This window comes from Pelodiscus sinensis, chromosome 6 (genome assembly GCF_049634645.1).
Source record: "Pelodiscus sinensis isolate JC-2024 chromosome 6, ASM4963464v1, whole genome shotgun sequence".
Classification (NCBI taxonomy): domain Eukaryota; kingdom Metazoa; phylum Chordata; order Testudines; family Trionychidae; genus Pelodiscus; species Pelodiscus sinensis.
The window spans coordinates 12,155,608-12,227,696 of record NC_134716.1 but is presented as its reverse complement, the minus strand read 5'-3'; positions in this window follow the sequence as shown (position 1 = coordinate 12,227,696).

Here is a 72,089-nt window from a genome sequence, read left to right as displayed (position 1 = left end):
TCCACAAATACTTTTAACGGAAAAGTTTTTCTGTTAAAAGCATTTGCGGAAAAGAGCATCTAGATTGGCACGGACGCTTTTCCGCAAAAGCACTTTTTGCGGAAAAGCGTCCGTGCCAATCTAGATGTGGTTTTGCACAAGAAAGCCCCGATCGCCATTTTTGTGATCGGGGCTTTTTTGCCCAAAACAATACCGCGTTGTCTACACTGGCCCTCTTGTGCAAAAGCATTTGCGCAAGAGGGATTTTGCCCGAACGGGAGCAGCATAGCATTTCCGCAAGAACACTGACAATCTTACATGAGATCGTCAGTGTTCTTGCGGAAATTCAAGCGGCCAGTGTAGACAGCTGGCAAGTTTTTCAGCAAAAGCTAGTGCTTTTGCGGAAAAAATTGCCAGTCTAGACGCAGCCGATCAGAATTTGTCCATCACTAGCAACGATTTTCATGAATACATAGGCACATTCTTCTGGTAAAAATTTTCAAGAGAACAGATCTAGAATAAAACATACAACAGTGTCCTATTGAAGTCAGAAAACTATTTGATATTCCATATATTTGGGTGGTTGGATTTCCTGGGAGTCTTAGGTTTGCAGCTTGAAATAGCACAGAAAGAAGAGTAAGGCCAGTAATTAGAACAGAGAACAAAAGAACACATTGGCTGTGTCTAGACTGGCAAGTTTTTCCGCAAAATCATCTGCTTTTGCGGAAAAACTTGCCATCTGTCTACACTGTCTGCTTGAATTTCCTCAAAAGCACTGACGATCTCATGTAAGAAATCAGTGCTTTTGCGGAAATACTATGCTGCTCCCGTTCGGGCAAAAGTCTTTTTCCGAAAAACTTTTACGCAAAAGGGCCAGTGTAGACAGCAGAGATTTGTTTTCCACAAAAAAGCCCTGATCGCAAAAATGGCGATCAGGGCTTTTTTGCGGAAAAGCGCGTCTAGATTGGCCATGGACGCTTTTCCGCAAAAAGTGCTTTTGCGAAAAAGCGTCCTGCCAATCTAGACGCACTTTTCCGAAAATGCTTTTAACAGAAACTTTTCAATTAAAAGAATTTGTGGAAAATCATTCCAGTCTAGACGTAGCCATTAAGTATAGTAACACTTGAAAGACTTGGAGATGATGGGGAACAGCCAACATAGAATCAGCAAGGGCAAGTCAAGCCTGAGCAGCATGACTGCTTTCTATGATCAAATAACTGGCTCTGTGGAGAGGGGGAAGTGGTTGACATGATATACCTTGACTTAAAGCTTTTGATACACAATATAGTCTCCCACAATATTCATGCCAGAAAGTTAAACAAGTATGGAGTGGATGGATGGACTATAAGGTAGATGGAAAGCTCATTACCAGTTGGGCTCAACTGGTAGTGATACACAGCTTGATGTCTAGTCGGCAGCTTGTATCAAGAAGGTTTGGACCTGGGCCCATTTTGTTCAATGTCTTTAATGATCCAGATGATGCCCTTGTTCCCAAAAAATCTAATGACATATTGGGCTGCATTAGTTAGAGCTTTGCAAATAGACTGGGGGGAGTGATGATTCCACTTTATTGAGCACTGGTGAGGCCACGTGTGGAGAACTGCATCCAGTTTGGGGCCCTCCACTACAGAAATAATGTGGACAAATTGGGGAAAGTCTAGTGGAGGGCAACAAAAATTATTAGGGAGCTGGAACACAACTTATGAGGAGAGGCTGAGGGATTTGGGCTTATTTAGTCTGCAGAACAGAAGAATGAGGGGGGATTTGATAGCAGCTTTCAACTTCCTGGAGGTTGGTTCCAAAGTGGATGGAGCCAGGCTATTCTCAGTGGTAGCAGATGATGGGACAAGGTGCAATGGCCTCAAGTGGCAGTGGGGAGATCTAGGTTGGATAGTAGGAAAGATTATTTCACTACGAAGGTAGTAAAGCATGGGAATGGGTTACCTAGGGAATCTGCATCCATAGATGTTTTTAAGGCCAGCCATGACAAAGCCCTGGCTGGTATGATTTATTTGGGGTTGGTCCTGCTTTGGGCAGGAGGATGGACTAGTTGACTTCCTGAGGATTCTTCCAGCTCTACTCTTCTATGATTCTGTGAATACAGCATGGTGATCTGTGACCCGCATTCTGGTCTCATTCAGGTCAGTTTCATTTTTAGATCACTCTAGAATTTCTGCAATGAGTTATTGCGGAGTTAGGCCAGTGCAAATGAAAAGCTCTGTACAGAAAGCATTAATTTTGAAACTCTGTAGCGCACTGCTTGGGCTTTGCCAGTTCCTTAAATGTTAAACTACAACTATAACAGTTCCCAGAAATCTCTGCTACCATTTCCCAGCATGCTTGGATTCACATGTGGGGACAGACTGGACTCAAAACTGCTGCTGAGGCCAATAGGAAGGCTTCTAAATGGGTTGATCTGGAAAAGCATTTCACTGGATAAGACCATAACCAGAGGTGGATAGTAACTAAGTAGAAATATTTTGTTACACTACTCACGTACATTTTTTCAATATTTGTACTTTACTCAAGTAATTTATTTTTGTGATACATTGACTTTTACTCAAGTAGTTTTTTTAGAAAATATTTTACTTTTTTACTCCACTACAATTTCTGGAAGCACTTAGTTACTCACTACTTTCATTATTCTGATTTGCCTAAGCCTAGCTGTATATGCAAGCACCCAATCATCCAAAAAAAATTACCAATCAATAAGCACAATGACCCTGCCAACAAAGAAGCCTTCTAATAGCCCCATCAACACCTTTTCACTCAAAAACAGTATCTATGCAGGCACTGCCAGCCTGAGACCTGAGCAAGCAGGGATGTGCTGACATATGAATAGTGTCATGTGACCTTAGGTAGGGCCAGCCAGCTAAGCAAGAGGGAAACCCCGCAGCCAGCTCAGCCAAGGTCAGGGAGGACAGAGGCACCTCCTTTTGTCAGGAAAATCCTCTGTTCTTGTGGGAGCAGCAGTAGGGTGGATGCCCAGGGCAGGGGCTCCCCATTCTCCCTGGGACAGAAAGTCCCCTGTAGTGGCCCTGTGGCAAGAGGGTGGGGTGGGCTGTGCTGGGAGGGACTCAGGGTAGGCAGCTGAGTTTGGTGGGGACTGAAGAATTGTGTCTGTGTGTGCAGCTTCCCTCTATGTGCTGGTTGGCTGGGATTTGGAGCAACCCTGCTATCTGGATGTGTGCTAGTGTGGAGCAGGTGTGGGTCCACCCCATATCCCGTCTTTTTTCCCCTTTTCCCCTAAGAGCCCCATAGGGGAACTGAGGAGGGCTGGGCTATGGAGGGGGATAGAACACTTTGAGTTGTTGGGAGGAGACCTTTAAATTGCCCCCCATGAGCAGTTGGTCTTATCTTCCTGCTTCCCTGGCTGGCTCAGAAGTTTTGCTCACTTTTTTGGGAAGGGGGGAGGGTGGGGCTGCTGCTGCTGCTTCCCCAATTGTGAGGCAGGTGAGTACAGAGGAGATGAGTGTTACTGAAATCAGCTCTCCCATGTGCCCCCTACGGAACTGAATCACAGTGGGTGATGTCTGGCTGGATGGTTGAAACACATTTACCTTCCATTCAGTTCTTAATGACCTATCCACACCCTCAGGTTTTGTTTATGTTTTCACTACAAGTTGTATTTATCAGTATGCTGAAATTTCTCAGGTCAGGGGGCCTTGTTGAAGCTGTTTTTTAGCAATGTTGTTATTTCATCAAGATTCACCATTAGGACATTTTCTTTGCTCCCATCTTAACCTGCGAACCTTCTTCGTGCTCTGGAAGTCACTGGGGTTCCTAGTGTGAGAATCTGAAGAGAAGGTGTGATTGAAAGTGCAAGTCACGACAATGAGGCACTTAAACTCAGAAGAACTCAGTGGGAATACAGACTCTTCCCATCCTCCCTCCTCCCATCTCCTGTGCAATGCTTCACCCCTGCTGCTCTGACTTCTAAAAAGGCTTGGTGGAATGCACTCTTTATGTTCTATAACTTGAGTAATGTTTTAAGCTTTTCATCTTTTTATAATTTTCACAGTTATTGGGAAATTATGGAGGAAGGTCCGATAATTTTTTAATGACGAAATGGAGATGCAAAGAGTTCAAGCTTTAAAGCCGTTAAAACCCAAACAGACACACAAGATGGCTACATCTAGACTGGCATGATTTTGTGGAAATACTTTTAATGGAAAAGTTTTTCCATTAAAAGTATTTCCGCAAAAGAGCGTCTACATTGGCAAGGATGCTTTTGCGCAAAAAGTGCTTTTGTGCAAAAGCATCCATGCCAATCTAGTCGCGCCTTTGCGCAAGAAAGCTCTGATGGCCATTTTAGCCATCGTGCTTTCTTGCACAAAAAATTAAGGTGCCTGTTTACGCTGGCCCTCTTGCGCAAGAATACTTGCGCAAGAGGGCTTATCCCTGAGCAGTAGCATGAAAGTATTTGCGCAAGAAGCACTGATTTTGTACATTACAAAGTCAGTGTTCTTGCGCAAATTCAAGCGGCCAGTGTGGACAGCTGGCAAGTTTTTGCGCAAAATCTTGCCAGTCTAGACACACCCCATGGGTGTAGTAATATCTTTTTAAAAATTATTTTGGAACAGTTTTGGTTGGTGAGAGATTAGCCCTTTTGAGCTTCACAGACATGGAGAAGAGCTCTGAGGAGTTCCAAAGGTTTTCTCTGTCACCAACCATATTTGGTCCAATTAAAGATATTACTTCACTCATCTTATGACTCTTATCCAGGCACCAACAAAACAGCAAAACCCACCATATCACATGTCCAGATATACAAAATAATTATCCTAACACCAGATATGATTTGTTGATTTAACTATTCATTCACTTGTCCATTTGTGACAAGCCCAGTTCAGAAGTTTATATCATTGAATTTTAACTCTAAAAGTGTTCAGAAAGCATTTTCCTTGCTTTCCCTATGTGTAAATTATTTTATTATAATGGGGGGGGGGGTGTTGCTTCTCACTTGTGTGACCCCTCCTGATTTTTCCATAGGTTAGTAGCTCCTGACCCAAAAAGGGTTCCCCACCCCCTGATCTACAGTTTTCCAGAAGGGGTATCTTCTTCATTAATGGCTATTGTTGTTTCATACGTACATGTATAAGTATATATGCATATATATAAATGCACATTGTGTGTATGAAAAATAATGGTGCCTTATGATAATTCGGGTGGTAACCATAGATTTCCAGAGGACAGATACTTGTTAATTCTGAATACCTGAGTACAATTAAAATGTGATCCTTTTGTGATCCATACTGGGTCAGACCAAAGGTCCATCTAGCCCAGTATCTTGTCTGCTGACAGTGGCCAGTGCCAGGTGCCCCAGAGGGGGTGGACTGAAGAAAATGATCAAGCAATTTGTCTCCTGCCATCCTTCTCCAGCCTTTGACAAAAAGAGGCCAGGGACACCATTCCTTACCCCCTAGCTAATAGCCTTTTATGGACATAACCTCCATGAATTTATCTAGCTCTTTTTAAAACTCTGTTATAGTCCTAGCCTTCACAGCCTCCTCTGGCAAGGAGTCCCACAGGCTGACTACACGCTGTGTGAAGAAGAACTTTCTTTTATTAGTTTTAAACCTGCTACCTGTTAATTTCATTTGGATCAGTTTGCAGTGCTACAGCAAGTGTCTCTAGAGTCAGATAGCCAGAGTCAACATGCCAGTCTGCCTTGAAAGTTGCCAAGGAGAGAGTTGGGGTGTGAGCATCGAGAACTGGGAAATTGGTTGATTTATTAGTGTAGAATATTTATTAGTTAACCCTTATCTTTTCTGTTCCCAGATGCTACTTTCCTGATACCGCTAAAGTCCCCTTAACTATATTGTTATTTTGGGGTGCAATATTTCTTTATCGGGGTTTGTGTTGATGTACTTTGTTTCTTTGGGATGTCTACACTACCCCGCTAGTTCGAACTAGCGGGGTAATGTAGGCATACCGCACTTGCAAATGAAGCCCGGGATTTGAATTTCCCGGGCTTCATTTGCATAAGCGGGGAGCCGCCATTTTTAAAACCCCGCTGGTTCGAACCCCGTGCAGCACGGCTACACGGGGCTCGAACTAGGTAGTTCGAGGTGTACCGGTAGTTCGGAATAGGAAGCCTAGTCCGAACTACCTAGTTCGAGCCCCGTGTAGCCGCCCTGCACGGGGTTCGAACCAGCGGGGTTTTAAAAATGGCGGCTCCCCGCTTATGCAAATGAAGCCCGGGAAATTCAAATCCCGGGCTTCATTTGCAAGTGCGGTATGCCTACATTACCCTCCTAGTTCGAACTAGGAGGGTAGTGTAGACATACCCTTACATATGGGGCATTATAATCCTACTTCATAGTTGGCATTAGTTATTTTTTGAATGCACACCACCTCGTGTGTCTCAGGCACAGTGAGGGAGTCACTTTGGTTGGAACCATCATGCATCACAAAATAAAATAAAATAAAAACAAAACCCAGGACTCACCTCCTGGGACAAGAGGAAAAGTCACCCTAATTAGCAATCATCGGGGTGGAGGGTGACTCAAAGCCACATCGTGTGCAAGGGATTACAACTTTATTGCCAATAACAAGGTATGAGAAGAATCATGAGGCAAAAAAGTAACTCTTCTTCTCATGTATATTTTTATTAGAATTGAAAACAAAAAAAACCCCACCTCAAATACGGTCTTGAAACACTCTCTCATGGATTTCTGTATAGCAGAGGCTACAATTACTTAGATGTCTTCTCTTTATATTGTACTGTACAGCTTCTATTACAATGGGATCCTATTCTTTGAGCCTCTAAAGTGCTGAAACAGTGCAAATAAATAATAAATAAACTAATAGCTATTCCAGTCTCTTTATCATAACCCTCATTGTTAGTGACAGCTATAGATGAGATTATGTTCATACTTCTGTCTTCCTAAATGATCTTTATTAAAGCTGCAGCCTCTAAAAACAGAAGTGATTATGTCTAGAAAGAGTGAGGATATCCCAACTCGATATTAATGAGGTAGAAGAGACTGGGGAAAAATAAACATTTTTTGTATCTTCAGTAACAGATTTTTTAAAACAGTAAAAACAGGTAGAAAAACACATCTGAATTAGAACTTGTCATTGAAAACAAAAGGGGAACAATTGTTTTATTCAAATTTTAAACTTTCAGTCTTTTCAAGTAGCTCTGTAGTTACTTGAAAACTGTGCATGTTTCATCAAAAATCCCTTCTGCTGGTCAAAACCTGACGTTTCAGCAAAAAAATTTATTTAGAAAATAGCGCAAATAAAACCCTTCTCCCTCCTCCCACCCCTAGCAGACCTCCTAAGATACTGAGGAAAATGTTCATTCTTTTTGCCCATGCCCATTTCAGGAAGCTGTGGGGATATTATGTCTTACGGAGAGCCTACACTCTCATAGTGTGGAGAATTTATTGTGTGTTTCCAATGGTAAATATCTTTCTAAAATACCAGAAACTGGAGAATTGGGGCTGTGCAATAGCTTCTGATCTCAGAATTCATGGGTCAGATGAACACCTTGCTGCCTTGCAGGATTCTTGTGATAGTTAACCACTCATAGGGTTCATCTAGACTGAAGTTTTGAAAGAGGATATGCAAACTCTGTGGGAATTTGCATATATTCTGATCTCATTTTCAAAAGCAGAACTTTCGAAAGTGAAAGTAGTCAGGATGCAGTTTTTTCGGCACCCCCCCTTTTTTTTAAAAAAAGTCTCTCTTCCTCATAAAATGAGAAACACTGCAGTGTTTCAAAGGGGCAGTGCACGCGATTACTCGTAATTAAATTTTTTAATCGCTTAACAGCCCTAGTAGTAAATATGGAGATTCATTGATCTGGGGTTTGTGAGGATGATGTGAAATACTTTAACTTGATTATACAGATGATGAATCATCTTTCCACTTAAATATTGAATGGTATATACATTTATCCACATGATACAGACAGAAAAGGATTTATTCATTGAAAATTATTCTGTAAAAATAACCCTTATAAAAACAGTTGCTGTAAAATTATTATTCAATATTGTGCATAAGAAAATTGTCAGAAGTGTCAGAAATTCTAGAAGAAATAAGAGTAAGGGAACAGAAAATTTACATGGGTTTTACCAATTTTGGTCAAACCCTTCCACCCCCCAAAGAGTCATGTGTTCCTGACAATCAAAGAAAGGTTATTGTGCAAAGAATCTGTTTTAGCCTCCTGATGCTAAATCATATGAGTGTACTACAGAAACTTTGAATATAAATGGTTTTGCACTTAATCCCCAAATTCCCTATTCATGTCTCTTAATAGAGTTTCCTGTGTCTAAGTCAGGAAATCAATATTATATGCAGTTCAGTGTGCATTAGTTATGATGTGCTTTATTCACTCACATCCATAGCACTTGCCAGAAGGGATACAGTAGGGTGAGAGATTTTATTGTTGGCTGTCAATCACAGTTAACTCAAACATTTAACACAAAACAAATTCACTAGATAAAAACTGAGTCGTGATTAATCACAATTTTAATTGCACCATGTAGCAAGGTAGTCACCCACTACAGGTGTAACAAGGGTTAAAACCAGCCCTGGGAGAGGGCTGGGACTGTGGAGCAATCAGATGAGGCAAGTAGCAGCCAATTAGGGCCTAGATGGAACAGTATAAATAGGGGCTGCTAAGCTCAGACACACACTCCAGCTGTGGAGCAGGAAGGACCTGGCTGCCTGGGAAGCTGTAGAGGATACCTGACACAGAACAGTGCTAGGGAAGAGGTCTCCATATTCCTTTCTTTATTCTTTTCTGTAACTCATCTATTTCTCCTAGCTTAGAGCTGCATACCAAATTTGGTGGTCCTAGCTCTTACGATTTAGAAAGAGTTCTGGAACAAATGGACTCACAGACACACACACAGATGGGCAGATAGATAGATATAGATTTCAAATATTTGAATTGTAAAATCTCTCTCTCTCTGTTTCTGTATCAGCATAATCACTGCAGGCCAGCACTCATAATGCTGGCACCCAAAGGGAGGGAGCCCTGTTGTGTAGCTACTATCACAAGAGTTTCATTAACTTGTGGAAGTTAGAGCAAGCTTTTTTTGAGATGGTTTTGCATCTGAAAATTTGCTTTTTTCATATTATCATATGGATGTTGGTGTTTCATTTTGGGAAGCAGCAGTGAATGGACAAAGATGAGAGGGGAGCTATATTCACAAGAGTCCATGTGGTAACACTCAGAGGCACTGGTTACAAACCAGGAGTTGTAGCCAGACAGGAACCCCCCTTGTAACATCCATTTTTGCTTGCCTGGATATGCAGGCTGCAGTGACCGTAAACAAAGATACGCCAATTGCTGACCAACAGGCTGCCAAGGAGTGCCCTTGACTCAAACCCATATTGATACGAACACACAGCCGTCCGCGGGGGGAGGAATCTCTCGCCCAGTAAAAAAAATGTCTAGTACTCACAATTTAGTTCTCTCCCTTGCAAGTGTAAATTAACTTGAAACTTGCTTGTAAGAACTGGCGCCACAAAACGGACCAGTACAATTTGGCCTCTTAGATAAGAAAGAGGATACGGGCCCCCAGGGGTATAAAGATGGGTCCAGCAGCACATTTACTTTGAGTGTCAATCTACCATCTATCTGCTGGTCGGGTTTGGTGTTTGACCTCCCAAGGTTCCAAAGGGACGCCCACCTCATATTCGTCTTTCCTAGGAATTGAGAGACCGGCCCTGGCTTGACCCGCTGGAGTCGAGAGGCACAGAGGGGGGTAAAAATTGTACCTGGATGTGGTATATTGTTTAAGTATATATATACATAGTGTTAGAGCTCTTTAAAGATTAAGCTGTCACTTGGTACCATTATTTCTATTTTCTATCTTTATTTTCTTTGTAACCATTTTTAAGATCTATATTTGCTAGCAGTTAAGAAATAGAGCAATAGCCATTGTAACCATATGATTTATAAGCTTCTTTAATAAACCTGTAAGGCTACGTCTACACTGGCCCCTCTTCCGGAAGGGGCATGTAAATTTCACGAGTCGTCGTAGGGAAATCCGCGGGGGATTTAAATATCCCCCGCGGCATTTAAATAAAAATGTCCGCCGCTTTTTTCCAGCTTTTAAAAAAGCCGGAAAAGAGCGTCTAGACTGGCCCCGATCCTCCGGAAAAAGTGCCCTTTTCCGGAGGGTCTTATTCCTACTTTGAAGTAAGAATAAGAGCCTCCGGAAAAGGGCACTTTTTCCGGAGGATCGGGGCCAGTCTAGACGCTCTTTTCCGGCTTTTTTAAAAGCCGGAAAAAAGCGGCGGACATTTTTATTTAAATGCCGCGGGGGATATTTAAATCCCCCGCGGATTTCCCTACGACGACTAGAGAAATTTACATGCCCCTTCCGGAAAAGGGGCCAGTGTAGACGTAGCCTAACTGTTTAAGCTTTAACCTGACTCCTTCAGTTGCTGTAACAGAACCAAGCACAATTTAAAAGAACTTCAGCCGGTCATAAGGGACAGGTATAGAAAGAGCTTGGGCGTTTGGATCGTGCCACTCCACTCCCAGATGTCAGATCCATTGGGGCATCTCTCAGTCTTTCCCAGACTGCCAGCTGCGAAGGGATTCTGCATCCTAGCAGCTAAAATCTGAGGTGTAATAAGCTCTTCCTATAAAGGGGCATCTGTTGGCCTGCTGGCTACCCTCTGCGACGGGATCCCGGTCCTAGCAGTAAAGACACGGACGTTAAACCTTTTCTCGGAAACACACACACACACACACACACACACACACACACACACACACACACACACACACACACACACACACTGCCCTGACCGTCGGCTGACAGGAGTCCAGGACCCAATTTTGCTAAGTGCCGGACACAAAACAGAACAATACATGTCCATCCCTAGAGAATTCCCATGAAGTCTCCTGTTGTTTTTGCTGGTGTTTTTCTATTTCAGGGTCTACTTTTGCTCTCCCTATGGCAGATGTTACTTGCCTGGCATCAGAAAGACATAATTTGCCAAATTTCCAGATGTTCTCATAACCATTTCATCACATCAACATCAGTTCTATGTAACAATATATTCCATGTTATTGTTACATCTGCTTTTTTCTGACAAAGCCAATTAAAAATTAAAGAACCAAAATGAAACACCAACATCAGTATGATAATTTGAAAAGAGCAAATTTATCGAGGCAAAACCATCTCAAAAAAAGTTTCTTCCTAGCTCCTCTGATTTATTCTGAGGCTCATTAATCCTTATCCAGCATTCACTGTTGACAAACCAGCAGCATGGCATTTGGAATCAAAAGAACAAAACAAGTCTAAACACACACAAAAATTTCTATAATATGCAAAAGCAACAGTGAAAAAATACACTTAAAAAAGGGGCATTTAATAGTCTTTAGAATTAAATATCTGGGGTGCTCTAAGAATCACCAGAGTCAATGCTGCCATATCATGATACTGAAGTAATCATTCATATGTCCCTCTCCTCGACCTACTCCCTGTGTGATTCCTGTAATTGTTCTCTCAGAGTCATGCTGCTCTGCCATCTGGTTTGGGAAGTTTTCAAAGATTCCTCCTCCAAAGTAGAACTAAAAAAATGCCAGCTAGAGCTTTTGTTTTGTTGCTGCTGTACTCAAATAAGCAGCTCTGTGCATTATACTGTGGCATAAGTACAAAGTTTTCACCTGCAAAGCAGTAAAAAGAAATTTGCAAGTGCATTTGCCTGAATACATTCTGCCAGGTTTTGCTTTACTGCTGCACAGAGGAAAGCAGGAAGGGGAGGAGGACTAGTGAGGCAAATGAGGCTCTGTCTGTTTAAATTGTGTCATGGCATTACAATACTTTGAACCCACTGAACTACTGCTAACACTCATGTAGTGTGGCCCTACATCCCATTTTGGCTGGGAAGGCACCATGCTGACCTTTTTTTGGCAAAAGGAAGTTTGTTCCATTTGCTCCTGCTAACTTGATCAGCTGGACAGGTGCAAATGGGACAAATGCCCATGTTTATCAAAAAAGAGGGATATGGAGACACATGAGGGTATAGGTTTATAGCAAGGGGGTGGGGAGCAACAGTGATGCTAGTCCTGCCCAAGGGACAGGTAGGGCTCAGATGAGCAACAATGCCGGCCCCACCCTCACGCAGAGAGGGGGCTTAGATGAGCCACTCAGGTCAACCCCGTGCAGGGTGAAGGAGGAGATGGCTCAAGCAACCAGCTCAGGCCAGCCCCACTTGTGGGGAGGGAGGGCTCAGGCAGGCCCCACATAGTGTCCCATTTTCTCTTTGGGAAACTGGGTCACCTTACAAAGAATATGTTGAATTTTAAAGTGTTCTCAGGATCCAAATTTGTGACTCAAGATACAAGCGCAATACACAATCAGACTTTGGCAAGAGCTGTGAGAGACCACAAGCTGTTTGCTGCAGCTTAGTTAATCAAGCAGTGTGAAACCTGCACCTATCTGAGGAGAGACTGGATTTATTTCTTACCACACAGTACACTGGTCACACCTGCTCCTTGTGCCACCACAGAAAGATGACAACACTGACTTATTTTTGCAGAAATTAACTGGTGCAGCCTCTATTTAGTTGGGATTGGTCAGGGGGTTGGACTACATGACCTCTTGAAGTCTCTTCCAACCCTAATCTTCTCTGATTCTATGATTTAAAGCAAATAAAGAACCAGCTAGAACTCTATTAATATTCTGAATAGGTCAATTTTCATGCCTCCTAAACTAAGCACTTTCGTTTTTTATAGGCTTGTTCTCCAGATTAACTAAGCATTTGTTCTTCGATAGATGATGGCGTCTGCAGTTACAATAGGAGGTCTCTATGCCCAGTGTTCCATGTAAAACCTCAGACAGGAGAAATTTCCCTGAAATATTCCATGGTTTCTCCTTTCTCTATAATACAGAGAGTACTTCCTCCTTGGAAAGGATTTGATTGTCATCTGGCCTAAGTAGGAAGGGCTTTCAAAAATGATACTCTGGCCACAGCTGTGTAGAAATGAACAGGATGGTAATGCAGATTGGCTTCCCTTAGTCAGTGCACAGTTGATTTTTTCTGTGCGAAGCTCACAAAACACATTGGCTGTGTCTACACTGGCACCTTTTTCCGGAAATGCTTAAAACGGAACAGTTTTCGTTATAAGTATTTCCGGAAAAGGACCGTCTACATTGGCAGGCTGCTTTTCCGGAAAAGCCCTTTTTCCGGAATAGCGTCTGTGGCCAATGTAGACACGCTTTTCCGGAAAAGAGCCCCGAGCGTCATTTTCGCGATCGGGGCTTTTTTCCGGAAAAGACTACTGGGCTGCCTACACAGTGTTCCGGAATAAGGACTTATGCCCGAGCGGGAGCAGAATAGTTTTTCCAGAATAGCGGCTGATTTTGTACAGTAGATCGTCGTTGCTTTTCCAGAAAAGCAAGCGGCCAGTGTAGACAGCTCGCAGCTTATTCCGGAAAAGTGGCCGCTTTTCCAGAATAAGTGGCCCAGTGTTGACACAGCTATGGAGTAGTGCTGAGTACCTACAACTTGATTCATAACAATCATATTCCACAGCATTCCTCTCTCCATGCAAGGCTTTTATTTTTCACATACTTACAGCACTTCAGCTCCACTCCAAAGTAGGCACCAATGGAGACTATTCTTACCTTTGATCTTCTGATAAAAGGAGAAACAAACAGAGCTTTGCTATATTTTAACCCCAGAGTTAGAGAGTAAGGAATAAGGATAAGGGGTAGAGAGCACCAAAAGAACAGAAAAGATACCACATTTACATTTTTGAAGCATCTTCCATCTTAGGAACACAAATGCACTTTTTAAAACTTTAATTCATTCACTCACCACTATGTAGAGGCATGGGCAATATTATATCCATTTTACAAATGGGAAAAATCCCTTGACATTAATATGCACATAGGATTAATCCCCAACACACATACTACCTTCTTCCTGACTGAAATCCAGTTTCAGTTGGTTCCTAATATGTTCTCCTTTTCCTCCTATTTATTTCTATACAGGCAGTCCCCGGGTTACGTACAAGATAGGGACTGTAGGTTTGTTCTTAAGTTGAATCTGTATGTAAGTTGGAACTGGCGTCCAGATTCAACTGCTGCTGAAACTGATCAGCGGCTGATTCCAGGAAGCCCGGGGCAGGGGCTTCCTGTAGTCAGCCACTGGTCAGTTTCAGCAGCGGCTGACTTGGAGACGCCTGGGGCAGAGCAGCTGGGGTGCTGCTGGGTTGGTCCAGTAGCGCCCCCGCTCCTCGGCGCTACTGGACCAACCCAGCAGCACCCAAGCTGCTCTGCCCCAGGCGTCCTGATTCAGCCGCTGCTGAATCTGACCAGCAGTGGCTGAATCAGGACGCCTGGGGCAGAACAGCTGGGGTGCTGCCCGGTTGGTCCAGTAGCGCCCAGAGCGGCGCTACGGGACCAACTGGCAGCGCCCCAGCTGCTTTACCACAGGTGTCTGGAGCAAAGCCACGGAGCACGGGGGCAGCGGGACAGCCCAGACGCGCCGTGGCTGTCCGCTGCCCGCGGCTTTGCTCTGCTTTGCCCCCCCCGTCCTCCTGGTCTGCAGACCAGGGGGACGGGGGGGGGGGGGCAAAGCAGAGCCAAGCCGCGGAGCGCCCGGCCAGCTGACAGCCCAGACGCGTCTGGGCTGTCAGCTGGCCGGGCGCACCGGGGCTTGGCTCTGCTTTGCCCCCCCCCCCCCCCCGGTCTGCAGACCAGGGGGACGGGGGGGGGGCAAAGCAGAGCCAAGCCTCGGAGCGCGTGGGCAGCGGACAGCCCTGTCCGCTGCCCACGTGTTCCGCCGCTTTGCTTCCTCTCCCTGGTCTGCTGGAGACCAGGGAGAGGAACCCCGTTCGTAACTGCGGATCCGACGTAAGTCGGATCCGCGTAACTCGGGGACTGCCTGTACTGTCTCTTCCCTCTAAGTCCTAATAACACTACAACTCTCATTCCTTGCCACACCTGCTCCTTCTCTTGCATGCAGTGTAACAGCAGCCTTTGTTTTAGCTAAATGGGCCTGGCATGCTGATTAAGAGGTCTATCAAGTGTGATTCAGCCAGGAGAGGACTGTTCAAGGCTGTTCCCCACTCTGGCACAACAAATGCAGAAGTGGGGACCTGTAAAAATACTCCAAAAACCTTGCCTTCACAGGCTCTGGAACAAAAACTTCCCTCCAAAAATCCTAATACCCAGATTTTGGGGAATTCACTCAAGTAATTCCAATAAAACCAGGGAAGAGATCACTTGGGAAATCTCCTCCCTAAGGTAAAACTCTCCCTCTGCCCCAATCTCTGTTTTGCTTCGAGTTGGGAAAAACAGAGGGGATTCACAGACAACAATGAACTCTGCCCTTGTAACTAGGCGCTGAGTCCTAAGGACACAAGAATCAACCAATGCCAGTTAATTAGAAAAGAAAACAATCCTTTATTATAAAAACAAAACTACAGTCGCAAGCATAGTAAAGTGGCTAGATGGAAAGAGCCACCAATTGATAAAGATACTCAGGGAAACCCCCTAGGTTAAAACTAAGAAAGAAAGAAAGATGATAAAAAGACAAAAACATTCCATTCACCTGTGGGTGAACACTTTTCACAATGAAATCATTCTATATCTGACCTCTCAGTTTTCATCCTCAAAGGAAACCTGTACAACACTTTCAAAGCTTGAACCTGGGAGCTTAAATTCATAACTTTAGGCTAGATACTAAAATCATGGACAGAAGAGAGACACTGGGGCTGTGTCTACATTGGCACCCTTTTCCGGAAAAGGGATGCTAGTGAGACACTTTGGAATTGCAAATGCCGCGGGGGATTTAAATATCCCCCGCGGTATTTGCATGAACATGGCTGCCGCTTTTTTCTGGCTCGGGGCTTTGCCGGAGAAAAGCACCAGTCTAGACGGGATCTTTCGGAAAATAAAGCCTTTTCCAGAAGATCCCTTATTCCTCTTAATAATAAGGAATAAGGGATCTTCCGGAAAAGGCTTTAACATGTGATCTATCCATTTCTTATTCCTGGAAATATTTTTAATCTCTTGAGTTAACTCCTCTTCCTTATGCCATGGTGTATAAACGTGTTTTCAAACCTACTATGTCACTTCTTTCTACCTTACAAAATACTTAAAAAACAGTAAAGTTAAAATAAACACTATGAACCAAATTTTAATTTATGTAATGACCTTTTCACACACTTCTGGAAGTATCAAAGTGTTTTAAAGTTGGTTGGAATACATCTATGTGTACTTGAAGGCCCTTGCAAGACTTATAAAGGGGTCTTAGGCCTCTCTACACTGAAAAGTTATATCTGCATAGCTACATCAGTGGGGATACGTCTAGACTACAAAGGTAAATTGGAAAAAGATACGTAAATTGGGAACTGCAATCTTTTTCTGCTATTCTGTCAAAAGAGGCTACACGGCACCAAATTTCAGAAAAACCTGCTATTTTGACACATCCCTTCTTCCTTGTTGAACAAGGTTTACAGGGATGGAGAATTTTTTTTTTAAAAAAAGCAGATGTGTCCCTTGGACATGGCATTGCAGCCTAGATGTAGCCAGGATGAAAAAAATCCCAGCTCTCACTGATGTAGCTATGCTGTCTAAACCTTCACTGAAGACATATCTGTGTTGAAGGAAGAAGGCTTCTGTCAACAAGGCTAACTTTATTTGGGAAGGTTAACCCCTTCTCTCATTGACCAGACTTAAGCTCAAAAGTTAAGTTGACACAGCTAGCTCTCTTTAGGGTGTGAAAAAGCCACACCCCCTGAAAGATATATGAATCCTCACCTTAACCCTGGTGTAATAGTTGCTAGGGTGTTGGAAGAAATCTTCTGTCAATTTAGCTACCGCCTTTCCAGGAGGTGGATTATGTATGGTAATGGGCAGGGCTCACCAAGCGGCGGCGAGCCCCGCTCGCCAGCCACACAGTTTTGCGCCATTCTTTCTCCTGTGCATGCGCATATCTGCACAGAGTGCTCTGCGCCGGCACTTCCAGGTTATAATCTACTCGCCACGGGCAAGTAGATTACAATATTTGTCGAGCCCTGGTAATGGGAATAGATAGCATCTGTACTGAAATGCTGTGGTTGGGCTGCTATAGTGGTTTAAGTGTAGACATTTCCTAAGTGTAAATGAGAACTTTCTGAGGAATTCTGCCATCAAATGTATACTTGGATACAGATGGAAACACTCTTCACCATTGTACGGAAAAACAAGACAAATATATTTATTTGGAGAAACTTATAAATATTTCTGAAAGTTTGTTTGTTTGTTTGCTCTGAAAGATCTCTGAAATGGTAACAACTATAAACACAAAATTTTGCATGGATACTACTGATTTCCTAACTTAAATAACTGGATTGTTTATATTTTGAAATCAGTTTTCCCAGAGCCCCAGTTGGGCCACTAATTAGCTTTTAGTAGCGCCTGATCATAGGTATTTGCTGGACTCTTTTGTTAAGCACGTCACAAACTGCAACTATTGTAGGAATAACATATTAATGTATTAAAAATGTGATTCCCCCAAATGGAAGTGACTCCCCATAATTTGTTCCCCACAACTTAAAGTGTTTAGATTTATTAGGATTCTTATTATTATTTGTTAAGATTGTTAAATGTTTAGATTTATGATTATTATTGCCCCTTTAGAATATAATGTATTAGGTCATGTAATTTAGAACTGTTAAGAATATAATCCTAACTGTTAAGAATATAATCCTATGTAGCCAGAAACAGCCCCCCCCCCCCCCCCCCCCCCGTACTCCAGGGCATGCTCAAGCTTGTGCAAGGGGCTGCTTGAAATTGACATTGCAGAGATACATTGTAAGGATGCATTGTCAAGCCACTAACTCTGCTATGGGAGCCAAGCCCTGTAATTGACTAAGGGCATTGTTACTTAATTGATGCCTGTTCTCTTTAAAACATTTTAACTTTACTCAGCACTCAGAGAATGTTTAAAGCAATACCACCCAGAAACTTTTGTAACTACAACTTTTATTATACAAAATACTGTACGAATGTATGAGAGAGTGCTTGGACGATGAATGAATGGTTCTGAGAGGTGCCAGCCTGAGAATACAGCAACAAAGGGCTGAAGAAGGCGTCAGGTGCCAGTGCAACCAAATGGTGTCAAGTGGAGAAAACCAAGTACTGGAGGTCCACCCCATGAGATCACTGACGAGCACCTGGCAGCCACCCTGGAGACATCAGCATGATGCAGCAATTTCCATAGACTGGCATAGGAAGAAATTCCTATAAGAACTGGACTAAAAAACTATGGAATCAGAGTCCAAGGTTCTGCTGCCAGCCCACCAGGAGCTTCAGATGCGCATCTGATCAGGACTTCGCTCCCCACTACCATCACTTGTGTACAGAGTACCTGGCCAGTATTCTGTCACAAGCAACTTCCAGGCTGGTAACTATACACAGAACTTGAATGAATGGATGTATGAATGAATGGTTATAAAGTGTATAAGGGTTAAGTAGTGTTAGGAATAAGTAGTTAAACAATGTTGTTTGCTTCTATCTTTTCTTTTTTTTTATTATCTTTACAATAAATGTGGCTTTTTGCCTTATCCCCCTCATAAGATCCTGCTTGCTTTTATTTGGTACAACACTATGAGATTCTTTCCATATGATAACAGAAAAAGTATTTCCAATTAAATGTGTTATGTTAACGTAATTTACGTAGTTCACCTTTGTTATCAAGAAATGAGTTAAATGGAAATACATTTTGTAAGCACATCACTAGCTATGTAAATTTCTTAAAGTAATATATAAGAGAAAAGTATTTCCAATAAAATATGCTATGTTAATGTCATTGACATAATTTATTCATCACACCTTTCACTATATTTTCCCTGGGTGATGCCGGATATTTCTCCTAGTATGGAATAAAACTAACTGGATACTGAAATTTTGTGTATAAGCATGGAATATCATCCATTCTTGAAGTTCTTAACATCCACTGTGTTCTGCACCTTGTATCGTCATTTACATCTATGCTAAGTGAGTGGTGCAGTATTAACCTACTGGTTTTTTAACTCTTTACACCCACTTTGTACTAATGTAAACAACTGCAAATGAGGAACACAAGAAAACAAGCCTCAGGACCCCAAACCAAAAGTGAGGATTACTGGTGTAGCTTCCAATGAGACTTCAATCATCCTTTTCCAAAGCATATGAAACATAGTAGCTATCCTTCATTTTGCCAGTGCTTCCCCTTTCTTGGATAATCTAAAACTTTGTTGAAGCAATTCCTGTATCCTTTTCTACTTTCCTTCAGTGACTATACATCAGGGACAGGCTGCTGTCATCCTTTATTCTGATTTATGTGAAGAGCCTTTCAGCAGAGAGCACCCACCTTACCCATTAGAAAATGGTTATGGTGAATGGCTTAATGCTTTTCTCAGAGGCAGAGACTTAAACAATTCACTTGGGATTCCTGTCTACATTAGCCCCATCAGTCAGTAACTTTGCAGCCAAGATTCTTAATGACTTCACTGACTTCACACCTAGCTGCTGCATATTTTTTGAGACAATTTCATACTTGTTATCTTCATTTCCTCAGCTGTTTTTATTTAATTATCATCTTCCTTAACATTTCCCCCCTGCTCCTGTGCATCTTTTCATTATCCCACCTGATATCTGAAATGTCTGCTAATCAGCTGTCTAATCCCTTAATCACATTGTGAAACACCTCCTTTGATTGGCATTATCTCATCTGCCTTGTCCTGATATGCAAGAGAAGCTGGTTTGATGTTATCACGGCCTTTGGAAAATATTACAGCACTAACATGGGTTGATTAATGTGATACACAGTTCAATGAGTCACCTGATCGGTCTCTGGGTAAGGCCAGCCATCTTAACTGAAGTGAGTTCAGACTTATTTTTTAAGTCTTAATGGTAGATGTAACAGTGCTCTTTATTCCAGACTTTATGTTTAAAGCACTAAGTTTCAGGTCTTAGATTCTTTAGAAAATGTTGCCACTGACATCCTATGAACCCCACAGTTTTCACTTACACTCCATGATTTCAGTTGAGGCTCCATGAGGTAAGGGCAGGAAGACGATCTGCTGTGGACTAGGCATGTCTCAATAACCCATACTTTGTTATATCATTTGCCTTTTTGGAGATATTGCGACTGATTTTCTCCTTATTTATGCCAATCTGAGCACAATTTTCAGGATGCCAGTGATTATGCCAACACAAGCCAGAAGAGAATCAGTCCTGTAGCATTACAAATTCTGAAGACATTAATATGGTTATTCTTCTTTAGAGGATGAAGCAAATATATTTATCCTAAATGGACCAGCTCCAACAGGGGAGACTGAAGGAATGCTCTCTCAGAATATCCCATTGTTCAATGGTAAGAACACTTTTCTAAGAGGTGGGAAACCCTCTTCTAATCCCCTGTCCACCTGAGGCTGTACAGCTACAGAGAACAAAAAAGCAACCAAAGGCCCAGAACAAGTTTTTGAATGTCCTACCCATGACATCCAAAAGTACCCTTATTTTTCAGAAAGTGTTGAGCACCCATCCTGTTCAGATGTCTCAGACAGGGCACCAGGAACTGAGGCAGCGAGTCATGTTTAAAAATCTTAATCAAGTAACTTACAAAGTTCCCAATTCTAATGGATTATTATGGTGGTTCAGTGAAATAAAAACTATTCAAATTACAAGCTATCACTTCAATTTTCAAAGGGTTTCCCTGGTGTCACTTGCAAGTCAGAGGGTGCTGAAGGGAACCATGTGATCTGGGAGTTCAGAAGACTGTCTGCAAAGAGTCAGCCTAGAGGAAAGTAAAGTGAATTGCTTCTCTGCCTCAGGGAGTAGCCTGCTTCGTGTGTGTCTGGTTTCAGTTCTTGTAGTTTGGGATTTAAAGAAACAAACTTGTTTCACACAGTAACCTCTTTTAAAGTGTATTTTAGGGTGTTAATTTTCTCTGTTTGTATGCCACAAATTTAATTATTTATAACAGTAGCATCTAAAATGTCAGCTGAGATCCAGCTTCTATTGTGATAGGTGTTGTACATAGTTAGGGATTCTGGGTTTGGGCAGCCTGAACTATCTAAATGGGGAAGACAACCAGAAAGGTGAATTGACTTGCTGAAGGTCACATGGCCAATCAGCAGCAGACCCAATAAAAGAACCAAAAGTCCAAGGTTCAGTGCCCTGTCCACTAGCCCATATATATGGAATCCTTTAGGTTGATTTTCTAAGCCAGTCCCTTACTAATAAATCTTACTTTGAAAAGTAACTGCAACAACGCATATAGAAACTGCCACCAGAAAACAGATTGCTGTTGCCACAGGGGCCTTGTGGAAAACTTGAGCAAATCAAAGAAACAACAAATCAAAATGGGCATATTACTTTGCATATTTACCTTTAAATAAATCGATCACATTCTTTAAAAACCCAGAGCAGCAATCAAAAATAAACAATCTATTGATAGAGAAACAGTATTGTGGGAAAATGGTTGTACTTCCAGTTTTTTCCCTCTGTACATTTTGTTTTATTTTCTTAAGATTTTTTTTAAAGATGTGGTTGTAAAAGGAGTGTACGTGGGTGTGGGTGTAAAAATGAGAGAAATTATAAAGATAATACTTAACATTTACCCATAAGGTAATTCACAATTGCACAATGTATTGTGTGACAACCACCTGCTTAGAAGTCATTTCTTCTCTTATTTTGCCTAATTGAAATTATATTGACAAAACTAATTTCCACCAGAAAAGTGAAAAGAATGATGCATTGAAATTGCTCTCTGCTACACTGGCATGATTTTCTATATTACAGTACTCCAATTCTACAAAATTCCTGACGTCTACAAAATTAAAACTCAAATAGGGAAGAGAAAGAGCTCTCCTTAACAGTCTAAAATATGCATTAAACAGCAATTACTGTTCCATTACAACTATATTCACAGAATTTACTTTAATCCAGAAGAAATGGGAATGTATTATGAATTTATGTTGAGAAAATGTAGCTGGAAAAGGAGAGCAACACTGGAGAACTGAGTTAACTGATACATTAATGAAAAAAACCAGTCACTAGTCATGATACCTTTAGGGCTGTCAACTGATTAAATAAAGTAATTATGATTCATAGTGCAATTAATTGCACTGATAAACAATAATAGAATACTATTTATTTAAATGTTTTGGATTTTTTCTACATTTCAAATATATTTATTTGTTACAGCACAGAATACAAAGTGTACACTGATCACTATATATTTTTGATTACATATATTTGCACTGTAAAGAATAAAAGAAATAGTAATTTTCAATTGACTGAATATAAGCACTGTGGTGCATTCTCTTTAGTATGAAAGTTGAATTTACAAATGTAAACCAGATTCTCAAACCTTTGTCGTGGTTTATCAAATCTAACGTGACATTTATAAAACAAGCATGTGTTGAGTCATCATCCGAGACTTCTACAGCATTAAATATATGGCAGGATGCAGGTAAAACAGAGTATACAATTCTCCTCCAAGGAGTTCAGTTACAAATTTAATTGACATATTTTTAATGAGCATCATTGTGCATGGAAGCATGTTCCTGAATGTTGGTTGAAGCAGGAAGTGACCTATGAATGTTTAGCATATCTGGCATGTAAATATCTTGCCTGCCTGATCTCAGTTTCTGATGACATTGTAAATGAAAAGTAGATAGCATTATATCAGCAACTTGTATTCAGACTTGTTTGTCTTAGCAATTGGCTGATCAAGAAGTAGTGCTAAGTCGACTTGCAGGCTCCAAAGTTTTATATTGTTTTGTTTTTGAATGCAGTTATGCAACAACAAAAATCTACATTTGTAAATTACACTTTCATAAAGAGATTGCACTATAGTGTTTGTATGAGGTGAATTGAAAAAAATACTATTTCTTTTGTTTATCATTTTTATGGTACAAATAATTGTAATAAAAATAATAATATGCAGTGTGCACTGTACTCTGTATTCTGTTCTCTAACTGAAATCAATATATTTGAAAATGTAGAAAGATCAAAAATATTTAATTTTCAATTGGTATTCTATTGTTTAACAGCATGATTAAAACTTTTTTTTAAATCATGATTAATTTTTCTGAATTGATCTAATGAGTTAATTGTGATAATCAATAACCCAAAATACCTTAGCTATTCTTTGAGCTATGGACAAAATTAAGAAGCATCACAGGACTTAAGCACTTAGCATTCTAAGACCAATTGACTTTCAATGAGTGCAATGGTAACAGTAACTCCTCTTCAGCATAGCCACTGACCTAGAATAGTGGCTGTGTACACCAACAGACACCCCAGATGATAATTTCAAGTCATTAGATCAACATAGAATTTTCAGATCATTTTTACTATTATTTTATTTCTTCCATTAAAAGTGTTAGGCTCCCGCCTTGCAAGGAACTTCACACATTACAAAAGTGCTTTCCTGCGCATCCAGAAATATAATTTATGCAATCATGTGCCAAAAGTGTCCGTCTGCTATGAACATTGGACAAACGTCATAGATACTTCGCCAAAGGATCAATGCCCACAAAACAGATATCAGACAGGATCACAAAGAAAAAACAGTTTCTTGCCATTCCAACCAGAAAGGACATTGTCTCAACGACTTGATTTCCTGCATCCTGCTTCAAAGGCCTTTTAAGACTTCACTTGAAAGAGAATCTTCTGAACTGTCATTCATGCTTAAATTTGACACTTTACACTCAAGTTTGAATAAAGACGCTAATTATCTCACCCATTACAAAGATAGCTTCCCCAATTATCACCTCTAATATCATTAGCTCACAGACATTTACCTCCCCCCCTCCCAGCCCCCTTCTGTTTTGAAATTTGATTTGTCCTTTTCATATGTGTTCATTTTTTTAGATTGTATCCTTTGGTATATATGGTTGTGACAATTTTCTTCCACTATTTGATCTGAGGAAGTGGGACTGGCCCACGAAAGCTCATCTCCTATTAAGCCATCTTGTTAGTCTTTAAAGTGCTACATAGTCCTGTTTCTTGTAAGTAAGGGAGTCATATGAACGACAAATAGCTTCCTCTGGCTTCTCTTTGCACCCATTCATTGTATATGGCCCATTGCACAAAAACAGAGAGCTCACTCTTCTATTTTTGACAGTGGTGTTGAGAGCAGTTATAGTACTGTGTAAAATCATAGGGCTTTTATGTTGAACAATGATGCTAGTTAAAAAATAACAGTATTAAAATGGGAAACAACCCATAGTAAAAGGAGGAAATATGTATCTTATTTGCAGCTATTTTTTCCTAAACTACATGCTAACTGGCAGTTTATCCCTGATAAATATGTTTATACAGCAAACTGATTCAGTTTAAATAGCTCATATTACAGACTCTGTGTATGGAATCATGTTGGATATATATATAAGTGATTCTAATAAAATGATAGAAACATATAAAACAAACTGCAGACACAGATGCAATTTTATGGGAGCAATTTGTATCTTGGCTTTGTATTTTTCCAACATGCAAAGCAAGGCAGCTAAAGCCTATGATACAGACCTCAATAAAAAATTAAGTCATCTGCTAGGAAAAAGGAAAAAAAAGTTTTCCATTTCGTTTGGAGAGCTCAAGAGTGCTTGTGTGAATGCAATATATATTACATTAGTAAAATGGGGCAGAGACTTTATTGTTTCACTTAAACTTAAAAAAAAGCCACTACAAGGGCAAAATATTTTATTTAACTCTTGTGCCCTTTAGATATGCTTGAATATTTGACTGTAGCTTCAGTTAAGGAGACCACAGGGAGGCCTATACAGGTTCTGAAAAAGGGTTCTATTCCAGAACCTATTGTGATTAATAGAAGTCTTTCATCTTCAGGAGAAGTGAGAGAGAGTTCCAAAAAGAGGATGGCTTTGAACATACCATGGAGCTGGAGAAACCAAAAAAGTGCTCCTTTGTGGCTTGACCAAAGCCCTCTGAGGACTTTGAATGATGCCCTTGAAGAGAAATGCCATGTTTTCAGGGAAGATGAAAAGACATAAACAGTTGTGTCCCACCTGCTTAGCAGGTCAAATTTCAAAATTCTGCACTAGCAAAATGTGAGACCACAAAGTTCCCTTTAAGTTGCGTGGCTGAGTACCACATAGCTATGTTCTGAGTCCCGTGCAGAGGTTCAAAGCTCCCCATGCAATCAGGGAGATCAGCTGATTGGCAGGGACAAGGCCTCCATAAATAGCAGATAAACACTGCCTGCCATGAGTTTGAAAGAGAAGGCAATCAGCCAATATAAGCAGGGAATGAGTGGCTAAAAGAAGGGAGGTAAAGTCCCATCTGCTGGAGGGAGGGAAGGAGAGAGAAAGAGAGAGAGAGTCAGAAACACAGCAGTCTCTTCAGTCCTCCTGGGCTGGGAAGGGGTAGATAAAGGGGCTCTTTCAAAAAAAGGCGTGAGTGGATGCAGAACAGGGACTTTTTTGAAAGACGAGGCAGTTGAAAAAAAGCACAGGTGCCCTGGTGGCCATTCTGCGAACAGCAATCAAGGCTTTCTTTTGAGAGAGTGTCCATGCAGTCTGGATGCTCTCTTTCAAAAAAGCAGATCACTTTTTTGATCCGGTTTTGAGGTGTGGATGCTCTCTTTTGAAAGAAGCTTGCAGTCTAGACGTACCCTAAGGATACCTGACAGCAACTAGTCACATATGTCTTGTTTTAATATATTTTATTCCACACATATGGACTGCTTAAAAGATATGTCTATATGGAGTAGGAGTGTGTGTAAACACAGTGGCTGTGTCTACACTGGCCACATAACCCGTAATAGCTATGGAAATGAGAGAAGTCAGAATAGGGAAATGCGCGGGGGATTTAAATATCCCCCGCGGGATTTAAATAAACATGGCCGCCGCTTTTTTCCGTCTTGGGGAAAAGCCGGAAAAGAGCGTCCAGACTGGCGCGATACTCTGGAATAAAGCCCTATTCCGGAGGATCTCTTATTCCTACTTGCAAGTAGGATATTTAAATCCCCCGCGCATTTCCCTATTCTGACTTCTCTCATTTCCATAGCTATTACGGGTTATGTGGCCAGTGTAGACACAGCCACGTGTGTGTTTTGTTTGTATTGGTGGTGTACATTGACACACTACCTCAGCATTGGTGGTGCACAAAAGAAAATTCAACTGGCCCAAAAACAGAAAATGTTAGAGGGAACACCGGACCACTAACTGATGTTGGTACTAACAAGTCTGAATTGATAAACAGGATATGGGCTATATAATGATGTAATGCTAATGGCTACCCCTCAGCATTTGTGGCCAGGGGCCCCCTGCCTCCTTGCTGCAGTGTTCCTGGATCTGTCCTAGAGTAGGGAAACTAGCTGTTTATACAGGGGTCAGGGTTTGCCTCTCCCCTTCTCAGCCAGGCAGGGCAATCAGTCTGCCAAGGCTCAGACCTTCTGTTGGGCGGGGCCACCAAAGTCCCTTTCCCTGGGCTCTGCCAAACAATCAGTAATTCAAACCCTAGTGTCTCTGCCAGACAGGGCAATGGTCAATAAGAGTCAGTTTCTCTAGTCCCGAGGCAGGCAGGGTGATTTGTACCCGGAGCTCTGGTCTTCAGTCAGACCCAATTCTAATAATCCAGGTGCCTTGGCCTTCAGTCAGCATGGGGTAGCAATCTGGGCTTTGCTCTTGCAGTCAGACAGAGCCAGTTCAACGGCAGTCTGGGGTCTGTGGCCTCTCTATAGGACAGGGATGAATACCAACACACTCTACTGGCTTAGGTCAGGAGTTGTGTGAAGGAGCACAGGCCTTCTGGCCTATGAAGCGGGAGTACTGCCACCCCAGTGATAGGGTGGCAGGCGGGGACACAGGTCTGCTCAATTCCACTGCATCCCAACTCAAGGCCCTATTAGTGGTGGAACAATCTCCCACTAGGTCAGCAGGAATCTGCTCACAACACACTGGTTTGGACTCACGCGTACTACCTACCAGACCACTCCCTGGCTCCGCTGGCTTATTTTTACCAGGTCCCCTTGAGCATATGTGGGCTCACAGGTTTGCTTCCAGTGCCTCTCGGTATACCACCATGGGCAGCAGCACCTAAGCAACAACATTCTCCAGAGGTTTGGGTCGATTTCTTGGGCAACAGTGGCTCTCCCTGGTGCTTGCCTCCAGCCGTGCAGCAGTGTTGTCTAATCCACTTCCCCCATCCTTCCTCTTCCTGTCCTGTCCCTCCACTTCTGGTGGGTGGGGTGTGGCCCTCCTGGCCTCACCCACCAGGCAACTTGGGGCATGTCCTCAGTATCTGCGGCTGAGGGAGCTACACCTCCTCACCACAAATGACCTCTCTTGTAAGAGTGCTTAAGATGCTAATATCTGCACAGAAGCATACACCAAGCACCAATATTCCTGATGTAGTAGGTACGTGAAGTAACATCTCTCATAACAAACACGAGCTTCTGTGGAACATGATTAACTAGTGGAAAAAGCATTGGAAAGACTGCATCCAAAGTGACCAAATGATAATTTATTGGATTGTTACAGAAACCCTCATCTTGAAGTACCTGTACATCTTAGCAGTGAGCAAGCTCTGCTCGGTCAGATACCCAACCCTGCAAGCCCAGAAAAGATGCCAATTGGAACTGACTATCATTTCTCTTTTGGTATGTCTAGACTACAGGGTTTTGTCGACAGAAGTTTTGTCGACAGATACGGTCAACAAAGCTTCTGTCGACAAAGAGCGTCTAGACTACATCCAGTTCTGTCGACAAAGCAAGCCGCTTTGTCGACATAGCAGTGTGGACGCAAAGGACAGTGTAGATGCAATAAAGCCTTCTATCAACAGAACTTTGTCAACAAAAGGCGTTATTCCTCGTAGAATGAGGTTTACATACGTCGACAAAACTGCTGAGTTTTGTCAACGTTATGTTGACATAACTCAAAGGCAGTGTGGACGCAGGTATAGTTTTGTCGACAAAAGTCCACTTTTGTCAACAAAACCCTGTAGTCTAGATACACCCTTTCAGTAGGACTACACTTCAACTGCTACAGTGGCACTGATTACACTGTAGCATAAATGCTTCCTGCACTGATGGAGGGGAGTTCCTCATCTAGTTAGTTAACCAGTCTAGCCAGTAGTTAAGTCAAGGGAAGAACTCTTCCATCAACCTTGCTGTGTTTAAACCAGGTGTTCGTAGGTGTGTAGATCAGGCCTAAGGCACATGTGTGAAGAGAAGATAAATCCAAAAAATCTAGAAAGTTTCAAATGTCCCCAGGACAGGTGATAATGAAGCTGTTACCTGGCATCTCCATATGCCAGTTAATTATCCTTGTCACAGTTGGGAGTCATAATCACTGTTTCTATTGGGCACGTCTACGCTGCGCATTGTTGTGCAAGAAGATATGTAAATGAGGCGTGGCAATGAATATCGCTGTGCCTCATTTAAATACCTAATGAGCCACCATTTTTGCGGAAAGGGCTTTTGCACAAGAAGAAGCTGTCTACACTGCTCTTGCACAAAAAAAACCCCTCTTGCGCAGAAGCCGTGTTGCCGCTTATTTTAAAGAAGAACGGCTCCTGTGCAAGAGGACAGTGTAGATAGCTCCTTCTTGCACAAAAGCCCCTTCTGCAAAAATGGCGGCTCATTAGGTATTCAAATGAGGCACATTTGCATATATTCTTGAGCAACAATGCACAGTGTAGATGTAGCCTTGAAGTATTTATCATGGCTTGATGGATTATTCTGAGACGATACAAGAGCTGCTTAGAGCCAGGCTATCTCTGGATAATTTGTTCATGCCTGCCCTTATGGGAAGACATGTAAAGCAAGTTTGTCCAATTGCCACTGCTAAATGGGAACAAAACACCACACTGTGTTTACATCCTGCTAAAAAATTGTCATTTGACTGCAGTGTTTTCACAAAGTGCCCTGAACCCATATTCCTTTTCTAGGAACATATGAAAGTGTTTGATGGAACTGCAAAAAGGGAATTATGGACATAATTTGCACAACAGTATTTTTAGTACTAATACTTATTCACAAGAAGGAACAAGATCATCTTGATTCTCAGGTCCCAGCATGAGTTTGCAGTGCTAGCTACTGAAAAAGAAAATTATAGTACAGGCAGTCCCCGGGTTACATACAAGATAGGGACTGTAGGTTTATTCTTAAGTTGAATCTGTATGTAAGTCGGAACTGACGTCCAGATTCAGCCGCTGCTGAAACTGACCAGCGGCTGACTACAGGAAGCCCGAGGCAGAGTTGCTCTGCCCCGGGCTTCCTGGAATCAGCCGCTGATCAGTTTCAACAGGCTGAATCTGGACGCCAGTTCTTACATACAGATTCAACTTAAGAACCCCTGGCGTCCCCAAGTCAGCTGCTGCTGAAACTGATCAGCAGTGGCTGAATCAGGACGCCTGGGGCAGAGCAGCTGGGGTGCTGCCGGGTTGGTCCAGCAGCACCCAGAGCAGCGCTACGGGACCAACTGGCAACGCCCCAGCTGCTGTACCACAGGCGTCCGGAGCAAAGCCGCAGAGCACTGGGGCAGCGGGACAGCCCAGACGTGCCACGGCTGTCCTGCTGCCCGCGTGCTCCGCGGCTATGCTCCCCGTCTCCCTGCTCTGCTGGTCTCCAGCAGACCAGCAGACCAGGGAGATGGGGAGCAAAGCGGAGCAAAGCCGCGGAGCACGCCGGCAGCGGGACAGCCGCGGCACGTCTGGGCTGTCCGCTGCCCGCGTGCTCCACGGCTTTGCTCTGCTTTGCTCCCCGTCTCCCTGGTCTGTTGGTCTCCAGCAGACCAGGGAGACGGTGAGCAAAGCCGCGGAACACGCCGGCAGCGGGACAGCCGCGGCGCGTCTGGGCTGTCCGCTGCCCGTGTGCTCCGTGGCTTTGCTTCCCATCTCCCTGGTCTGCTAGAGACCAGGGAGATGGGGAGCAAAGCCTCTGAGGACGCCGGCAGCGGGACAGCCGCGGCACGTCTGGGCTGTCCGCTGCCCGCGTGCTCCCCGGCTTTGCTCCCCGTCTCCTTGGTCTGGGGAGACGTGGAGCAAAGCCGCGGAGCACACGGGCAGCGGACAGCCCAGACGCACCACGGCTGTCCCGCTGCTGAAGTCCTCAAAGGCTTTGCTTCCCTGGTCTGCTTGTCTTCAGCAGACCAGGGAGACGGGCAGCAAACCCCATTTGTAACTGCGGATCCGACATAAGTCGGAGCCGCGTAACTCAGGGACTGCCTGTACTTCTTGCAAAATGAAGTGGGAAATTGTGACAGGCAATAAGTATGGATCCTCATTAATTGATCTTTTGGGGAGACCCTATTTTAATAAGTTGTAAATGAAGTGCATGCAGGTATTCCACCACATGGCAAAAAAAATAAAGGTGGGGGTTGGGAGCAAAAGATTACGGTGGGTTTCACATGGAAGAGAAGCTTCGGACAATGCTCTTTACTGAAGTAGAAAAGAGAATCATATAATATCTGCGGAAAGCAATGTCCACTCCCATTCTGGGAATGATATTTTGAAGGGTTCAGTTATTAATAAAATCATTCATAAAACTCAGACCTGTAATGCAGCCCATTATTAGTAGAAATAACATAACCATATGAGCATAATACCCTCATGATGCTGATTAAAAATCCCTTGTATAACATCTGTTTTCAGAAAGGTAAATGTGACCATATCTATTCACTAAAGCATACCCGTCTAGTGTTAATTTGTGGAAGGGTGAGAATTCTTTAATTCCAAAAGTTCCTGTTACCAGTAGATTGACACAAAAAGGAAACTGCCATTCAAAATTGCACTTAAAAGTTGCAAATTATTACTGGCATAGGTAGGAAGCAAGGAAGGAGGGAACTAACAGTCATCCCTAGGCTGGAATGCAAAGGAGTATAATGAGTAGGAACAAGAGGGAAGTCTAAAGATGGTTTTACTCACTGGGTACTACACAGCCACAAGATGTTATTCTTTGTGTCACTGAGGCTATGTCTAGACTGCAGGCTTCTTGTGCAAGAAGCTTTTATAGGAAGAAATCTTTCACAAAAGCTTCTTTTGCAAGAGTGCATCCTAAGTGCGATGCACTTTTGCGAAAAAGAGTGTCCAGACTGCACTCTCAAAAGTAAGCTCTGATTGCTATGCACGGAATGGCCACCAGGGAACCTGTGTTTTTTCCTCTTCATGTGCAAAAAACTCCTCTTGCCCATCCACACACACCTTTTTGCAATAGAGCTCTTTCGTAAATAGGCAGTCTTCCTTATAGAATGAGGAATACGTACACCGGAAAAACCCTCTATTCTTTCAATTTTTTTTTTTTTCACAAAAATGCGCTTCAGGTGTGGATGCTCTGCAAGTTTTTTTGGAAAAATGGCCGTTTTTCCGAAAAAAATCTCTGTAGTGTAGACATAGCCTCAGTTTCAGATTAGGTGAAAAATCTGGGGTTCAAGCTGTGTGCACGTCTGTTTGAGCTTGTAGCTAACGTGTTGTAATAAGCACCTCAGGTTTAAGGCAGACTTAATTTCATATATTATGGCAGACAGAGAAATCTAGCAGCTTTGTTTCTAGTCACTTCCATTAGCTTTTATGCCTTCGTTACAGATGATGGTTACTAAATCTGTTGACTCTCAAGCCAATAGAGAGCAATGAAAATTGGAAAAATCATACACAGTCTACAGTATTGAAGTAGACAGTCCATGATATAAATGTGAGGCACGTCTTCAGTACTAATTAAAAGTACTGATTGAAGGAAAAATAAGGCCAGGCCTTCAGCTGAGGTAAATGGGTCTCTGGAGCTACATCAACATACACGGACTTTGAATGTGTCACATAAGGAATTGGAGAAGCTATCTGCTGTTGAAAGAATGAATAAATAAATAAACAAGCAACATATACACTGTGATTTTTTTCTCTTCTGCCTGGAAATTGTGTCACAATAATGTTATGAATATAAAGATTTACATTACTAGCTAACAATATGCATCTGGAACCTTCCAATATGGTTCAGTAGAAGATTTTCATTCAATTAAGCGACAAATAAAAATGTTATTAAAATGAACAAGAAAATAACCTAAGTAAAAAAATGTGTATGTATATGTATTTTTCATTATAAGGCAGCCAGCAAATCTAATAGGCAAAGGAGCCCATGTAAAATATCATAATATGCAAGACACAGCATTACAAATACACAAATTAGCATCCCAACTGGATAGGGTTTTAAAGCAGGCTAATTTATTTCAGAATTTAAGTGATAGCACCAATCATATCTCTAGGGGTATACTTAGCAGATAGCTTGGTTTGATATGCCAAATATACACAACTACCTGGAAGTACCTGAGGAAACCCAGCCAAGTTTAAAGCAAGATGAGCAGACTGATCAGTGGGGGAAGAACAAATAAAGTTCCAAATACAGGTCACTGGACATCATTGTCTTCAGGGCTTGCTTTCTGTCAAAAGTCCCAACTCAGAACCTGAATAAATCAGCTCTGATTATTGACTAAGAACTATATGTGGCCTTTCCAGTTCTACCCCTGGGGTGTGTGTGAGAAGGGACATCCTCCCTGTGTTATACATCATCTCAATTTCAGTGGTGCCTAACAACCTAAGATACGGACAAGGACCTGACTGTGTTCAGCATGGTAGAAACACAGAACAAGACGAGAATCCCTACCCTTGAAGCTTACAATCACAGTAGTCTCCTTTGTGCAATTTCTTTTCATAACCTTGTCCAGATTAAATCATGTAAATGGGCAAAAACCAGCAGCACCTTTCCACCTTGCAACTGGACCAGATGCTAAATACATGAAACTTGCTTTAAAAAGGGGGAGGGCTCTTTAAATCAGTGTAAATCAGAAAAGAGCAATCAGGCAAACTTCAAGTGAGAAAGAACAGGTGCTTTGAAAGTGAAAGAGAATGAGCTTTCTGTAATAGCAATCACAAATTAAGTGTTGAGTAAAAAATAAATGCAAACCTCACTCTGTTATGCTATATTGACAACCTGTTTTCAATGGTTGCTCCAGTGCTGTAGTCTAACCTGACACGAAAAGAAAGAAGAGTGGTCAGAGGTTTAGGTAGATGGCGAGACTTCAGATGATTTGATTTAAATCCATGACTCTGCCACAGACATCTTTGTGTCCTTGGGCAAGTCATTTAATATCCCTGTGCTTCAGCTGCCCATCTGTAAAATGGGGATAATACTGTCACCATTTCCTTTTTCCAACCTTTCTCTAGCTAATCAATTTAGACTGTGAGCTCTTTGGGGGAAGGAACTATCTGTTCACAGGTTTCTATATACAGGGAAAACTTTCAAAAGTGCCTAAACAATGTGCCCATTTGGCTTTGTTCTTTATTGTCTTAGACCCTAATCAGAGTTAAGCAACTAAATACTTTTTTAAAAGATGACCCTGAATCTCACTGATTAAGCACCTATGTAACTTTTGGAACTGGGACTACACAAACACTAAATAAATAAGCAAAAACACCCCTGTGATACCTACCACAATGGGGGCCTGATCCCAAACTGTAATAAAAACAGTCCCAGTGCTTGAAAGCCACCATGTACATTCTGAAATATTTACCATAACTGTCTGACCTGGCACTGAACATATGTCAATTCATTTTAAGCAGAATATTAGTTACCAGTTGAACTGCATTAACTAAGAGCATTTATTATGATCCAAAAAGGTACAAAGAAAACAGTTAAGTGCATTTTTATATTATTAATGTAAAAAAAAGTTACTCTATGTCCTTAAATTCATGTCACCTTACGCACTTATAAGATGGGTATATTCACATGTATCTGGTCTATCACTGCTCTCATTATGTTCAATGATAAACACCCAGTCAGTGTCTAGAATGGCAAGTTTTTCCGCAGAAGCAGCTGCTTTTGCGGAAAACCTTGCCAGCTGTCTACACTGGCCGCTTGAATTTCTGCAAGAACACTGACGATCTAATGTAAGAAATCAGTGCTTCTTGCGGAAATACTATGCTGCTCCCATTCGGGCCAGTGTAGACATCTCAGATTTTTTTTTTTTTTTTGCGCAAAACAAAACCCGATTGCGAAAATGGCGATTGGGGCTTTTTTGCGCAAAAGCGCGTCTAGATTGGCCACGGACGCTTTTGCACAAAAAGCGCTTTTGCGTAAAAGCATCCGTGCCAATCTAGACACTCTTTTCCGCAAATGCTTTTAACAGAAAACTTGCCATCTAGACGAAGCCCCACTGATTTCAACAGGAGCAGAGTTAGGCCAGCTTACAGAGCTTTTGAAAAATCCAATTGTAGTGTTTAGAATACGTGTAAGTGCTATCTATCTATCATACCATACTTATATCAGTGGGAATGATAGGTTTGGATCATGACACTATACAGCCCTGTGGATTAGGAAAGCTTCGTAAGGCTATTCAAACTACTTCAATAAGCTTGTTAGCCAAAAGATGGGGACCTGCAAAGAGCTCAAAACCTTGACTCAACAGACACTGGTTATCAAAAACTTCCTCCCAGAATCACAATACCCAGATTTGGGGGATTTGCTATAACCATCAAGTGCTTTTTATACCTAAATCTCAGAGTGAACACTTGAAATCATCCCTAGGGATACCCCAAGCTCTTTTTCCTCAAAAGAGCTTGCAAAAAAGAAGAGAGAAAAAACAAACTGCAATCTCTGGTAGCTGACCCCTCAGTCAGAGGCATGCAGATGCACACAGACAGACCTTCCAGGACACAAGAATCAAATCATCACCTTAAAAGAGGTGATTTTTATTACAGAACAAAAGATAAACTTGATAAAACATCTTTGGTTGGTAGATGTTACAGAGAAACTAAGGAAAACAAATTAAAACAGAAAATCTCTGGCACAATGCCGGTAAAGGGGGAGAAGAGGCATTGAATAACACAGACCAAACCACAACATAAAGAAAAATTACCCTGATTGTGACTGGATTCACATTTCACTGTTACTTACTCTCTTTGTTCAATCCACTCTCATGCCCTGAATTCCATGGGCGCATAGGAGTCCTGCCTGGGTTTAAATCAGCCATAGCCAACCTATGGCTCACAAGCTGCATGTGGCTCTTGCCCCCCAGAACTGCAGCTCGTGAAGCCACTCCTGCACTCCAAACGGCTCCTGCCGGCTCTCTCTCAGCCCCTGGCTTCCCTGTGCTTACCAGGTTGGAGCTGTGGGGTTTTAAAAATGGTGCCCAAGAGGACAACCGTCTTAAAGGGGCAACCTTCTTTTTTTTAAAAAAAAAATATTTTTTTTTGTTTTTACTTGACAATTCTGGTGCAGCTCTTTGCATTTTTTCCACCACTGGAAAAATCTTTGTTAAATGGGTTGGCCACTGCTGGTTTAAATCATTCTGGGTATGTCTACACTACAGCACTATTTAGAGTTAACTTAATTAATGACTGTAATTTCAAATTAATTTTGCAGTGTAGACATACCCTCTTCCCCCTGCCTATCCTTTCTGAGTACTCTGTACCCTTCTATACCAGTATTCCAATTGTGTGCATTATCCCACGAAGCCTCTGTGATACCAACAATGTCATAGCTGTGTTTATTTATTAGCACTTCAAGTTCTTCCTGCTTATTACCCATACTTCCTGCATTTGTATATAGATACCGATTTGATCTTTCCTCCCAGTTCTGCCTTGTCCCTCCTTTTTCTCTGCTATTATAACCCACACTCCTTCCCATTTCCGACCCATCTTCCAGGTCTCCATGTTCTTCACTTACCTGTGGGCTTTGGTCACCTGCCCCTATCAAACCTAGTTTAAAGCCCTCCTCACTAGGTTAGCCAGTCCTAGTATTTATCCAAATACGGTCTTCTCCTTCCTCGAAAGGTGAACCGCAACCCTGCTTAGCAGTCCTTCCTGGAATAGCATCCTGTGGTCGAGGAAGCCAAAGCCCTTCTGGTGACACCCTTCTAAGCTGTGCCAGTTTAGGTTGTAGTGTAGACACATCCTAAGATGACAACACATGTCTAGAGCATAGTAACTGTAATGCATCTCTTCACAGAGTTTGAGAGTCTTCTAGTAGTCTTCACAGCAGAACAGCATTGTGTATATGTAGTTAAGACATTTTATATCAAAGGGTACAGCTACACTTGCCCCCTACATAGATCTAGGGAGGCTAATGAGGGCAACCGAAATTGCAAATCAAGCCCGGTTGCCATGGTAGAAATCGACTAGCCCGAAGTAACTGCTTCCCGCAATTAGGTTTACTAGCTAATTCAATTTAGGGGCTCTAAACCGGAATCCCGTTTCACTGCCGCGTATAGACGCAGGCAGTTACTTCAGGCTAGTCAATTTCTAAAATGGCGACCGGCTGGGAACATGCAAATCAAGTGCGGGATATTTAAATCCCAGGCTTGATTTGCCATTTCGGTCGCCCTCATTAGCCTCCCTAGATCCATCTGGGGGCTAGTGTAGATGTACCCAAATATAATTAGGGAAAATGATTATCTGAACCCCAAAACACCTCTGTGAATTCTTCATATTATGATGACCATTTATTGTAGCAGTACTTACTGATGCAGTAAACCGACTGCAAACAGCCATCCATTATTTGAAGTGAGTTACACAACACATGGTTCCTTTGACTTTTTGGGAGCTGACAATGATGAGTGGCCTATGCAAAAGCTTTTAATGCACTGTTCTTTGTCAAGTAAACCTCCCACTGCAAACGTGCCATAATTCTCAAGCTGTTAATTTCCATATTAATGCTGGAACACAGATCATGTGGCTTTGTTTTATTTAAAATCATACACAACTCTTGTGTCTGCAGTGTCATGAAGTAATGGAAAAGACTTTTAAGAAGGGATGAAATTATATCTGAAAGCCATGGGGTCAACTTGACTCCTACATCTGATGAACTGTTGTGCTGGGAGCCACAGCAAATCAATCCTCCAATCAACTTTCTGATGGGTTTGTTCCAAGTCTGTGTGATTCGGTGACTCAGGATCCATTTAAATTTCATGGCTTTTCCTTGAGGCAGTGTGTTAAGATTCTCTTTGAACAGATATTGGCAGCACTGCAGGAGACACTTGTCGTTGGTGGGTTGGGGATTTTTTTGTTTGTTTGCTTGTTTGAAGATTCATTGTTTTCTCAATATGAGTCTTACACATTGCTGCAGGGGAAGAAGTTTGGACATGGAGTGGTGTCATAATCAACCCAACTTACAGTCTGTGGAGAAAATTGAAATTACTGCCAATTCAGAGACTGTTTTAGTAATTCTGTAGGTTTTGACTCATTTCAGAAAGTTCAATTTCTTGGTTGCTAGCTGATTTTTCTCTCCTTTCTTTTTTTATTCTTTGATTATTTAATTTGTATTAATTACAGTAACAAGCTGACTCCCCTATCTAGTTACTATCCATATGTACAGAAGTTTCAGAGGGGTAGCCGTGTTTATAACTGGAAAAACTTAAGAAACAACATATAGTCTAGCAGCACCTTAAAGATTAACATAACATGTTGATGGTATCATGAGCTTTTGTGGGCACAGCCCACTTCTTCAGATAAATGGAGTTATTAAAGGTCCAGTTCCATTCATCTGTAGAGCTTACCCTCTAAGGGTATGTCTACACTGCATCCCTAGTTCGAACTAGGGATGCAAATGGAGACAATCGAACTAGTTAATGAAGCGGGGATTTAAATATCCCGCGCTCCATTAACATGATCTCGCCGGCGCGCTAGTTCGAATCACAGCTGATTCGAACCAGGAAGCGCGCGCCGGGACGCGTTAGTTCGGACTAAAGCCCTTAGTCTGAACTAATGTTACTCCTCATTTTTTGAACATTTTTTGAACAATTCCCCAGAAAAAAATTCTGTGGAGAATTGGTATAAGAGCATGGGAATCAAAGCTGCTCCAGAAAGCACAGTATCAAGAACAGCATATGCTCTGTTGCAACAAAACCCAATGATTGTGAAAAGTCTGCATTAAGTAGATCAGCACAGCAACACACAACACTCAGAGCTTCCTTTGAAGAGGACAAAAATAATCCATTGTTAGTTGTCGGGGGGAAGTGTCATATTCCTGCTATAGCTACCAAGATGCTCATAATAACCTAGTCTGCCCGATATACTCCCAAATGTGTATGCCATGCTCTGTACTTCAGAGACACTCCAGAATCTGCAAAAAGAGTACACATGAACACATTATTGAACCAGTGGACCCACACACAAATTTATATTGAAAATATAAACTTTATGAACTTGGAGTAGAAATTAATCGCAAAGAGGTAATGGGCCTAAAGCATGACCTATCCAAGCAAAGGAGAGTTGTTTCTCCTCCCTAATAACAGTGTATGTCTACACTTCAATGTTAATTCTAAATAACAGCCGTTATTTCGAATTAACTTTCCTAGCATCTACACAGGCAAACCGCTATTTCGAAATAAAATCAAAATAGCGGGGCGCTTATTTTGAATTAGTTAAACCTCATTCTACAAGGAATAACGCCAAATTCGAAATAAGCGCTGTGTAGACACTTATTTCGAAATAGGGAGACTCCGGCCCCCCAACTTGCGCCCCCGCGGTGGCCTAGCTGAGCGGCGCAGAACTCAGCCGAGTGCCACGGCGCGAGGCAACAGTGCCCCCCAGAGGCGACTCGTAACACTACAGCGTTACAGAGTCACAGATATTGAGCTACTATATTTTGAAATAGGGGGCCTCCAGCCCTTCCCAGGGTGCCTTGCTGGTCACTCTCAGCCAAACCAGGAAAACTCTTCTGCTCCTCTCCCTGAGCCCCAGAGACCTTAAAGGGGTAGACTCTGGCCATAGTGCATGTGCCAGCTACAGGCGTGCCAGCACAGAGCCAGCAGTCACTGACTCTCACCCAGTGGCCCCAGTAAGAGCCAGCAGCCAGTGCCAGCCAGCCCTCCACCACCCAGTCCCCCAGCTCCCAGGAGCCAGCCAGGGGCCGGAGATGGCGGGCTCCCTCCTGGACTAGTGCGGAGATTATGGACCTCATTGAGGTTTGGAGGGAGGCCTCCAATGTCCATGATCTCCGCACTAGATGGAGGAACGCCATGGTGTATGGCCACATAGCTGCTACCATGGCCACCATAGGCCACATGCGCACCCAAGAGCAAGTGCACATGAAGATTAAGGAGATGCAGCAGGTGTACGCCAGGGCCTCTCAGGGCAGCTCCTCAACAGGGGCAACCACCTGCCCCTATTTTGATGCCCTGGACCGCATCAAGGGGGGGTGGGATGGTCCGTGACACCCTGGGAGGCACTGATCCGGGAGCGGAGGGCCCTGACCAGGGCGCGGAGGAGGATCCGCAAGTGTCGCCATGGAGGGTGCCACACTGACAAGATCCCTGAGCTGTCCCAGCAGTCGAGTCACCAGGGTCATCCGGAGAGGCCACACCAGGGTGAGTGCCATCACTGTCCCCTTCCCGGGGAGGGGGAGAGGCAGGAGGGCAGGAAGGGAGACCAAGGACCACGCATGTGGGCCTTGCTTATCATGGATCACGCAGCAACCTGTGCACGTGCGAGCATGAGCCTTGCCACCCAGTTCAGGTGTCTCCAGCTGCCTGCCACACAGAGGCTGTGGCCCAATAGCCACATGTGTGTGTGAAGAGACATGACATGCTCCTGACCCCAGGGCAGGACACAACATGATGCCCTCCCTTCACAAGCCCCTTCTACACAGAGGCAGGGGACCTCTCCCCCCCATCTCAGCTGCACTATACACAGCACAGACGGACATTCCGATCATGGCCTCTGTGCAAGCACATTGGTCTTCGAAGTAGGAATAAGATCCTCCGGAAAAGGGCGCTTTTTCCGGAGGATCGGGGCCAGTGTAGACGCTCTTTTCCGGCTTTTCTAAAAGCCGGAAAAAAGCGGCGGACATTTTTATTTAAATGCCGCGGGGGATATTTAAATCCCCCGCGGATTTCCCTATTACAATCTCTGAAATTAACATGCCCCTTTCGGAAAAGGGGCCAGTGTAGACGTAGCCCTTGGGAGTTGAGGTTGCTGTCAAGAACATTCTGGATCCTGGTTACTGAGAAGCAGCCAGTTGCACAATAGCCTGAACTTTGAGGTCGGGGGAGGAGGAGAAATTTACTTCATTGGATAGGAAAGGTAATATCTGTGTTTGCATTTTGTACTGCAACCTCTAACTAACTAAGTGATTTCCACCACTAACTCTTGTTTCCAATTAATCTTCATCACGGTTGACGACAGACTTTGCTGGGTCCTGAGCAGTGTATGCATGTGTTTTGGGGGGGGAGAGGGTGCTCAACTCTGGGCACCCAGAAGGGGTGGGGCCTCAGGCAAGAATTTAGGGGCTAGCTCCGACCTCCAACCAGCCCTCAGAGCCGTCCAGACCATGCTGCGGGGAGCTCCAACAGTGATTTTAAGGGCCTGGGGATTTGGGTGCTCCCGCTCAGGGCAACTGCACCATTTGCCCCCCTCTGCCTCCTGTCGGAAGCCCTGATCTTTATTCTGTCTGAAATTAACTGACTTTTAACTGACTTTTCTTTTATGCTAAATGTTCACAAGTACTGTGTGGCTTGCAGCTGTTGTGGCTTAAGGTTAAACTGGGGTATTCTGCTCTTTTCAGGACAGAAAATATGAAAGTTCTATGAATAGCCAATGTCAGGGGCTGGGTATCACAGTGGAACACTTGAAAGGGTTTCAGGGATTGAGGTCACCTATTAACTTCTCAGGCAAGAAAGCTTGCATGGCTGGAGAATGGGCATCTCAGGCTGCCAATACAAGAGGCAGAAAATAACAGGATGACACTCAGACGTGGCTACTGCAACAACAGTCTCACAGTGCGTCCTGGGCACCTTTCAATTTGTAGATTCATGAGGACATTTACCAGGGACCTGAAACAGTGCCTGAATCATTTTTCTAGGTTAAAGTATGTCCATATAGCCACAGAGGAGCTACAGCAGGCAAGGAGGTAAGACAGGGTGAAGACATACCAGGGAGCAGGCAAATATTTTCCTACACAAGCACATCATAATAGAAACTGGTTCTCAAACCAGGTCAACCTCTGCCAAAACCACCAACCTGGATTGCCTGTTTGTCCACTTTCCCCAGAAACACCATAGGGCCTTCTCCTGTACTGAACTCATTATGCTTGAGAAGTGCTCCTAGAGTGTTCCCAGAGACACTGAATTATGCATGCTCCCTGAAGCAGGCATTTTATGCAGTATTTACTCGTCAAGGCTGCATAACAGGGATCAATTTTCTGCTCTAATCAGTACAGAAATTCCTTTCCACTTTCTCCCCAATATTAACAACATTTTTAAAACATATACCAAGACCCTGCTAGTGTCACACACCATCAGCAATAGGACCAGGAACCTTCAGACCAGTTGCCCTTTTGATGCAGTGTTTCCTCTGACATCCCCCGAAGGAGTGCTTGTGAGACTGGATCTAACCGACTTTTCACTCTCCATAGAGTTTGCTTACTGTTTTGCATGGCTCTCAGTTTGGGGGCAAGAAATACTCTGGTCAGTTTCACTTGTAGATTGCCACACTCAAGCACAATGCTTCAATGTTCAGGATACAAACATTTCCAGAGAATGCTTAGGTCTTTTGAAAATGTGCTTTAACTGGATTTTCCCCCCCCAATCATAATAGTAGAATTAGAGAAAGGAAAGACTGGAAGGGATCTTGAGAGATCACCTACTTTTGTCCCTGCTTTGTTTACATCAATTTTGTAAACAAATTTGACCTGCACTATCCATTTAGTGCTTTTGTGAATTACTATGCTTTCTTACCATTAAGTCTGGTTTTACACATCATAGTTAATGCATAATGAGTGAGAATGAAAATAAACCTCCAACTAGTAAAATTACATTGGTTTCCTTTCTGTGGGTGACAAATTGATTTACTTCATGCCACAGACCTGCTGAGTATTGTGCTGCCTGCATAGTAAATAAAGAATCAATAACTTTCTAGCATAAAAATAAAAAATAGATTACATTAGACTTTAAGAATACCAAGTAAGTGCAATAGCTACAGTATATTTTTACAATTCCAAAGTGAATGACAATCATGGGAATATAAATAGATATAAAACACTTATTTGGTTTTCACCTATGCCCTATCTCTCATGAATATAACAGTCACTTAATTTAGCTCTTTGAAATAGAGTTCACTGGTATTTTTTCTATCCCTAAAGTTACACATTACTTTAGCTGCATTCAGGTTTCATAAAGGATAATTTGCATCCATCGGCCATTTCAACAGCAGTGCAAATAAATGATACAATATATATTTATGATAAACATTTTATATGCTTTAAATGACCATAAAATTAAGTCAAAAGCCTGATGGAGCAACAAAACAATGAAGAGGGATCTCAATCTCATGAAACTCAGGATCTGATAGTTAATCAGGAAAGCAAATTCTAGGGTGTACAACACAAGATACTCAGCAGAGGCTTTGCAGAATCACGTCCCAGGTTCCCATTGGTCAGACACCCAGATGGAATTCCATTATCAGAAAGAGACAAAGCGGGTGTCTCTTAAAAAACTGGATTTCAGAAAAGGTAAGGGTATTGCAGAACTCTTAATATTTCATATCCAGAAAAAATATCAGGGGAAGGTTCAGAGCACAGGTTATGGAGAATGCAGAAATGAAGTTAAATTACATTTATTTCCCACCACTGAACACTTCATCCACACACTACCCACCAATGGCCCCATCTGATGCTATCCCACTAAGGGGATTTCAGAATGCAAATACATGTATATAAACCAAAACTATTAACTTTCCTCCAAATTCTACGGCAGCCTGATTTAGGTTACTGAACTGTGCTTACAGATTTATTATATTCAGAGTGGAGACAGAATTAAAGTAAAATATTTCCCAAATTAAATGGGCACTTCATATATTAGATCACGAGAAATCTAGAGCTGGCCAGATGATAAGCATTCTTGAGGGAAGAGGAAGGAGACCACCCCAGAATAATCAACAGTCCATTGATTTGAGTGATCATCTGGGGCATTATACACCTAAAACCAGTCTCTCTCGATCTCTTCTGATGGGGTAGTTTCACTTTGTATAAATACATTTTTTTGGACCAGAGAGAAAGACTTCCTGTTCTCATACTACAACGTAGAAAAATCACATTTGTACTAAGAGATGTTATATCAGCGCCAATTCTCTTTGACATTTATTTTGGAGGAGTGAGGTTCCAGAGAGAAGGAGGCAGAACTAATAGGAAAAGAGATTAAAGGTTTCTGGTTTCACTGCTTGTGAAAAGCTCAAAGTGCTAATATAGGTCAACTATTTCCCGATTTTAAAAAGGTAGACGCCAACTTGCTTCCATTTTCAAGTCAGCTTTAAGGGGTGGTTGAGAAAGACACAAATACAATCAGTTTTTTGGAAAAGAGATGTCCAAGACCTCAGCTGTGCTGAACTTGCCCTTCCAATGTTGGCATCTAAAATAGCATCCCTGGAATTCATTCCCTTGGTGATGAATGAGTAGCTCACACCTCTCTAATCTATTGTTTTAGATGGTCTACAAATTCAGGCAGGTGACACCAGATTGGTTGCACTCCCTACATTATTTCAAATCTTCCTCATAAGCATGAGTTTCCTTTTTTTTTTCTTTAAGGGAAAACTGCAGTTATGACCAACAAGTTGTCAACTTGGGAGATATGGCTTACCTATATGTCATGCTGTTGCATGCTGGCCCAGTTTCAGATCTAATAAGGATTCATTTTCAGAAGTGATAAACACCTACAAAACCTACTGAAATCAGTGACAGCTGCTTTTTAGCCCACCTGAAAAATCAGGCCCTGTGAATGTGTATATTTATATTTTAGCATTCCATATTTGAATTAAAACTTTTATACCATCATATATTTTGTATTTGCCACACACTTTGCTGAAAAAAAATCTATAAATGTTTAAGAAAGATTACAGATTTGAGTACAACTACACCTCTGAGATAAATCAGTGTAGTCCCATGACTTTCCTGAAGCTGCACTGATTTACACCAGACCATAATACAGCCTATTTTTCATTCTTCCACCTATTAAGCCAAGCTTCCATAGGACCCAAGTGCAACCACACATGCCTGAGGGGAAGTGAAAAATTACATCCCATAAAATATTAGATCTCCATATGATCCCAAATAGCTTTTCTACACACACAAATACACATTTTATTTGGAGGAAAAAAGCTTCATATGCAAATGAAATATAAAATGATTGGATTCTCTTCGTGCACACACACACATACACACACACACCCCTAGACTGCAAACTTCTTTTGGAATAAGGTTTTCTGGAAGAGATCTTCTCTTTCGAAAGAGAGCCTCTACACACAAAAAGAACAATGCAAAAGCGATGTGCTTTTTAGAAAGAGTGTGTCCACATTGATGGGACACTATCTTGCATTTAAGGCTTCCTGGAACCAGTTCAGGCAGGGCATTAGGTCAGCAGTTGCTTCTGGGTGCTGTTGCCTAAAGTTAGCTGAGACGCGTGCTTAAGGGGTCCCCCCACCCCTCCGGACAGACATTTCTCTGCTTGGGCTGCTTGCTTGCCTACCTCTCCAAGGGACAGCAAAACTTTTTCATTGTGTGCTCTGGTTGCCCAGCTTTTGGACACCACAGCACACGCCTTGCCATGGATCTGAAGCTACCTCTGGGCATACGATGGCCCCACACAGCCATGCTGCAGTTTCTGCAGGCCGCCTTCATGGCCCTAGACGAGCTCGACACCAAACTCATCATTGAGACCCTCTCCCTGTGTGCAGGCACAAGGCCCTTGCAACTGCACCCCACAGTGGAGAGATGGTACTGGAAGCTGGACACCAGTTCCGACTGGTGGGACCGGCAGGACAACCAGCAGTGGCTCCACAATTTCCAAGTGCAGAAGGCCACCCTTATGGAGCTTTGTGCCTGGCTCCTGCCCTCCAAGGAAGGGACACCCACCTGCGAACTGCTCTCCTCCCAGAGAAGTGGGTTGCTATTCTAGACAGCTATTGGTCTGTGGGCAACCAGTTCAGCATCGGGAAGTCCACCATCAGGACCCTCTTCATGGAGGTAAGGCACTTTCAGGCTGCAGTCCCTGCAGGGGGTGGGGGAGGGAGAGTCCTGGAAAGGGGGACCCTAGAGAAAGTGGAGTGGGGTTCAGGGGTTGGCCTGGGGATGGGGGGAAAGCTCAGTCTCTGGGGGGGTTGTGTCATCCTGCCCTCACAGAGCTCTGCAGGGGAGCTCCTGGGGTGTTGGGGGGGGGAGAGGAGAGAGGGATGGGCACCTCCCAAGGGCTCAGGCACTCCCTCATTCTCTGTTTTGTGTGTTTCTTTGTCTCCTTTTGCAGGTGGTAAGGGCCATCAACTCCATCCTGCTGTGCAGGGTCATCTGCCTGAGAGACCGGGACCCTATTGTCACAGGATTTGCTGCCATGGGCTTCACCGATTGCGGAAGGGCCATCAATGGAACCCACATTGCCGTCTGCGCACCACATCAACATCAGCTGCACTGCTTCTTTTCACACAAAAAACCCTTGCGCAAAAAGAATTGGCAGAAAATATGCTAATGACATCGAGACTCATGCTAATGAGTCCTTCATTAGCATATTTTCTGGCACAAAAACTTGCAGTGTAGACAAAGCCTGTGAGTTTTTCTATTGTTCTCAAGTAGCTGCACATGCACAGATCTGTAGGTGATGCTTTTTCTATTTGTGTACACAATATAGAACATGTACTCCTTGAACTATGAGAATGGCTGACATCATACTTGACTTTCATAAGAACAAGTCAATAAAACTCCCTCCATGGGCTGAAACCAGTATTAATATGAAAATGTGCAAGGACTCAATTTGGAAGATCTAGGGTGGGATCTTCAGAAGTGCTCATTGCTGGTTCAAATTTGTACCTAGAAAAAACAAAATTAAGAGTTTCCTTCAGTGAAAGTGAAATTAAACCAATGCTGAGTGCTTATGAAAAATCCAGCTAATACAGGTTTGTGTATCTAAACAGGTAGACTTTGTATTCAGTGACCATTTCAGGTTTTAGATACCTATGAATAAAGTCAATGTGGAAGAGACAAAACTTAATACATTTCCCAAAATCTTTGGAATTTCATATTGAAGTCATATTAGTGACAAAATACATCATGCACGTTTATTAGAGCAGGGGCCAAAGCAAGTAATATTTGCTAATATGATAACTTATTGTCGTTGAATAGCAACTTCTTTTAAGCAACAATGATAAATACATAAATGCCTATTTACCTACAGGACCAATGCATATTACCAAAAGGCAAGGATGCATAAAATAAATTGGACATTTGCTATAATATATTTAATTTAATGTTACTAACATTTATAACTAACTAAAACTAATAGGAATATTCTACTGGGATGTTAAAGGTTAAACAGTTACCCAGTAAGCATATGCCTTCCCAGCATGTTTACTGGGTAACTGGAGGGCCCAGCAAGTGGGAGCAGCCCTCCCGCCCACAGCAGCCTGACTGGCAAGACCCCAGATGCCATGAACAGAGTATCCTCCAGCTCAGGGTCTGGAGCCAGGGCAGATAATTAACTTTTTGGGGCAGTTTTTACGCCCCTATACTAGATGGTTCATGTTTTATTTGAAATCATGCCAAATGTGTATTGTCTGTTAAAAAAAGAGAGAGAGTATGATTCCCTTAGTGGGGTTTATTTGCTTGTTCGAGTTTGGCAACAACAGCAGTTCATCTTAATGAAAAGATTCAAAGAAAATATTGTGACAAAACAGTTACAAAAAAAAGGTATATACTGCATTACACTCTCAGTATTAGATTAATGTTCAAAGAACATGGCTAAGGATTCTGGCTTGTTGACTTATAAGAATCCCTCTTCTTTGTATGTGAAAAAGCATGACCAAATTTCTAAATACCCATAACCTTTTTGGCTGTCTCATGTGCGTATTTAGTGTGGAACTTTTCCCATTATGATGGCAGTCCATATTTTACTTCACCACAGTTCCATTGGTGACAAAGTCACTTTTTCCCCCTTAATATGAAATACCGAGCTTTGCTGATAACAATAAAAATAAAGTATTTTATTGTTTTTTGAATCGTAGATCCTTTACAGAATCTTTAAGTATGGAGATATGGAGATCTCTAGAGAGTTGACATTTTGTCATGAAATAAATCTCTTTAATAGTTTCTTCCCACAACTATCTAATTTCTTGACACAACTACCACATGTAACAAAAATATAACAGCAAAAATATAATGGAACCTAGCTGAAGACAGATGTAATAATTTGTAAAGGTCAAATTCTGCCTCACTTACGTTGAGTAACACTTTTTTCTGTGAGTAATACTATTGGCTTCAGTGGGTTTTATTCAGAGACTCTGGATGAAACCCCGTCTCTGTCTATATCAGCGTCAAACCTCTTATTGATTTCAACAGAGTGGGGATTAAACACAGATTTACACACATATCCATCAAAGTCCCCATAAATGCTGTATTTAAACATTACATAAGTTATGTCGCTCTGACATCAAGCAAATTTAAGCATGTGCTTAAATGCTCTGCTGAACAGAGGCCAGAATATGGTACTAATCAGCATGAGTAAAGGCAATAAAATCTTGTTCTAAATTGTTAAGCAATTTCAAGCAGTGGAAGTGAGGCCCAATTTTGTTCATCTGACTCATGAGTCATTGTAATGAAACCAGGAGTTGTTCCCAAGAGCGGTTAATATACATAGCAAGTTGCTCCTATGAGATGCTAAGCAGTTTCAGCTTCTTTTGAGAGAATTGAGAGCATTCAACCCATCTCAGGAAGTACATAACACCTTGCAAGAATAGGCCTGTGGAGGCAAATTTCCTTAAATAAATGAAGAGATGGAATATACATATTTAACGAGTGGAAGAGCCAAAATAGTGTGAAAGGGTGAAATCATAGCCCCACTGAAGTTGATGAGAGTTTTGCCACTGACTTCAGTGAAACCAGGATTTCATCCATAGTGAGATGAGTCATAGCATTGAGACTCTTTATGCTTTAGATATGTTAATAAATACACTTAAAATATCTGTTAACTTAAACACAGAACTGTAAATAAGGGGCCAGGAAGAAGGAGGCTGCAGAAGTTAATTAAGGAGAATTGGAAAAAAGTTGAAAGCATAAAGCTTGGTGGAAATGAAAAAGATCAGAAAACACATTTTTTTAACAACAAGCTTCTGTTTGATAGGGAGCTTGATGCTAAAGTTATATTAAAACACAACTTAATATAATATGATATGATATCAGGCAACATTATCTAGGAGAAATACTAATTGTTGTGTGGAGTTGATCAGGACACATTTTTATGGAGTGACCGACCTATTTTGGAAGAACTAGCAAAAATTTTCAAAAACTTTAATTTTTCAACAAACGTACAAACATTTTGTCCAAGTAGGGGACGATTCACAAAATTTCCCCCATTTTTCAGCCAGAACTAGGCTCTTTGTACTGTTGGTAATGGCTTTATGCATGGTTTTTCATAATCATGTGGCTTTATTTCTCTGTGGACAAATGTAAATTTGCTTAAGGTCTAGCAGCTGTGGCATGTTATTCTACTTCAGATAAGCACTATAAAAATAAAAAAAAATCTATATTCAGAAATAGTTTTAAATCTTCCCTATTAGAAATTGTTCCACATTTTATTCCACACCTTTCCCCTAAAACTTCACACCTTTCCATTTAAAACTTCTCTATATTTTTAAGCTTCATTACAAGTCACCTTTTCTACTGCTATATAAAATTGGTAAGCTTGGATAGGGATCAGAGAGTACTTGTACCTCTGCAACTATCACCTGGAGATTACAGTGGATGAGAAGCTAGCTATGAGTCAACAGTGTGCCCTTGTAGCCAAGAAAGCTAATGGCATATTAGGGTACATTAGGAGGAACATTTCCAGCAGATTTAGAGAAGTGATTATTCTCCTTTATTTGGATCTGGCAAGGCTGCAACTGGAGTATTGTGTCTAGTTCTGGGGCCCTGTCAGGGGTTCACACCCCCAGTGCACCTCAGTGCCCCCTGACTGTCCTCATATAGCCCCTCTCAGGGCACGTTACAGTCTGTATGGGTTGCTCATTATAGGCATCGGGGTTGTCTCCACTGCCCTGCTTACCTAGGCTGCATCAAGGTCCGCATCCAACCCAGGGCTTTGCCTCCAGCCCCTAGCCAGGAGAGCCTTGGCTGGCCCTCCTCCAGCTATTGCTGGCTCTCCCCAGCTTGTCTCCCTCTAAGGAGCTCCTCTGCAGTCAGCTCTCTACTAGCTCTCCCCTCAAGCAACCTGGGCTTCTCTATATATACACGTGCCAGCTGGGCTCACACTCGCCCTAATAATTACAGCTGGCTTCTACAAGCCACTCGTGCAGTGCTGGATCCTTACCAGCTGAGCTCTCACTCTCCCTAATGGGTTCAGCTGGCTTCTACCAGCCAATCGTGCTGCCCTAGTTGCTTGCCAGCTGGGTTCTCTCTAGCCCCAAATAGCTCCATCTGGCCTCTTTCTTTCTAGCCCCGGCTCCGGGCCTGAGTCCTGGTCTTAAAGGGCCAGTGCAGGGCAGGCGCCCTGTCACAGGCCCCCACTACAGAAAGGATGTGGACGCTTAGAAGAGGGTCCAGCAAAAGGCAACCAAAATGATTAGGGGGCTGGAGCGCATGACCTACGAGGAGAGGCTGAGGGATTTGGGTGTATTTAGTCTGCAGAAGAGAAGAGTGAGGGGGATTTGATAGCAGCCTTCCAACTTCCTGAAGTGACAATCCAAAGAGGAGGAAGAGAGGCTGTTCTCAGTAGTGACAGATGGCAGAACAAGGAGCAATGGTCTCAAGTTACAGTGGGAGAGGTCTAGGTTGGATATTAGGAAAAACTATTTCACTTGGAGGGTGGTAAAGTACTGGAATGGGTCACCCAGGCAGGTCTCAGCTTGACAAAGCCCTGGCTGGGATGATTTAGTTGGGATTGGTCCTGCTTTGGCCAGGGGGCTGGACTCAATGACCTTCTGAGGTCTCTTCCAGCCCTAGGATTCTATGATCACCTCTTGTCCTGACCCTGCAGCATTTGCTGGTCTGGAAGCTTGTTAGGTATTTATTTTGTTGTGAGAGTGAAAGAAAGTTTCTCATATAACGGGGCTTCCTCTTTCTTTTATCTGTTGTGCTCCATGTCAGGAAGGTAATTCACTGCTGTCATGTGATATCAAATCAGCTATTAGAAATTCTGACCACTCTCTACATCTTAACTCTGATAATATCTGGGTACCTTTTGTAGAAACTTTCTATACCAGCGAAAGTTGATTAAATAATGGAACAAAGATTCTGAAAAAAATCCTCTTTTTATTCATTAGACATTGTGATGAAGAGTTTCAATGAAATTGCCAATTACACACTTTTTCCCTAGTGCAGGAAAATGTGATCTTAAGAAGTAGTAACTAAGGGTCTGCTACACTGGTAGTCAAAGGCTGAAATGTATGCAGACATAAATGAGCAAGTTTAACTCTACCTAGCTCCAAAATAATAGCAGTAAAGCTCCCAAGCATGGGCTGTACTGTTCTGGGATCTCAGATAGTGACTCAAGCAGCTAGATTATACTGCCCTGGCATCAGTCACAGCTTTGATGACAATGTGCAGAGAAGCCTGATTCTGCTTTGATTTGTACTTTGTGTCATCTACAGCAGGGTCAAGTGGATGTAAAACACTACCCACTCAATAGTAGCCTCATGTATTAGGGTAAATGACTTGTAGAAGCTGCAAGGCAATGAAGAATCGGTCTGTGTTTTGATTTCTTTCCTCAGACTTTTTAGTTTAAATTTTTGTTTGAATGATGTACTTTCAATGATGACATGGTGTATCAGCGAAAGATGTGTTTGAAAGAGATTTTTGCATTTGTTGTTCCAACATTATGTCAGTAACAGTTCTTCTTGCATGATCAGTTCAGACATTTGGACCTTTGGATGGTAACCTTTTTTCCTACAGGCACAGAAGCAACACTTACCTGTCCCAAGATGTACTAATGCAGAACTGAAGGCATGTCAGATGAAGAGAGTGACTTTTCATTCTCCACATACCTTCTTTTAAAAATATTGGGGAAAGCTCATCCCTGGGGGAAAAGATATGGCAAACCTGACAAGAAGCTACTATGATCCCTTTGACTAAATCAAGATGAAAGATTTTGCACATGTAACAGTCCTGCTAAAAAAAGGGAAGGAGCTGCCTCTTTGGTTTTAACTGATTTTTTACCAAATTGAGAACTTATAAGTAGTACCATTCTGCTTGGGTACAGGGAAAAGTATAAATTTCACACTTGAGAGAGTTGCTGTTTTTGTTTAATAGAAATACAAGCTAGTATATCAGAGAGAAATGGAAGAAAGTGCAAAGTTTGTTCACATTATTGCTGAATTACTTAGCTCTGATCAAAATCTTGCCTCTCGTTTTGTGGAACCACCAGTGTTCCATTTTACAAATGGGAAAAGAGCTTTATGAGTATATGATTAGGGGGCTGGAGCACATGACTTATGAGGAGAGGCTGAGGGTTTTGAGCTTGTTTAGTCTGCAGAAGAGAAGAGTGAGGGGGGATTTGATAGCAGCCTTCAACCACCTGAAGGGAAGGTCCAAAGAGGATGAAGAGAGGCTGTTGTTAGTGGTGTAGAAGCTATTTTATGTTTAGCTAGAAGCCATCTTGTATATCAGAAACCATTTCAGCTTTTCTCTCAAGCACGTAGACCAGAGTGAACTTTCTGTCACCCCATGAGAAGAGGCCTACAGGATGGGCTATTGGTATGTGTTAATTGAGCTGGTTGGGACAGGAGATGTACTCCCTCGTACCTGTCCGCCATCTTGTTGATAAGGCTTTGTTTTTCTAAATTTAATTGAGGATTTCTGTAATTGGATGCCCTGACATCAGACTGTTTGGCTAAGGGTATAAAGATACTAGGATTGATTGTATTAGCAGCCTTACTGGGCCCGGCTCTGCTGTGACCACGTTTAGCTCATGCTGTGCTTTATTAATTAATAAAGCTGTTTGTTAGCTGCCTAAACAAAGAGGAGCGTGTTTTTGCTTCGACAGTGGTGACGGATGGCAAAACTAGGAGCAGTGGTCTCAAGTTGCAGTAAGGGAGTTCTAGGTTGGATATTAGGAAAAACTATTTTACTAGGAGGATGGTGAAGTACTAGAATGGACTCCACCTAGGGATGGACTGGAATCTTCATCCCTGGAGGTTTTTAAGTCCTAGCTTGACAAGGCCCTGGTTGGGATGATTTAGTTGGGATTGGTCCTACTTTGGGCAGGGGGTTGGATTCAATGACCTACTGAGGTCTCTTCCAGCCCTAAGATTCTATGATATGAGGGTATAAAGTAAGTATTGGATTATTAATGGCATATAATAGTCTTTTACATCTAGGGCCTTGGATTCCATTTCTATATGGATTCCATTTCTATATGCCATGACCTGGTGGTGATCTCAGCTCAGATAGGTTTCTGTATCAGGCTGTGTCTAGACCACATGCCTCTGTCGTCAGAGGCATGTAGATTAGACACATAGGCAAAGGCAAATGAAGCCGCAATTTAAATGATCGCGGCTTCATTTACATTTACATGGCTGCTGCGCTGAGCCGACAAACAGCTGATCAGCTGTTTGTTGGCTCAGCGCGGCAGCCATGTAAATGTAAATGAAGCCGCGATCATTTAAATCGCGGCTTCATTTGCCTTTGCCAAAACAACAAATCTACATGCCTCTGATGACAGAGGCATGTAGTTTAAATGTACCCTCAGAGATCATCTACCACAACTGACAATGACTGATATTAGAGAGATAAGGTGGGTGAGGCAATATCTTTTATTCGACCAACGTGTATTGGCAAGAAAGATAATTGTTCCAACCACACACAGAAGAGAAGTCAAGGACCCAGAAAGGCCAGAGAGAGAAAGTGATCCTTTTATTCCCACAGGCAACACTCCCATAACAAAATCAAAGCACAAAGGGAGATTCTCATACTGTTGCTGCCAGTGTAGTAATTACACTGTGGAAAAGAGGAGTTCATTCAGAAGCTGTCTAGACTGTCTCTCAAATATTAACTCACTTCTAAAAATGGAAGAGAAATAGTGACAAAGCAGCACAATATTTGCATCAACATTTTGTAAATATGACCTAACTCGTGCTGGCTGCACTGTCAATGTGTGTTCAACATGATTCTGAATAGTGTGTGCTGACAGTAAATTAGTAGCAATAGAAATGTATGTATTGTGATTACAGCAGAGAATGTAGATGGGACGCCATTAAAATAGAGTGCTGAAGATGCCAGAGATGAAAGGGAGTTTTTCAATGCATGAAAACAGAAAAGGAAAAGGAAAACAATGCCATAGCCTGATAGACTCTAAATTCCTGATCATAAAGCTATCACTTTGCTTCTAAAGTGATTTAGACAGGAAGTATCCACCAGGTGACATTTCAACAACAACTCTTTGAAGTATACAAAGGAATTAATACTGATGTGATGCTCTGCAGCAGTGGTTCTCAACCTCTGGGTCAGGACCCCAAAGTGGTTTGCAACTCCATTTTAATAATAGAATTTAAAGACTTTGTCTTCCTGAAAGAAGATGGACTGACCGTAGTTGACCTACTTCACACTGCTTCATAACATGTTAATTTGCATCCAATCTTTGCTGCTGTCTGATTTGGTCTGATATTCAATGAGTATCAAAGCTCCCTTAGACTCGAAATTTAAAATCTACAGAAGGATTCTGATGTAACAGCTACAAGTAGAAAATGGAGCAGTCCAGTAACATCTCAATTGAATCCTAGGGGACCTCAGCAGTGTGAGGGAATAAAGAGGAGGGAAAATGCTAGCTGGGAATTCCCTGAAGAAATGACACTCTTCGGGCTGTAACTGGTGCTCTGGTTGAGTAAAGTTGAGAGAGAGAAAAGGAATATAAAAAGACCAGGATTGAGACAAAGTGGCATATTTTTGAGTTATGTGTGCCAGGGAGTAGCTAAAAGTTCAAGAGTGGGAACTTTGAGATAGATAGCTAAGCTAATGGGATGAGGTAGAAGTAGATGGAGCACTTTTTGGTGCAGAAGACCTCAGGAATGATGGAATACCTCAGTAGGGGGAATGGGAAATTCATCAAGATAGAAAGCTCTTTGAAATGGGGTTTAGGATGGAAAGAAAATTTTATTAGATTAATTAATGTTCACTTTCAGTTCATTTTGTTCGTTTTTCTGGTTGTACTTCTTTGTGCACACAAAATGAAATCAATATAAAATGCCTTGCCGTAAGTATACTTTGAAATATGCAAGAAGAATGCATTATACCAGAGCTCTCAGTGAAATTGAGTGAAGTTAAGGAAGAAATAAACAGCCTTGGTTTTTTTTCAGTTAGAATGAGGAAAAATTCCTGGCAAGTCTTCATGCTTTGGGTTCCTTGTCCAAATAATTAATAAAAAAATCAAATGTTTAAAGAGCTTACATAGGAATCGCTTCTAGAGAGTTATTTTCACCATTGTGAGCATTTCTCAAGTATTTACAATGTTTTTTCTGATTAATGAAATCCAATATTTCTTTATTTGGCTTTATTACTAGTTCAAATGCTGCCAAAAGATGACCACAAATAAGTATGCACCAGACTCGTTGCTTGCACCATCTCCAATATATTCACCAGATCTTTTGCTTACACGGTGGCCTATGTACATTAATGCAAAGTGAATGCAGAATTGATGCAAGAGACTGCCGCTATTATTGTTGCAGGTTTGTTAGCCCATTTTACCAATTATGAACCAATCGGAGTGTTTCCACAGAGAGGCTGGAACCCATTTTACTATTACTAGATCACTTTCAAAGCTGATTTTAGTGATGCCATTGGAGTGCCTATGTTTACATCAGGCTAAAGCACCGACATGAAGTTACTGGATTTTAAAGTATTCTCAACATCCATCTCCTCCCGTGGAAAACAATGGTTGATAAACTTTAGAAAATCTGGCCATTCACATTATAAGAGGGACCATTTCACTTAATTTTCACTTAAGAACTGTCAGGAAACAAATTTGAAGCAACAGGTCTGCTGCATCTTCGTACACTCTGGCAAATCAAGTGTAAAAGTATTAATAGACAGGCCTCCAAAGAATTTGAGGAGCAACTAGCAAAAAAAACAAAACAAAAACAAAAAACCCCTACACAGTATTTTTTCTGGAACTCCAAAAACCAGAAGCCTGCCAAATCACCCGTGGTGCACTGGACAATGAAGGTAATAGAGGACAATGAAGGTAATAGAGGAGCACCAAAAGAAGGCAAGACTGATGCAGGAAAGCTAAATGAATTCTTCGCATCAGTCTTCACTTGAGACATGCTTTTCAGGTGACACATCCGAGGAACTGAACCAGACTGAGGTATCAATAGAGGAGATTTTGCAGCAAACTGAAAAATTAAACAGTAATAAATCATCTGAAACAGATGGTCTTCATCGAATATTGTGAAGGAACTCAGATGTGTAATTATAAAATTAAGAATGACGGTATACAACCTGTCACTTAAATCAACTCCTATACCAGATGCTTGGAGTATAACTAATGTAAGGTCAATTTTTAACACACATGATCCTGAGCCTATCCTGGGAATTACAAGCTGGTAAGTCCAACTTCGGTGTCAGGAAAACTGTATGGTAAACAGTTAGACGACACCTAGATGAATACAATACAGTGCATAAGAGTCAACATGGCATTTTTCTAAGGGAAATCATGCATCAACAATTACCATTATTGGAGGCAGAGGTGCTGAAAAGCTCCATGAGCAATACCAGACGGAGGAGGAATAGCTCCATGCTCCTGGAAGGGGTGGAGCCTTGAATTAATCATCCACACCTTTATAGCCACTTGGAGTGCAAAGCACGGATCTTGGCAATGGTTTAAAGGACCCTAGCTCCAGCCATCATGGCTGCCACAGTAGCTGCAGCAGCAGCTGAACCCCTTTTGAATCGCCGTACTCTGGGGCAACTGCTCCTTTTGTCTCCTCATCAGTGGGCCTCATCTGAGGGAGTCAACAAGCATGCACAAGGTTGATAACAGTAGATATAGTGTACTGGGATTTTCAAAAAGCCTTGAGAAGGTTCCGTGCCAAAGGCTCTTAATCATCCTGGGATCAAAGGGGAGGTCATATTGATCAGGAACTAGCCAGATAGGAAACCAATGTTAGAAGTCAATGGTCAGCCTTCATAACAGAAAGTGATAAATAGCAGGGTACCCCTTAGAATCTATATGAATTCTGCATTCACTTTGCCCTAATGTAAATCTGTATCTGAGTCTGGACAACAGGGATCAATGCCCTGTTTTTATTCCCTATGAAAGTATTTCACACTGGCCAATCAGAAGACAGGACACTGGACTAGATGGATCACTGGTCTGATCCAGTGTGGCCAGGCTCATGTTCTCATTAATTGGAATATCACTGCATTTTAAGGTAAAACACACAGCAACAATTAATATGTTAAAATAGAATATTAACACATTCTGAAAAAAAATAGTTTAAGTTTTAAGAAAAAAAGTGTAAGATAGAACATGTAAAGTAGATTTAGATATTGGCATAGAGAGTATGCTTATTAAGTTTGCAGATGATACCAAGTTGAGAGGGGTTGCAACTGTTTTGGAGGATAGGGTCATATTTCAAAATGATCTAGACAAACTGGAAAAATGGTGTGAGTTAAATAGAATGAAGGTTAATAAGGACAAATGCAAAGTACTCCATTTAGGAAGGAATGTTCAGTATCACACATACAGAATGAGAAGCGACTGTCTAGGTAGGAGTACTGCAGAAAGGGATCTAGGGGGTCATAGTGGACTACAAGCTAAATATGAGTCAGTGTGATGCTGCTGAAAAAAAAGCAAACATGATTCCGGCATGCATTAAGAGGAGTGTTGTGAGCAAGACACGAGAAGTCATTCTACTACTCTACTCTGCACTGATTAGTCCTCAATTGGAGTAGTGTGTCCAGTTCTGGGCACCATATTTCAAGAAAGATGGAGAAATTGAGAAGGTCCAGGGAAGAGCAACAAGAATGATTGAAGTCCTAGAGAACATGGTGGGAGAGGTCCAGGTTAGATATTAGGAAAAACTATTTCACTAGGAGAATAGTAAAGCACTGGAATGGGTTACCTAGGGAAGTAGTGGAGTCTCCATCCCTAGAGGTGTTTAAGTCTCAGCTTGACAAAGCCCTGGCTGGGTTGATTTAGTTGGGATTGGTCCTGCCTAGAGCAGGGGGCTGGAATTGATGACCTTCTGAGGTCTCTTCCAGATCTATGGTTCTATGATTCTATGACATGACCTAGGAAAGAAAGAGAGAGGTGATCATGTTTGTCTGAACTTGGTAAAACAAAAGGAAAAAAAAAGTAGCACTGTAAAGATTAACAAGATAGTTTATTAGGTTTCAAGGGGCAGACCCATTTTTTCAGATCATATTCTGAAAGACAATTGGCATGATATATAACAAAGGAATACAATGAAGGAATTGGGCTTGTTTCATTTGGAAAGGAGAAGATTGAAAGGGGACATGATAGCAGTTTTCAGGTATCTAAAAGGGTGTCACAAGGAGGAGGGAGAAATATTGTTCTCCTTGGCCTCTGAGTTTAACACAAGAAGCAATGGGCTTAAACTACAACAAGGGAGGTTTAGGTTGGACATTAGGAAAAACTTCCTAACTTTCAGGGTGGTTAAAAACTGGAATAAGTTGCCTTGGGAGGTTGTAGAATCTCTATCCGTGAAGGTATTTAAGAGCAGGTTAGAGAGACCTCTACCAGGGATGATCTATATCATGGGTTACCAAACTGGAGGGCATGCCCCCCTGGGGGGGGGCGTGAAGAAATTCGGGGGGGGCACAAGGCGACCCAGCCTTCCCCGACCCCATCAAGTTTTGCTGCCCTGTTCAGTTCCCTTTTTCCTTTTTTTTTGCTCAACAAGTTTTGCTGCTGTGGAGGGAGAGGGGGGCATGTGGGTTTTTCAAAAATCAAGAAGGGGGGCGTGATGCCAAAAAATTTGAGAACCACTGATCTAGACAGTACTGGGTTCTGCTGTGAGGGCAGGGGACTGCACTTGATGAACTCTCAAGGTCCCTTCCAGTTCTAGTGTTCTATGAATGTTCAGAGCCACTAAAGAGACAGCATTTCATTTGTGGCATACTGTATTTAACCCAATAGGTCACAGCTATACTAAATTTCTTACTGATGTTGAAGAAAAATTCTCAGTGTAGTGAAAAATACTGGATGACTGAGAGAGACAGCATGTGGTTTATTTTTCTAAGTCAATATTTTTCTCTTCTTTTCAAGAAAATCTCAAAGGAATCACCAGGATACTTGCTGAGAAGTTAGCTTTATTCAGAACTATTTTTACTTTAATATAAAAGAAATCATTCAAACTTATCGTACCCGATGTAAAGTCCATCACAAAGAAAGAATCCCATTGAGCTCAATTGACACTGCAGAAGGCCCACGTAAGGAAAACAAGGGCATTACCTTACCTGCTAATTCTTACAACGATACAGCTACTGATTTATACACTGATTAGGGCATGGGTTGTGTCCTGTGCATGCATGCACTTATACAGCACCTCTGGGAACTCTTCTCTGTGGCTGCTTTTGACAGACAGTGACCTTGTTCACATATTTTATACTACTTTCCATGCATGGAGATTTGAAGTTGGACCTCCCTGGTTTGGCAGCCTCGGGACTTGACAGGTCCTGGATAAGGGATTTTGCTAGACCAAAGGAGGTCATATCTGGCCCCACTATCACTGCTCCCCCAGCTCTGGTTCGACTGCTGGCCTGCCAGCTGGATCTCCCCATCACTGGCCCCCACTGCCCTGGCACACGGGGCTTGCGCTGCTCGACTGGCCAGCCCTACTATTACGAGTTCCCGCTGCCTTGCCAGGAGGCCCCACTGCCACGGGTTGGACCCTCACGGCCCGGCCAGCCTGCAGAGATCCCAGGTGCTAGCTCTCCACTGGGATTCTCTGGTCCAGCAATGTCCAGTTTAGAGAGTTTCAATCTGTAGTTGTGACTGCTTATATGCAAAGACTTAACATTAACTTGAGGTTAACAGTCCTGTGAGTTCACCTTAGCCACTCATGCTTGCAGAAAGTGAACATGCACCCAAAATGGTGAGAGCACTGACGAAGCCAATTTATTGGACATTCTCTTGAGGTGTTCACCCAACCGAGCATTTATCTGTCTTAATCTTCTCTACTGAAGGAGTGAAGGAATGGGCCCAGAGGGAAGGGAAAACATAAGAGGAGGGATAGAATGGAGACAGAAATTTTACCAAAACATTTTTACCTCATTTAAAAAAAGTTACCTTGAATGAAAGCACCGTTTATCAACCCCAACCAATGTACACTACAACATAGTGGCACCTGTGAAAAGAAAGTTTCTGTAATTTGCTGCTGTTACTGCAGCATTTCTACGATAAATGCTAGTGTATTTTGGATTCTGTTCTTTTCAGGTTATTTTAAAGCCTAAATAGTACATAACACATACAAAGAATCTCAATAAGGACTTAGTATGAACACAGCACTGAAATTTCACTTTGCACTGCAGGTCTTGTAGAGAAAATTAGTGCAGCCTTCCATATGGATCGCTTTTACATAATGAACATGATATAATTGTGGGAATCTATTCAGTTTCTGTTTCACAATGTTTTCCAGGGACATTAAGAGCGCTAATGAGATTTTGCCTAAATGAAAAGTTCTGGATGGACACTACTAATAATTTCCTCTCTGTAATAGCCATTTTAAGTACAATATGCAGTCTGTTCCCAAACCACCAATTCTACCTCTACCCTATTTATAACCAGCCACTAATCTACCCTGAATGATTCTAAGAATTCTCCTGGTTGCAGGGAACGGTGAGAAATATCTTTGATTTGGCAATTATGTAGCAAGCCTAGATACTACTGTATGCAGCAACCCACATTCGCTTTCTTCAAACTTCCATATACAGTAGTGGGAGTATCAGAGGGTATGTCTACACTTCAAAGTTAGTTCAGAATAACAATTGTTATTCCGAATTAACTTCCATAGTGTCTACACAAGCTTAATTTGAGTTTGGTAAACCTCATTCTAGGAGGAGTAATGCCAAATTCGAATTAGCCAATTCGGAATAAGCGCTGTGTAGACACTTATTCCGAATTAGCTGGCCTCCAGACCTTCCCAGTTGCCTCGGTGGCCACTCTGGGCCTAACCAGGACAACTCTACTGCTCCCCACCCCCAACCCCGGAGCGCTTAAAGGGACAGAGTCTGTTTGGCCACAGGGCCTGTGCTAGCTGCAGGTCTGCCAGCCCAGAGCCTTCAGGCGCTGCCCCTGACCCAGGTGCCAGCATGAGCCAGCAACCCAATGCCAGCCAGACCTCCACCGCTCCCCAGGACCAGTCTGGCAGCTGCCAGGAGCCTGCCAGGGGATGGAAAAGGCAGGCGCCATCCTGGTCTAGTGCAAAGATCATGGACCTGATTGAGGTGTGGGGGGAGGCCTCCAACGTCCATGATCTCCGCACTAGACACAGGAACGCAGCCGTCTATTGACGGCCGACAGTCTGGCTGCCAAAGGCCCCATGTGCAACCAGGAACTCACTCCTTGTGGAATGAGGAGTAACAGTTAATTCAAACTAAATAGTTCAAATTAACGTTTAACTGCCGCGCCTAGCCACGGGCAGTTAGTTCGAAGTGAGGGGAATTTAAAAATGGCGGCGCCCAGGAACATGCAAATGAAGCCCGGGATATTTAAATCCCAGGCTTCATTCGCAACTCCGGTTGTCCTCATTTGCCTACCTAGCTCAAACTAACGAGCTAGTGTAGACATACCCTCAGATATTAACAGCAGTTAGTCAAAGCTGAGCTACTGTGCATTCTGTAAGTTCAGGTAATGACACCTGCCGGTCAGGCACCTAGTGTCCCCCCACCCCCCAAGGTCGGCCGGAGAGCACCCTCTGCGGTGTCCTTTTATAAAACAGGTATAAACAATTTACATAATTTCTTTACGTACGGGTTAGCACCCTCTGTTGCCTAGTTACCACCCCTCACCTTACGGAAGGGGGGCTCACTTACTATCCTTCATGCTGTCAATCTCGACCAGGTCCTGAACCTAGGTCGGTATGTGCATTAGTTTTTAGGGAGTTTTTTTACCAGGACATTCCTTAAGATGTTCCATTACTCCTCTTCGGCTTACAGTCTGTTCTCGATGCCTCCCTGTGTCCTAACTTACACAATTACACAGTTATCAGTATCTGAGTTACTGAACCAAAGTCTTGCTCACTAGATTACAGGCCTGTAGCTGTTTTCATGTTACAGGCCTTAGTCCTGCTGACTCCATGTTACTGACCCTCAACTTACTACAAGGATATAAGACGTAATACAACTAAAACCAAGGGAGAATGGCCATATGTTCATAAGGTAGAAACCTGAGTTTTGATTCACTCAAGTTAATGGCAAAGCTCCAATAGACTTCAGCCCCATTTTTATAGATAGAAGTATCATGAACGATCTTTCCATCACCAGACATAGGATGTGGGCCAATGACTATGATATCTGTCCCACACTGGCCATGAAGGACTAACACCTGGTAAATAGGATCCATTTACAGTGGACAAAGTTTGGGGTTGAAATGGCGTCCTGTGCTATTTAAAAAGTCTGGTGAAAACGCAACTCCCCGAATTTGGGGTTGGCACCCTGTACGGGGGCCCTTCCCGGCCCCGTTTCTGAGTCCTATGCCCACACCCCACGTGGGCTTGGTTCCCCCTCAGGGTTCAGTCTTCCCGCCTTCACGGGAGTGATTCTGGTGGTCGGCCGTGCCTTATGACGCCACACGGCCGACGCCTAGCTCAAACGCTTCTCCCCCTCCCGTGGGAGAGGGGGAGGGAAAGGGGGGCCCGGGCCCGCCCTCACTCACGGGCCCCAGCCCAGGGCCCTAAGGACACGGAGATATTTAGCTCCGGTCCGGCTGACGGGGCTCCTTGCCGAAACGCGTCAGCCCGCCAGCTCCAATGAGCTCTGCCCTGGGCCACTTCCTTCCCCTCCTCAGGTGCCCCTTCCGCCCCCCTCCTCGGGGTGGTCACCTTGGGTTCGTCCGTCAGGCTGGCGGCCGGGCGTCCGTACGCCCGCACTTGGCGCTGGGCTAGCTCCCCAGCCTAGAGGACTGTCGGGTCTGGGCTCAAGAAAAGGGGGGTGGTTTCTCCAGACCTCCACCCCTTTGGCAACCGGCCTGCGCGTGGCTGCCGCCCAACTCCTCTCTCCCCTCCCTCTTGAGCGGAAGGGAGTCCATTTTTAAATCTCCCGCCGGGCGCGCGCGTCCCCTTACGTCACCGGGCGGGCGTTCCCCTTACCGCCCGTCCGGTTTCCCCATTGGCCGGCTCCCCTGTCACTCACGGCGGGGGGGTGCCGCCCCCCTGCTGTCTCAGCGCCGACGGACACGGCGTTACCGCTTCGGGGGGGGGGGGCGGTCAGCTGTCCCTGTCCCGGCGCGGCTCGCGTGCACGCCGCGCAGCCTCGGCAGGGCCCCCCCTTTACCCCTAGCAAGGCCTGTTCGGCGGCGCCCCAGGGACGAGCGGGGGCTGCCTCGTCACACACCCATTTGGTGGAACTTCAGTGATGACATTTCTTTGACTGGGTCAAGTATAAAGGTGTAAATTGAACTAGTGAATGGGGGAGAATGGAGGAAGAAAGAATTAGTATTCTTTCTACAAACAGAATAAGGGCCTCACTTTGATCTTCTTACCTCACTACAGTTATGCTTAAAGCCTCTTTTCAAGAAGCAGAGAGATGCTGTCTGTGCTACACTGTAACTTTCAAGTCAAAATCTGAAGTTGATCAATTATGTAAGACAAGTGGTACCACACTTGCATCAATATGTGAATCAGCAGGAAGCTGAGATAAAGGAGCATTTTGGTGGGCTTGTTTCCTTTCATCTGTATTTAAATGTTAAATGAGTCAAACGTTCCAAGAGAGGTGGGCACAATGACTTAAGGACTTTGAAAGTACTGTGGTTGCCAGACCTGCTCCAACTGCTGCTATTTTGCTCATTTTTCCTTTCCTGAGTCATATCTCAACATTACCCTTCAAATTAGCAATTTAGTCCCACCTTTCGCAGTTTTTAGTTTCACTGTGACATGAACACTCAAACAAGAAATAGTTTTATACAATTAAGGAGCTAGAAATATATTTGTGCTTAGTTCAGTTACGAGACTACAAGTGGACACAGCTCAGATGTTTTCTACAGCATGTGCCTAAGTAGTTTCATTTTTCCTGATCCCTCCCCAATTTATCTTATAGATCTTTGGCCTCAAGACCATACTCCCTGAGCATCTCACAATCTTTATTGTACTTATTTATCCTCACAATGTCTCTCAAATATATACGGATGTAAGCTCTCTGTATTGTCCTATTACAAATAGGAAAGTGAAGCACGCAGAAATTACATCAGTTCCTCAAAGTTTCACAGAAAGTCTGTGACAGAACCATTCTTCCCAAGTCCCATGCTAGCCACTGAAACTGCTTCCTCTGGCCATTTTGGACAGTGGAAATACATTTTCTCTATCACTGTAGTGGACAAACCAGACCAGATAAGAGCACTTTGAACTTATATAGCTTCTTTGCTTCCAAGAGACTTAAAGTGTTCAACCACAGTTGCTATTCTTACAGTATCTCAGCTATTGCGGTATCGGCATTGCTATGAAAACCTAGGCCCCAATTCACAAGGTCCAGCTTTACAAAGCCCTGGCTGGGATGATTTAGTTGGGGTTGGTCATGCTTTGAACAGGGGGCTGGATTAGATCTCCTGAGGACTCTTCCAGCTCTAATATTCTATATTTGTCAAGTAAGCACCTGCCTAATTTTGATATCAATCTCATTACTCACATAATTGAACACTTTGGTGAGTCAGGCCTCTGGTATATTTACAACTGATGATCCACTCTGAGTGTGTGAGCTCTCCACACCCACTTGAGTTTCCTAGGCAAGGCCCAGCCCCATTTTGCCTATTTAAGAGCTCACAATCTAGGAAAGAGAATTTAGTCGGCAGAAGGACAGCCCTTAGTACACGCTGGACACCACTACTCTACTGCAAACAAACAGCAGTCCTTTAAGACAAATATTTTATCCATACTACAAATGAATATGGTATAGGGCTGAGAGCTAAGACCCTAACCAGCAAGATATACAGTACTAAAAATACTAAGAATATAATTTGTAAGTTATATAATAATAATACAATATTATAATATATGTGTCTTTGTAGTAAAAATACTAAGAATATAATTAATAAATACAAGTCAGAGGCATTGCTCAAGCACTTATGTCAGGCAAGGGTGTGAATTCTTAGAAGAACTACTCCATCAGGAAAAAAAAGGCCTGTCATCAGTATTGGCTGTACCTACCCTGATGTAGCTATTCCAGTATAATCCTCATAGTGTAGCCATACCCTTAGTTATGTGTTTAACTGCTAGAATATATGGATCCCTTTCAATTCCCATTTTTCTAGAACAGGGGTTTTTAAAGTTATGTTGCAGCCTGTCTGGATAAGCCGCTGATGGGCCCACAACACTTAGATACATAAAGTGTCCGTAGCCACAGAGCCTCACAGCTCCCATTGGCTGCAGTTCTCTATTTCCAGACAAAGGGAGCTGTGAGAAGTGGCAGCTCAGCCCACACCACTTGGCTGCATGTTGCTATTTCCAGCCAAAAGGAGCTGCAGGAATGTGCAAGGCTCTGTGCCGATGGATGCTTAGATAAGCAAAACATCTTGTGGCCCACAAGTGGATTACCCAACAGGCCAGCGACCTAACTTTGAAAACCCCTGCTCTAGATATAAGCCAGATTCAAAAAAGGAGAATGCCAAGTCTACCTAATATGAAAGATCCAAAATTGTCAACTCTGATTTTTAATCACAATTCTTGCACCATTTTTTGTTGAAATCTCAGCTCTTGGAGGCAACTTCAGCTTTTTATTTTAAGTTATGTTTCTAGCTCTCAGCACTGAAGTGAAAAGTACAAAAACTTAGAGACTTAAACCAGAAGGCAAATTCAATGTTAATGTTTTTACATAATTTGTGTTTGTGTTGACATACATGACAGAGCTAGTTTATTCTAGTGACACCGGACTAAAATGTGGAGCTGCCCGGGCCCTAGGGGCGTAACATTTTCCCAGTTAACACCTAGCCAAGAAATTATGCAGTTTAACTGTGAGGCAAAATAATCTCATGCACATGACAGGATTTCTCTGCTTTGGTTCAGGAGGCAATGAATATTCACTATCCAGATTCCATCCTAACATTTATCACATTTCCAGCCAGCAGGTGTAAGATGCTCAGACTGCTAGCCAGACACATAGGTAAAATTAACTCTTTCATTTTCCAAGTAGTAGGTGGCAATTCTTGCCTCTAGTTTGACTCAGCTTCAGCCAATTAAACTGTTCGTTTTCTGGAACTGGGCATCTAGCCCAAATTGCATGCAATTTGTGCTTCTTTGTAAGTTGCACACTCAGATACACTGGATATCTATGATTAGCTGAAATCTTGTGGGCTGAAATCCAAAGGGCAAAATTTGTCTGATACTTTTCAATTCCGTTCTCCCTCCAAAAATAACTACATACCTTTCACTTGGACATTTAACATCAACTGTATTCTATTCTATTCTATGGGCTTGACTAATTTTTACTTACTCACGATGCTCATTGAATTCCCTCCCTGGTGTAATTGGAGTTACATCAAAAGTGAATTTGGCTCATTATTTCTAGGCCTGTAGGAAACTGGTTTCAATTTGTAGATGCATACTTGAGCGCGTGCGCACACACACACCTAATCTAAATTTGTACTGTGTTTTGTTGCAATAAGGAACTCAAAGTACATCTCAATTGCAAGCATGATGCTTCATCTAGTCTTTACCCAGACCTATAAATCAGCCAAGGTCTATTCAAGAAGTTCATGAACCCTACATATTCAGCCACTATGAAGAAGGCCATTATGTACCTAGATAGATAGAACATAGCAAGTCTCTTTTAATGAGCCTGATGTGTCAGGTTTGTAGAGCAACTTGAAAGGAGACGAGTGTCACGAAAAAACAAAAACAAAAAATGATTTAGCAGATTAATTATTTCTTTTAAAAAAAAAACCCCTCATTGTATGGTCAGATTGCTAGGTTTTGAAACTTGTCTACATATAGCATCCAGCAGCACTAGTTATAATTAACAAGAGAATTGACCAGTAATGTAAAACAATCACAAAAAGTTTTAATTCTAGCACTTAACAAATTATTGCTGGCTGTATTTGCTGATAGATACTCTTGTGGCTGTTAAAAAGAGTAACGATAAGGCCTTTTCCTGTAACCATATTGTATGGTCTGAAGTATCTCCCTCCAGCTTTCCTTGAGCAAGGAGGCTCCAGCCCAGTTGTACATTTGGGCTATGTCTACACTACGTGTTTTGTCTCAAGAGGCAATTCAAATGAAGCGCTGATTAGTATTTTCTCATGATTTATTTGCATAATCTATTCCAATCCATTTTTGTGCAAGAGGTTTTTGTGCAAAAACATGCAGTGTGGACATGTCTGTTTTGCGCAACTCCCCCCTCCCCTTTTTGCACAAGATCCTTATGCCTCGCTGGGGTTTTTTGTACAAAAGGGTTTTTTGCACAAAATGAACATGTCCACACTGCATGTTTTTTGCACAAAAACCTCTTGCACAAAAACAGATTGGAATAGATTATGCAAATAAATCATGAGAAAATACTAATCAGCGCTTCATTTGAATTGCCTCTTGCGACAAAACACAATAGTGTAGACATAGCCTTGCTGTAGTATATCTGATCTCAATGACCTATCAGCAGTCAAATGGTATCTTTGGGAGGTTCACTGTGGCAAAATAACTGGAGTAAATGCCTTAAAACTTCACCAGCAATCATTAAAAACTGTCCGATTCTCACAGGGAACTGCAACCTGACAATGACCAGCTGTAACTGATTGAGGAAAAGAAACCCAAGTCCCTTAAAACATTTGTCTGAATCATCTATGACTGTTGCATTAAAAACTGTTTACACTCATCTCCTCTATGAAACCCAAACAGAGGACAAATATGCAATCACAATGCAGATTAGCGAGTCACATTTGCCTTTTCCTGATTTGAAACCACAACAATAGAACTGTAATTGGCATCAGCTGGAATTTCATGCAAGGAATCATACTTGTATAAAGAAAATCATGGACAATTGTTGGTATCATTATTTCTGTGGAACAACAAAATTTGGTACAAGACACAAAAGATACAGGATAAATCCTTTCCTCAAATGAAAACAGCTTATGCATGTTCATACCTGATATGCTGGTAACCTTATCACTATCAACGGAATTACACCCCAGTTAAATGATCTTTGTTTCCCTAACAGTAAATATGCCAGATATGCTTTCAGAATTTTTTTTTTACCATTCACTATTGGCTGCACAAGATACTGATAGTTTGCTTAGTGTTGTGAAATTCTTTACATGACATTTTCATTGTAAAACCTTAATTATGGTAAATAATACAAAATTTACCACTAATCATCTAATACATTAGGAAAGTCCCAGAATTTCTAATGCTCATACAGTAAAAATCAGCATTTCTGCTTCCAAGATTTTGCTTCATATACATAGCTTGTATCTTTGCAGGAGACATTTTGCAGTGAGAACTACTTACTGTCCCAAGATATGGTAGAAAAGACAGTTTTGCAATAAAAAAAAATGAAAATAATTTTCTATGGAAGAACAAAAATTTCAAAGCAAAACTGCCAAATGTCTCACAATTTACAAATTCACTTTTTGCAAAATATGCAAAAAATAACAGATTGTATTATGTAGCTGTAAATTGGTATCCACTGTTGTATAAATAAGATACACTACTTCACTTGCTTAGATGTTGAGACTGGAAGGGTTACAGTGCCAAAATCTGTGTCTGTTTTGGATCCATTCTGCTACAGCCATCAGATCTTTCTGGGATTGCTCCTGGCCCATCTCCAGTTGAAGAAGTTCTGAAAGCACAGGACTAGCTTCTATTGTGAGCTTCCATCTTTTCAACACCCTATTAATTCAACACTTAATTTCAGAAAGTGTTGAGTAGATACACTTTCTTACTCACTTTGGCTGTCTTCTCCTTTGCTTTCAGAAAGAAGTCCCATGAAGAAGCATGTAACCCTGCTATCAGTAAAATACTTCTAAAAATGCTTATGCTGAAGTGGACTCTTACACTAAATGTGGAAGTTACTATAAAGCACATCTGCTAAGCCACAACATAGAAGGAAGTTGGGAGGAATGCCACTGTAATCTGTTTCTCTGTATATACTTAGCTGACAATATAAACTGGTTTTATGGAATTACTAAAACAGCTGCAGGGAAGAGATAAAGACATTTTATCATTTTAATTTGATATCACCTACGCCTAAACATGCTGTGACAAAACTATATGGGATTATTGGAAGTAATCAGTCATCAGCTATGACAATGTTTACACTAACAGATATTTGTACGGGATCTAGCTTGTAGGAGGAAAGATATGCTTCATTTACTGTTGAAAAACTCTTCTGCTAACAGGAATGTACCGAAGAAAACATTATCTTGCTGGCAAAATATGTGTATGACAGATACTTAAATATATGTATATTAATTTCAGTTTTAATCTGGTCCCCCATTTAGTACATGTAACCACTATATGATTGAAATATACCAGATTACTCAATTGTCATCGATAACCTCATGATAATTAACCTTTTGTACCCCATTTCATTATGGAAATATAGTCATCATTTTTCTTAGCAGACCATTAATGTTCAATGCTTTCCACCAGAAAGTATGAATCATTCCAGTGACACTTTTTGGCATCCATTTAGTTAACCATTATCCCAACATGGTAAAAGGAAAAAGAAATATCCTTCAAAAAGCCCTGTAACTTTTCTAGACCAAGTATTCCCATTACAGCCAACACAACGATTTGCATGATCTAGACTTAATCCTTATAGGCTCAATCAGGCCCATCAGCAGTGGGGGCAAAGAGGGCAGCCACTCCGGGGCCCAGTGATATGAAAGGCTCCAGAGCTCCCAGCCACAGCCATCGCTACTGTGGCAGTGGCCAGAGCCCTGGGCCCTCTAAATCACCACCGGGGTGTGGTGAGTGTGCCTGGAATGGCTCTGAGGGATGGAGCACAGCATGGTCCACAGTGGTTCTCTGGTCTGACTGCCTCCAATCCTGCCCCTTCCATCCAAAGCCCAACCTCTTCTGGGAGCATGGAGCCACCACCCATGCTTTGTCCAGGGACCTGGCAATTCCTTTGGGCTCAATCATGAACCCATATATACACTTGAAATGGCCCACAAAGCTCCCCTGCATGGAGTAACTACATCGCTGGAGATTGCCCAGGAAGGAAAAACCTGCAGGTGGCCAAGCAGTGCATTGACCTTCAGCTCATGCACAGGAGTTAGCAGGAAAGTGGGACTTCCCTGAAAATGTCAGGAACCAAAGTGCCATGTACAAATACTATAAGCATTTTGGAAGTCACTGGTATAGAGGAAATGAAGATAAGTAGGTATGTCCTCAAAGAAACAGGTGGATACCTACACTCAGACTTCCAGCTCTTTAGCTATTTTAGTTTGTGACTAACATATTACTCTCTTCTAATCTGGATATTTACGGGCTGCATGGTTCTCTGTCTTCACTGCATTACTGCAAGCAGAGACAAACTGTCTACATCAGGAGTGGGGAAACTCCAGCACACCTGTCAGGGTTAGTGGCTAATCCTGACAAACCACAACCAGACAGCAGGCTGGAGGTTCTCCACCTCTGGCCTAAGAAAACCCATTTGCTTTATCTTCAGAGATGATTAACTGTGTGACTGCCCCTGCATATTGATATCATACAGGTCTTTTTATGATCGCCTATTTTATTTTTAAGGTAAAAGGGGACAAAAAAACAATATTAAAAATGATAAAAGAACCTCCACTCCTGCTAATAAAATTACCAGAAATCCCCCACCACAACTATGTGATGAGCAATCCTTCCTTTATGTTCCTTTGTGGTCACAAGTTTATCACAGGTTCAGTTCAGAACAAGCACATTCATCGTGTCTTTCATCCAAACTTTACACTCCTCAGGGGTCTTTTGATCTTGAGTTTCTAGGAGGAGATAATTAGTAGACAATGGGTTTTCCTCCTCATAGCCTAGCCTCAAAAGGATGGATTCAGAATGGGTCATTTGCATTCGCTTTATCCCCTGGTACTTCCTTGAAATCCATTTCATGTGTATTGTTGTACAAATCTCTTTGAAGCTTCACATATTTTCCAGATATTTCATTAGTCAGTCTCCTAGAGAAGTTACATACTTTCAGTTCCCCAATAGCACATACACAATTGCATTTTTAATGCAAAAGACTTCAGAAGCATTAAACCTAATTCAACAAGGTGCAATCTAATTCTATAAAGTTCTTTTAGGAAAATATCAGTCTGTCACAGCCCTAATGCTGGCGCACAGGTTGGGATGGTTGATTCCTTCCCATTTTCACATCTCCCCAGCTTTTCTTCCGGGGATTGAATACACAGAGAATGCAAACTCCTTGTTCTGTCCTAGTGTCTTGCCAGGGTAAATGCCGTTCAAGACTCCATGAGCTGAATAAAACTAGTTTAGAGATTCATGATGGAATTTTCAAGGGAACCAGAGAGTTTGTTGCCAAAAGCCCTTTTAAAGTCAATGCAAACTGGGTACCTAATTCATGTGGCCCCCTTTGAAACTCCCACCTATTAGCCTTATTTAGTACTTTAATAATTCACTAAAAAAAAAAACTATTCTATTTTGGTTTAATAAAAATTTAGGCCTGAGAGGCCAATTTCTGTCTTATTTTACACCTGAGCAAGAGCCACTGAACAATGGCAGGCCCTGAGCTGAAAGCAGAGTTGTGTAAAGATAAGTTCTTCTGTAGCATTTTTTCAGGGCTCACAAAACGGCACTATAGATTTGAAGCAAAACCAACACATTATAATGTGCAACTGAAAAGATAAACAATAAAAGCTTGCTCTGGTTCCACTGTTAGAGTTTCTTTAACCCCAAGCTTTTAGTATTTGAAAAAGGTGAAGATAAATGTAAGGCAAATTATCCAAAGGGTAGATGGGGACACAACCCATCCCCTACCACTTCTCCACCAGGACGGAGGCCTTGGGGCTGGCATGGAAATCCATGTTAGTCAAGATTTTCCTCCTTATACATCTCTCACGTTATTGGATTCTAAAGATCACTGTTGCACATATGGGGGGGTGGTATTTGCCCCAAAGTGTATACAAAGGGGGCCATTTGAGGTGTCACATGAAAGCTTCTGTTCTGTATGTGTTATTCATGTAATGGCATAATATCTGTTTGTGGAGTTAGAAACATGTACTCTGTATGGATGCTGGAAAATTCTCTGTCTGTGGCTGAGCAAAGGGGCAAGGAAAGCTCAGCTCTATGGCTACACTAATTAGCAAGGAGACAATGAATCTCTAGGTGCCAATACGCATCTCAGGACTGTGACTGATACCTAAGGGCTACCAGCATGGAACACAGGGATAGGCCACTGACCAGGTGACCTGCTGCAGCCAAGAAGATGCCAGGAGAGGTATATAAGTGCCATGTGGAACCCTCCATCTGGTCTTCAGCTCAGCTCTTGATACCAGAGGCAGCCTTGCAGGGAACCACGAGCTGGAATGAACTGTGGACCCATCCTGACACAGGATGTACCCCAGAGACTTTTAAGCCAGCAGTTATAACATCTCTGCTAAGAGCCTGTATTGAGAAGTGGGTGATTCGATGCATGTAATGCATTATCCTTTAACAACCTGACTCTCATGCTTTCCTTTCTTTTAGCAATAAACCTTTAGATTTTAGATTCTAAAAGACTGGCTCAGAGTGATCTTGTGGGTAAGATCCAGAGTGTAAATTGACCTGGGGCCTGTGGCTGGTTTCTTGGGAAGAAACCTGTTTGGGGTAGGTGAGATTGGGTTCTATAACACCTCATCTGTGTGTTAGGTCTGGGGCTGATCGGGACACAGGAAGAGCTGGAGCGTCTGAGGGGTTTTGCTCATGAGGCTTCTGGCAGGCCAGATAGGCTGCTGAAGCACTCTGTGTGACTGGTTTGTGGACTATTTGGGAAGAGCCTCGAGTCAGGGGTTGTAAGGAGCCCCGAGTTTGAGCAATTTGCCCTGAGCGGATGCCCTCAGCTGTGCCCAGACCCAGCCTGGTCCGTCACAACATCTTAAG